Consider the following 52,670-nt stretch of genomic DNA (forward strand, 5'->3'; position numbering starts at 1 on the left):
GAAGCACATGGTTTTGCTTCCCACCCATGGGCTTTGGGGTGCAACTTACACGGAGTGGAAAAGGAAGAGAAGGTCTATTGCTCCCCTCTCCTTCCCTTCCCTGACTCTTTAACTACCCTCCCTTCGAAATTCTAGAAGCATCTGTGATGCGCTCCTCTCCCCTTCCACTAACCCCAGCTGCCTGGGAAAGAGTCAAACTTTAGCTCTGACCCAGAAAGCCTCCTGTGAACTTGAACGTGGTTTCCCCACCTGTTTCCTTCTCACGTGTGCTGTGTGTGTCAGGGGAGTGCAGATGTGAGTGTGGGTACTAATGAGGCTAGAGGAGGGCACTGGCGTCAGGTCTCTTCCTCTACCATTCTCTGCCTTAGTCCTTGGAGGCAAGTTCTCTCCCTGGAGCTTATTCCCCCACCCCCACCCCCACCCCCACCCCCACCCCCACCCCCACCCCCACCCCTAACTAGGCTGAAGGCTGGGAAGACACAGCTATCCCCTAAAGTGTTGGAGCAATGGTTCTCAACCTGTGGGCCGTGACCCCTTGAGGGGAACTGTCAAACAATCTTTTCACAGGGGTCACCTAAGACCATCTATCACGCGTATCTGATATTTTTACATTATGACTCACAAGAGTAGCAAGTTTACAGTTACAAAGTAGCAACGAAAATACTTTTTGGTGGTGGGTCACCGCATGGGTATTGAAGGGTCTCAGCATTACGAAGGTTTGGAACCGTTTTGTTGGAGTTACAGGCATGCGCAGGACCAGAGCCAGCTTGATACGTACTTGGATACTGGGGGTTGAGCTGCAGTTCTCACGCTTGCATAGCTTGCTTGCACTTCTCTTACCTGCTATTTCCCCAGGTCTCCCCCGCCCCAACCGTTTATGTCGGCTCCGCCCCTCAGTTCTGGGGATTATAAGGATGCACCTATAATCTCTCAAAGGAGAAGACTGAGAAGGAACTAGTCCAGTAGATAGAGTCACAGAAGGGGGAGGGCTTGAGCAGCTGCCCAGGAATGCCTCTAGGGAGCATGCGCAGGATTTCCTTGTTCTTCCATAAATCCCTGAAAATCTTCCTCCTAAAACCCCCTCACAAAAGATGGATTTTTTTTTTCCCTTTAGCCCAGACTTGAATAAACTAGTCTCCCCCACCAATATATGCAATATGCCTATCTTTTTATTGTTGTTTGTTTGATTTTGGTATAGATCACCATGCAGAATGTAAAGCACCTTGGTCTCCTTACATGGTCTGCCTTTTGGAAAACTCCCCACATTTTTTTTCCCCCTGAGACAGGGTTTCTCTGTGTAGCCCTGGCTGTCCTGGAACTTACTCTGTAGACCAGGCTGGCCTCAAACTCAGAAATCCGCCTGCCTCTGCCTCCCAAGTGCTGGGATTAAAGGCGTGCGCCACCACCATCAGGCTCTCCACATTTCTTTAGCAGCTGCCTGGCTTCTTCAGGGAGAGGAGGAGCTGGGATTTTTGTTTTCCTGGTTTTTTTGTTTGTTTGTTTTTTTGTTTTTTGTTTTTTATTTATTTTAAAAGAAAATTTATATTTATACCACGTGGATGCTGGGAACCATACGTGGTTCTCTGAAAGAGAAGCCAATGCTCTTAACCAGTAACCATCTTTCCAGAATGTAATGTTCATTTTTACTTGTATGTTATATGTGTGCCTGCACTTCTGTATGTGCACCAAATGTGTGCAGGTGCCAGGAGAGGGTGCCCGTTCTCTGAACTCTGATTCTCTGGAGGTACACTAAATGCTTTTAACCACCGGTCCCCCCTTAGGCACCCTTCTTTTTTTTTTTTTTTTGGTTTTGGTTTTTGGATTTTTCGAGACAGGGTTTCTCTGTGTAGCCCTGGCTGTCCTGGAACTCACTCTGTAGACCAGGCTGACCTTGAACTCAGAAATCCACCTGCCTCTGCCTCCCAAGTGCTGGGATTAAAGGCGCGAGCCACCACTGCCTGGCCCTTCTGTGTTTTCTGAAAGGCTCTGACTGGGGTGAAGTATTTTGTTTTTCTACCTCTTTGTCAGAACATGTCACAGCGCTAGCATAGCTGCAAGGGGGAAAACCAGACTCTATGGCTTGAGGAAGGTGTGAAATGCATGGATTCATTGTATGAATGAGGAGAGGTGGTGACTGGGGTCCCTTTGGCCATCTACCACACACGTGAGCAGGAGAGCCATTTTGAGAAGTGTAGAAACAGGACACTTTAGTCAGCCCTGAGGCACTCGGTGAGGGAACTATTTTGGAAGCAACACTGAAGTACGGCACTAAAAGCTCTCCCCCATCTCAACTCTAAGAGAATCTACTTTAACAGTCTTGGGTCAGGACTTAAATAAAAGATAGAGGGTCTCTGGCTGATTTCCAATCAATGGCTTTCTGCCTCTGGCTCCTGAGTGATAGGATTACATGTGTACACACCACATCTGTCTAAGAAAAGACAAATATTAATGGTGGCAGAGACACAGCTCCACGCTGTCACTCACAGCAGTCCCAGAGTTCTTTATAGAGATCTCCATTCAAACAGATCTAGAATACTTAGCAGAAAGGAATTTTAGGACAAGTCAAGTGTGAAGCAGTGTTGGAGCTCACCAAGACACTCCTGCCATCCCCCTTTAGACAGGGTTTCTCTGTGTAGTCCTGGAATTTGCTTTGTAGACCAAGCTGGCCTTGAACCCAGAGATCTGTGCTTGACTCTGCCTCCAGAGTGCTGTCACTAAAGGCATGCACCACCATGCCCAGCTCATTCAGATATTTTTAATGTTGATTTTAGGGTAAGGGAAATAAACACCAGGAAGAAAGCAGGCAGAGTTGCTTATTGCTCTCATGGCCTGCTAAGTGTTATGAAATATAATGTGGAGGCAGTGGGAGTGAGTGTGGGTACCTGGTGGGTCCATGCCAAAGTCTCCGTGTCCCACTGAGAAATCTTGACATATGACAGGACCTAGTATAAGGGAGGTTTATTGACAGGGAAGGTAGGGGATCGGGGACCTGGAGAAAGGGTAGAGGCAGGCAGAGCCTCGAGGGCAGAGAAAGTGGGGATGAAGGACAGAAAGAGAGAGGCTAGTGGAAACAGAGAAAGAAAGAGAATGGGGGGGAAGAGAGAGAGAGAGGGAGATTGAGAGGGAGGGGTGGGTGGGGCAGGGGGAGAGTAGCAAGCAGTCCTCTTTATTATATATTGTCACACCTGACTAGCACCTGGCAGGCAATGGTGGCAGGTGATGACACTAACTATTGCTAAGTCGCTGTCAGGAGGAGCCTAGCAGAACAGTCTGTAAGCCCACACTTGGGAGGCACAGGCCAGAGGATCAGAAGATCACAGCACATAGATGGTACTCATGCATGCAGACAAAAACACTCATACACAGAAAATGAAAATAAAAAAATTTTTAAAAAAACCCTAGGAAATCTTGATTTCTTATAAATCTGGTACCTTCTTTCTACCCCTAACCCAGTAAGGCCTGGTACAAAAGAGAACAACAACTTGTTAGAAAGAAATATAAAATGATTTGGTTTCTTTTATAAAGTGAAAAGCCATTCATTTCTCCGAGCTGGAATCTGTTGTAAAGCCAAGATCACAGGACAAATCAAAGTATTTATTATGATTATTTTCTCATTATTATTGAGACAGAGCCTTATGTATCCCAGGTTCCTCTCAACCTTTCTGTGTAGCCGAGGAACCCACTTGCTGCCTTAGCTACATGAGACCCTAGGAACAAGCCTTCTAGCATTTGGCGGGGACATAAAACATATGGCTTCTACATGAACACACATGATGCTTAGCCAACAGGATAACTGTAAACTGAAGTTCCCAGAAAAGAGAAGCCACATCCATGTTAAAGATTCTCCAAGGTCGATCAGCTGATTAACTTATGGAGGTTGGAGTGTTAAAGATCTAGAATAATTACATAATTAACTCTCTGATCTCTCTCTCTTTTTCTTTTAGATTTATTTATTATTATAACTAAGTACACTGTAGCTGGATCCCATTACAGTTGGTTGTGAGCCACCATGTGGTTGCTGGGATTTGAACTCAGGACCTTCAGAAGAGCAGTCAGTGCTCTTACCTGCTGAGCCATTTCGCCAGCCCTTATTTGATCTTTCTTAATGTCCCATGATAGCCATTGGTTGCCAAGCTCCACCTGAGCTGATGTCCTTGCTATTCTCAGGTAAAACTTCTGAAATGTGTTCTTAGTATTAACTTCCACCAACCCCAAAGCTAAGAATGCCCTCTGATAGCATCAGCGGGTTGGTGTTTGTGCTCTGGTGTAACCTGCCTGCCAGATCCTGTTGTCTATGTACTTAGAAAGTACCTTGATTTGTAACTTTCTTTTGTTCTATAACTATACATATTTCATGGCATTTGTGATGACCTGAGTCCCTGGGCCATGGTCACTTATATTTGGCTCAAGGATAAAGTGTCTTTTGTTCCCTTTGAGACTAGAGTCGTGTTTTGTGTCCACTGGGGCTACAGTAGGGGACTGAGGAGTGTGATGCGCTCTTGGCAGTGAACCTGAGGATGGAAGCGGCCTTCCTTTAAAGGGATCAGCAGCTGTGGCTGTGACCACTAGGTGGCAGCATGGAGGTGGCTTTGGCATGTGGTGGCTGAAGATGGGAGTCCTGAATTCTATTGAGGCGAGAAAAATGAAAGGAACTGGACTCAGTACCTGCTGACGATCTGAGTCTGACCACTACTGATCCCACGTGGGGAAGCACAATACGTTTAGGTGGAAGGCTGTCTTGGGTAATCACCCTCTTGAGCCAATACTTTAGAATAGGTTATATGAGTGGGGAAATTCTTTAAAAGCACCAATGTCACACTTGCTTAGAACTGGAGGTACAGACAGCTGGGAGCACATTGTGGATGCTGGGATTTCCAAATAATTAATAAAAATATGTGGGCTGGAGAGATGACTCAGTGGTCAAGAGCACTGATTGCTCTTCCAGAGGTCCTGAGTTTAATTCCCAGCAACCACATGGTGGCTCACAACCATCTGTAATGGGATCTGATGCCCTCTTCTGGTGTGTGTCTAAAGGCAGCTACAGTGTACTCATATAAACAAAATAATCTTTTAAAAGAAACTAAAAATATCTAATGTTTTGAAAAAAATACAGATTGCTCCCTGCCCCTAGAATACACCCTGTAATTTTGAACCAGTTACTTCAAATTTCCCTCAGAAACATCCAAGGATATCAGAATATTCTCCTTGGGGAGTGCAAATAGTGGAATACCACTCTGCAATCCAAAAACTATTGCTACATGCATCACCTTAGACAAACCCCCAAAGGCATTGTACTAAGTGGAAGGAGATATTCTCAGAAGGCTACATCTGCAGTGAGCCCGTTTCTGTGACCAGCTTGAGAACACTAAACTACTGTCATGGAGATGGTGGCTGACAGAGCTTGGGCTGGCAGCGCCGGGCAGTGGTGGCGCACGCCTTTAATCCCAGCACTTGGGAGGCAGAGACAGGCAGATTTCTGAGTTCAAGGCTAGCCTGGTCTACAAAGTGAGTTCCAGGACAACCAGGGCTACATAGAAAAACCTAAAACACACACACACACACACACACACACACACACACACACACAGAGCATGGGGCTGGCGAGTTGGCTCAGCAGTTAAGAGTGCCTACTGTTCTTGCAGAGGACCCAAGATCAGTTCCCAGGACCCACAGATGGCAGCTCATAACTGTGAGATATAAAGGAGACTCCAATTCTTCCACTCCACAAGGCAGTGGAAAGAGAGGCTCAGTCTGGAATACAGCAGGACTTCTGGTAGTTAGACAAAAGCCAGCATTCCTCAGGGATTTGTGAAGCTGGTTCCCTTATAACAAAAAACTATCTCCCTCATCGCTGACAGAAGGAACAAAAGGCTACCTGTGATGCTCATTAGCACAGCAGAGCACATGCTGGCCTCCAGGCTCCCTCAGGATCACAAGTACCTTTTATGCACTTCAAAGATAATGCTCTGCTGGCATCCTAGCCTTTCCTACCTCCTCCCCTCCCCTAACCTTCCTCCAGCTAACCGGCTTTCCTTTCCTCTCCCAGCTACTCATTCTCCTTAATACCCTGCTGTTTTTGAGTTTCTGTTTGTCTCTGTCTCTCTGTTTCTCTATCGCTCCTTCTCACTGTCTCTGCTCTCTCTCTCTCCCTCTCCCTTCACTCTCCGTGTGTGTGTGTGTGTGTGTGTGTGTGTGTGTGTGTGTGTGTCTGTGTGATGTATGTGTGTGTGCGCTTGTGTGTATGATGTGTGTGTTTGATGTGTGTGTGATGTGTGTATGTGATGTGTGTGTGATGTATGTGTGATTGTGTGTGTATCTGTGTGATGCGTGTGTGTGTGTGATGTGTGTGTGATGTATGTGCGATGTGTGTCTGTGTGATTGTGTGTGTGTCTGTGTGATGTGCGCGCGCGTGTGTGTGTGTGTGTGTGTGTGTGTATGTGTGTGTGTGTGTGTGTGTGTTGCTTCTCTCCTGGCCAGGTCCAGACTGCTGGCCATGTTCAGTCTACTTCTTTTCTTTCTGTTCTAGACTTTTCCAGGTGCTTCTGGATCTCACTCTCTCTAGCTCTCTCATCCACAATAAAAATTTTCCCTGTAACCATACTATGGGGTGGTCATGTTCTCCGTTTAAACATCTGGTATCCAAACCTGAGAGGGGCATAAATGGACCCCTACCAAGGGACCCACTTCTAGCTGAACCAAGCTGCTGGTTGGACCCTCCTAAGGTTCGGATCATCTGTTTCGTCTGGATTCTGCTGTTTACTGTATTATATTCAGCTCCAAAGTTTAGAGTCCACCTCCTTAGCTGGTTCTTCCCTCACCTGCTCTCTCCTGCTCCGTAGGTAACTGGGACCTGGGAGTTGCCTGCTCTGTCTCTGTCAGCTCCTGGAGCCTCCTCGCTCAGCTCCCTCTTGGACCTTACTTTGTTTCTAAAAAAGCCACATCAATGTGGAAGCATCTCTAGCCCTACTGGCCATCCCTCACAAGGAAAGGGACACCTCTCCTTTGTGGTTAGAGACATTTCTTTGTGACAAGTCCCTTGGCTCTGCTTGGGGACACCCAGATTGAAGCTCTTGTTGACACTTGCTCCTCTGTCCCTCCAGGAGCTTGCTCTGTCCCTAACCCCCTTCTCTAATTCCCTTTCCTCTTTGGACTCAGAGCTTCCCCAGGCTTAAATGTCTTACTGCAAACAGTTGGTCCTCAGTACAGTCAATAGCTAAGATGGCACACTAGATGTTCAGAGTCTCACAGATTTTAACGATCTGCTAGGGCACAAGCAAATGATGCCAACAGCTCTTACCTAGAAACCTTTTCTGCTCTCTACTCTCAAAATGGACTCTACTGGATTGAGTTGGACAAGGAGCTGCCCCCACACCTTGCCCACCACCAGGGCCCTGGCCAAATGTGGACACGGTTAGGTTGACCACCCTTCTCTGCCCCTCCAAGGTAGGTCAGTTTTCCTAAGTTCTAGTTGTTATTATCACAATCACAGACCCAAAAATTTAAATTTCCTTTGGTTGCTTTCTAAATGCTTTAAAAATGCTTCTGTTGTTCTGCAGACATCTCTGTCATATATGTGTGTGTATGTGCATGTTCATATGCATGTGTATATGACATATATGTGTGTGTGCATGTTCATATGCATGTGTATATGACATATATGTGTGTGTGCATGTTCATATGCATGTGTATATGACATATGTATGTATGTACATATGCATATATGGATGTATTTAGATCTCCAGCCCTCTAGGGAAAGGAAAGAGTGTTCATGCTTTTAACCCTGACTCATCCTTTTGAAGACTCAAGCTTTTGCTATGGCTCAAATGCATGAGTCTCCTCTTACTGTTTACAGATGCTAATGACTGCTTTTTCTATAATGAAGATTCCACTGCAGATGAAAGACAGTGAGTGGTCCCGCTATTACATCTAAAACTTTTATCTGTTTTTGTAAATTTTAAAAAATTCATGTAAGTTTCAGGGAGTCACAACTTAGATTCTTGTCACAGGTCAAACTCCAGGTAAGTATTCCTGTCAGACAACAGCTTAAGCCTTTTCTCATACCGCCATCCCTCCTGGTGGGGTCTCTCCTTCCCCTATTTTTGAGACTCTTTCCACCCCGCCAGGACCACAGGCCTGGAAATTTCAAGTATGCACCTGTTGTAGGGTTTGAGAGCTCAGGAAAAAGACCACAGACTCAATCTGGATTGTAATTAGTTAAATTTAATTAAAACAGCAAACAGGACAGCAATCTCTGAGCCACCCTAGAGGCTGCGGTGCAAAGAGCGGTGAAGGGAGAATGTCTAAAGACAAAAATGTAAAGGCAAAACCCACGAGAAGAACTTGAGTATCTGCACAAGTAGGATTAGGTCGTCAAGGCAACTTCAAAATAGCCCTTGAATGTCTGCACAAGCAGGGTACGGAAGCCAAAAACAAAGAATTAGTCACATCACAACAAAGCGATGGATGGTCGTGGCTCTCCATTTCTGGGTGGGAATCACTGAGTCAGGGCTACTGGGAGCTTATTATCTTCCAGGGACTGGAGTCAGAGAGGAGTGGCTCTTAGGTACCAGAATGAATGCCTAGTATAAAATGGAGCTTAGTTAGCCATCACAGATCCAAGATAGAGCTTTCCTCCACTGCTCCTGAGCTCCACCTCTGTCCAGAATCTGCCCCAGCAGATTTCCACTCAGCTTAGAGACCTGATCCAGGAATCAACTGCTCCAAAACAGGCTGCAACATGCCAGCCTCAGGTGGTCCCACAGAACCAGCAATTCTTGCACTTGCTGAAAATCTGATGTAAAACTAGTCTGGCCAAGTGGAAGAAAGAATTAAAGTCTTACATGGCATAAACTCTATGGCTCCCAGGGGCCAACTCTTTTGCAGAACTCTCATTTAAATCTCCCTTGGGCCCCTGGCTCTTACGTCTCCTTGGCCACTGATTTTCATACTCTAGGTGAGAATGATCGGTCCCTATCTTTTCAGATCATTTCAGGAAAGACTTGGCGAAATTACCCAACAGTGTGTACACCAGGTGCTTATGGTGTGATTTTCTCTGGTCTCTACCATTGCCTATCTGCCTAAGCTCCTTCTTTGTGCTTTGCTACCTTAGGTGATCTTGCAGAAAATCAGATGTACCCCGCTATTACTTGACTCCCGGCCTTTGCCTAGAATTCCAGCCTTCCTTCATCCTGACAACATCCTGATCTCGGCTGAGAAGTTATAGAAGAGATTGAGCTGACCCTTATCATCAACAAAAGGTTGGAGTGTCAGGTTCAAAGGAGACTCCATTTCCTCAAACTCCAAAAGGCAGCCCAGATTGGTATGATTTAAGTGGACAACATAAAGTCACACCATACAAGATCTCACAGGAGGAGTTTATTGGGAGTGGGATATACAGAGGCTACCTCTGAGAGAGGGTAGAAGGGGTGACGGTTATGGGGGGAGGAGGCACTGGCTTTTTTTTTTTAAGGGGAAACATACACATGGTGAGGACACACAGTTCATGGCGACACGTGCTGACAGTAGAAATGTGTTACATCTTTGCAAATGGTGATTATGTGTCTCACTGTCACTAGGTTACTGAAGGTGAGCTTAGGGGTGGGGCTTTCCAACACAGATATTCAACTTGCACTAAGAGAATTTCCAGCATTCACAATTTCCTCAAGAACTTGTGAAACTGGTTTCCCGCTACCAGGGGAGCCATTTCCCTTACCGTTGGTAGAAGGGACAAATGGCTATCTGTGATGCCTGCTAGCATAGGACGTCCTGGCTTCCTGGCTCCCTCAATATCACAAGCACCTGTTACACATTTCAAAATCCATGTGAGCAGCCTAGTCCTTCCTACCTCCCCCATCCTAAACTCCTTCCATCTCATGGGCTTCCTTTTTCCTAGCTGCTCATTCTCTGTATAACCCTGCTTTGGTTTTTTTGTTTGTTTGTTTGTTTGTTTGTTTGTGTTTGTTTTTTAAGACAGGACTTTTCTGTATAGCTCTGGCTGCCCTGGAACTCACTCTGTAGACCAGACTGGCCTCAGACTCACAGATCAGCCTGCCTCTGCCTGATTGTTGGCCTTAAAGTTGTGCATCACAATGTCAATTTGACTTTTTTTTTTTTTAATTTTTCTGATAATAGGGTTTTTTGTTTGTTTGTTTGTTTTTGTTTTTGTTGTTGTTTTGTTTTGTTTTCCACTATAGCTGTCTTTAGACAGCACCAGAAGAGGGCATTGGGTTCCATTACAGATGGTTGTGAGCCACCTTTATGTTTGCTGGGAATTGAACTCAGGTTGGCTGGAAGAGCAGTCAGTGCTCTTAATAGCTGAGCCACCTCTTCAGGCCCTGGTTTGACTTTCTAAAAAAGAGTGTCCAATTACCATCTTTTTCTGTCCAATTACCATCTTTTTCTGTGGTACCAAGGGTTAAGGCCTCACACATGCTAGACAAATGCCTTTCCCTGGGCAACATCTCCTGTGCTGTCAGTAAGATGGACTCCCTCTTGCCTCAGCCTCTTTCACAGCCCACAGAGAGGGACCAGGTTCCTTCTCTATCTCTGGGGACTAAAAGAAGATGCATGAGCCTTTGCTAAGGACATGGATTTTTTTTAATGCTTCTTAAAATAAATTATATATTTATTTGTCTTATGTGTCTAAAAACATTAGATATATTATAAGAATACATTTTGGTTTGGGGATAAGCAGCTGCTTCACAGCAGGTGACTACGATTTGCCTCCTCGTGCTTTAGAAGAGGAGTGATTTTGCCAGCTGCGGAGAGTTTCTGCAATTGTGTGATGTTTGGAATTCTGGGGTCTTTTCAGAGGGTACATAAGTGCTAGGGCCCGAGAAGTAGGGTGGGTTATTTGTTAGTTTTTGGTGGGTTGTTGTTTGTTAGTTTTTGTTGGTCATGGTTTGTTAAGCAGTCATGCACGAAGAAGGAGGGAGAAGAGGAGGAAAGAAGAAAAAAGAAAGGAAAAAAGAAAGAGAAGGAGAAGGAAGAAGAATGAGGAGGAGAAGGAGAGAAAGGAGAAGAAGAAGAAGAAGAAGAAGAAGAAGAAGAAGAAGAAGAAGAAGAAGAAGAAGAAGAAGAAGAAGAAGAAGAAGAAGAAATTAGATACTTTTGTTTGTTTGTTTGTTTGTTTGTTTGTTTTTGAGACAGGGTTTCTCTGTGTATCCCTGGCTGCTCTGGAACTCACTCTGTAGACCAGGCTGTCCTGGAACTCAGAAATCCGCCTGCCTCTGCCTCCCAAGTGCTGGGATTAAAGGCATGTGCCACCATTGCCTGGCATACTTAGATGTCTTGATGGTAAAGATCAAATGTGCCCCAGGTGACTTGATCCCCAATCAGCAGGAAGTAGTCTAACTATCACATCACCCACTTTCTATTCTATCCTGTTTTCTCTCCTATTTAGTGTCAGGGTAGAAAAAGGATGGAGAAGGGCGAAAGAAAGAAGAACCCACAAAGTAGCAAAAGACAAGCTACATCTGGGTCCTCTGGGAAACTAGCCAGCATGTTACCTGCAGTCCTTTCTCTAGCCTTTTAAATGCTACTTTTGTAGAGTCTGCAAAGAAACAAATGTTAGCAGGAAGCGGCAATGGGAAAGAGAGGAAAGGGAGAATTCTAGAATGAAGTTTGTAGGTTACATGTACTCAGAACTTATCCCTGCCAGATGCTTGGCTTGAAGCTCTTAGTTCAAACTTCTCCAAGAAGTGTTATCAGTGACCCTGATTTCCAGATGGAAGAATTAAGAAGGCCCAGAGAAATGAATCAGCTCACTTAGGACCACACAGCTACTGAATAGTGTGGTGGGATTAAATGAAAGGCCAATATCCAGGGACTAGAGAGACGGCTCAGCCATTGAGAGCACTTGTTGCTCCCGCAGAAGACCCAGGTTTGGTTCCCAGAACCCATGTGGTTGCTCACAACCATGTGTAACTCCACTTCTGCTCTCTTCTGATCTTCATGGGCACCAGGTACACATGCAGTACCCATACATAAGTGTAGGTAAACAGTCATGCACATAAGAAATAGAAAATAAATTTAAAAATTTAAAATAAAGTCAATAACCGAAGAACCCGTGTCCCACCACACCCCTTCTCCAATCCCTGCCATGGCAGTTTTATACCATGGACTTTCTTGCGTGAACTTTCTTGCTGTCTAGACTTGAGGTTTCTGTGTAGGTTCCTCTCCTCTTGACCTACAGGCCCCTCCTGTCTCCCTCTGTTGTTAAGCAATCCTTAGCTGGTATTCTGGTGGCTCTTGGGTGAGGTTTGGAAAGAATGAATGTGGTGGTAGATGCAGCAGCAAGCGGGTGTGGACTTTGATGGATAGGAGCTGCAGGTATGGGCATTGATGGACAGAAGATAGTCTTTCTCAGTTAAGCTTGTAGATCTCCTGCCTGGCATTATAGGTCAATGTTCTGTCTGTACAGGAGGGCTGGCTTCTGAGTCTGGAGGCTGGTAGCCACAGTCTTACCATTGTTCTCTGGCCTTCTATCCTTCCAATAGATTGTTATTGCTTTTTCTGGAGATGGTTTCTCACATGTAGCCTCCACACAGGCCTTGAACTCATGTAGCTAAAGACAACCTTGAATTTCTCACCCTCCTGCTGTCACCTTTCAATTTCTGGGATGATGGACACACAGTTTATGCAGTGCTGTGGCTCAAATCTGGGCTTCATGCAGGCTGGGCAACCACTCTTCCAACTGAGCCACAGCCCCAACCCTTTCAGGTGGCTCTTTATGCTCTCATTTCTTATAGTGGATCCTCTTCTTAAAATGCCCGAGTGAATTTATTTGTATGAAGGCCTGGGTACAGTCTGTGGCCTTGTCCTCTCAGACGAACCTCTTTAGAGGTTTGTTTGTTATGAAAGAGTTTACTGGAGAACTGAGGAAATGGACTTGGGGGGCAGGAAACCACATGCTGAGTGTCTCAGGAGCTTCCCCTTGTCCTGTGGCTTTTCTGAAGACCCGACTAAAGATACATTATAGGGGTTGTGAGTGGGGGTGACTCACTGACAGCTACCAAAAAATCCCTCCCCCCAGTTCATGTTTTTCCCTCATCTTTTGCATGGCTAAGGTTACCCACAGTGGGAATCTTGTGGTCAGGGAAGAGTCTTGTAACTCTTCCTTACCTTCTCTAAGAGGGAACAGGAGCCCAGTCAACACTACCTAGCTGTCTGCCACATCTTTCTGTTTCTGTCTTTGTCATGACTGTGGGCTGAGGTCTGACGAGTCACCACATCCTCACAATGGAGATGGTTATGTCTAGCCCCAGGAAGCAGTGACACTTTACTGTCCTTGGAATTAGGGGACAGAGCCTGCTCCTCTGCTTCACATTGGCTAGGGACCTGCCTAGAGTCAGGAACTCTCTAAAGGATCATAATTATCCAATAATCCTAACCCGGTGAGTCTTCCAGGCCACCTTGCCCCTTTCCCTGGCCATTCATTGCCTATCTCTGTGTGAAGGAGATGGAAGCAACACAGGTTATTGTCCCCAGAGCAAACAAAAAGAAAACTGAAGCATCAAGAGGCCATAATGGGGCAGTCTGTGGCAAACACGTGAAGAACTAGAGAAAGGCAGAAAAGTCCCAAGGGAGGTGGGATATTGTGAAATGATATTCCTGATGAGACGTGAACAAATATCCATTCTCCCCAGATAAGGAACTGGTGGCAAAGTATGGAATCCACCAAAGTCCAATTTGGTGAAGCAATGACTTTTATTGAGATTACTCACAGGAATATGGGTAAAGGGTTACTTACAGGAATAGAAATGACTCACCAGAGCCCACCCCAACATGGGTGACAGCTCACAAAAGTTGGGAACTTGGAGCACACTGCATAGCTGAACAGTTGGACAGGTTGGACAGTGCCCTTTTCAGGTGGCTCAGTTTGTTCGAGTCTCACAGCAGGCAGCTCAGCTCTCTTGGTTTCTTCTACGCTGCTTGGCTGGTCTCTGCTTCTTTCCAGGCAGCCGGGATTATCTGAGACTTCTTTTCAGTCTAGCTTGTCTGAGAGTGACTCTCAGCAGTCTTACTATTTACTCTTGGACAGAGGGGAACTTAGTGAATGTAGTCAGTTTCAGGAACTTCCTGAAGCTCTTTTTGTTGTTGTTTACTTCCCATTTTACAGGGCTTCTCTGCAGGATGGAATGTTTGACCTCCCCTACAATGATTCCCAACCTGTGGGTTATCACCATTGGGGAACACATATTTCAGATAGTCTTAGGAATCCACAACCATAAATTTCTCCTCCCTCCCTCCCTTCCTCCCTCCCTCATTCCTTCCCTCCCTCCTTCCCTCCCTCCCTCCCCTTCTCTCTCTCTCTCTCTTTCTCTCTCTCTCTCTCTTTCTCTACCTCCCTCCCTCCCTTTCTCTCTCTCCTTTTTAAAAAGACAGGAGGGTTTCTTTGTGTACCCTGGCTGTCCTGGAACTCACTCTGTAGACCAGGCTGGCCTCAAACTCATAGAGATCGGATAGCAGTCATGTTTACAGCCACAAAAACAAAATGTGGGGAAGTACATTAGCCAGCACATCATACTCATACCAAAGCAATAGCAGTTGGTTTTCACTGGGGCCTGTGACTTCCCTTGCCATAAAATTCATGTAAGCTTCCTGTATTGATGTGACATCCCTCTGTAGAGGAGGCCTTAAGTCCAATGAGAAAGCCAGTTTTATTCATAACATTTGTGCCACTACTGCAGTAGCTGACCCAGGCTATCTTGAACTTCCATGAAGCCTACATTAAGTAGTACACTGGGCTGTGATTCTCTCCTGGTCTCTTTACTCCAAGCCCTAGTCAGGAATCTTTGGCAATAGAGTCTTGTCATGCAGTTCTGGAGGGCAGCCAATAGCAATGGTGATAGCTTTTACTGTTTTAGAGAGCTCTAGGGCCTCGGTGGCACTAACTCCTAGGGAGGTGACTCATCCTTAATACTGGGATTTTTTTTAACAACAAAAACGTTACGATTTTTGGGAACACCTGTTCTTACTCTTACAAGGTCCCCTTTGAAAATCAGTTTATGAACTGATTTTCCATCCCTATTTACTCTGGTGCACGTACCCATTTTCTCAAATGTGTCCCTAAATCTATAAAACACTAAAGGGACACACACACATCACACCGACACACACATGCAACCTTAATAGAGAATAAGCAGGACAATTCAAACTCTTTTTTTTTTTTTAAATTTATTTATTTATTGTATGCTTTAAGTACACTGTAGCTGTCTTCAGACACTCCAGAAGAGGGTGCCAGATCTCTTTACGGATGGTTGTGAGCCACCATGTGGTTGTTGGGATTTGAACTCAGGACCTTGGGAAGAGCAGTCAGTGCTCTTGACCACTGAGTCATCTCTACAGCCCCCAATTCAAACTCTTGAACTGCCATCCTGTAATAAGTAGTGGGTTATGGAGACATTCTTAGTGAAGCACACTGAAAGTCGGCCGGCTTCTGTTCTCAGCAAGCATCAGGTGACCTCAGAAGTTTGCCTCTAAAGAGATGCTGATGTAAATGGCTAGCAAAGCTGATATATGTGGCATGAAAAGATTTTACACGTTTGTATTAATTATCTGGTTGCCTTATCTGGGACCCTCACACAAGGCCTCCATGTATTTCTTTCACCCCTGATGAACCTAATGGAGCTGCCTCCAGCTGATTAGTCCAGCTCAGGACCAATGAAGGAATAGTCATTTGTTCCTTGGCTAAGTCTGCACTCATCTCCTTGATTGGGTGAACAATTGCTGCACCCTAGAGAGAAGTCAGCTATCCATTTTTCAATCAAATGTAATCCCTTTAACCCATATTATGTTATATCTATGTTTACCTACTGTTGAGAAACCCTGCTATTTAAGATTGCAGTCTACCATGACTGGATAGCTCCTCTGAGCTAGCTGCTAAATGGAGAATTCCTTTTCCCAGCAGAGATAACCAGTCCCTGACCTTATGGGGGAGCCTGACACCCATACCGTTTACCTGAGGAAGGTCACATAGTCCTTGGAAAACCTACAAGTACAACACCCTCCCCACCCCCCTAAGAACCTGCCCAGCAAGCACCTGGGGTTCCTGGAGTGCCTCTTCATGCAAACAAGGCCTCCCCAGTACTATAAACTCTAGCCAATGATTTACGTTCACCCTGAAAACTCCTCCCACTCTCCAAGGCTCATATTTGGTTTTTGTTCACCCCTAGTAAAGTGTATGCATACAAGCTGTACCACTGAATATCTTTAGAGAAGGGCTTCGTGTAAAAAAAAGCTCTAGGACCCCAGCCAGACCAGGATCCCGCAGGCCCCACCCACTCTGAGTTCTGCATGTCCTTCTATCCAGACACCCTGGAGGGAAAACAGAACCTGCTGATGTTTATTGCCTTTGAAGCTCTTGGAAGCCACAGAAACCAAGGCATACCTGCTTCCAGTATTCACCAAAAACCAAAATATTTCAACATAAGAGAAGACCAAATGAACTAGCAACTAAATTTAACAAAACTTCCCCTACTTTACAAAGATCACATCCTACCATGGGACTCACCAAAGCCACTAAAATTGCATCCCAACCTTGAGGCCACTGATAAATTGGCCTTTTCCTCAACTCTTGGGATCAAAATCAGGTCATCAGATTTGGTGGCAAGCACCCTTAACCTCTGAGCTATGTCTCCAGCCCGGAAAATAGGTTTGGTTTTTGAGACATGGTCTCACTACGTAGCCTTGGCTAGCCTGGAACCCCCTATGTATACAGGTTAGTGATAGTGCGGGCCTTTAATCCTAGTCCTGGTGAGGCAGAGGCACGTGGGTTCTGTGGATTAGAATCGAGTCTGAAAAGTTTTTAGTAAAAAAAGGAAAAATGCCCCACAATGTGGTATTCCTGAAAAGTAGCTCACAAAATTGAACGGGTAGTGAAGACAGTTGCTCTACAAAAACCACAAAACCAACTTGCCTCACGGAGAAAAGGAAACAGAGGAGGAGGCACCGAACTGTGAATAACACTGGAAAATTAGGAAGATTTTTTTTTTGTCAAAAAACTTTCAATATAAAAAACTTTCTTCTTCCTTCATGGGACAATACCACAACTAGATGTTGTGTGCTGCAAAATAAAGCCTCGTGAACTGATAATGGGTTGCCTCAGAGTTATTGGCCAGTGGGGTTCCACAGATCCCTAAATCATGTTAGGCTATTGCCAATGCTGTTGCTTACACTCAGGACTTGAAAACACTGCATTCTTGAGTCATAGGACATGGAGAAATCTATCTGGTACCCAACTGGAAGCTTCATTCCTCTTGATTAGCCTTCATAGTGCTGGAAAATGCTAGGTATCCTACTGGATGAGAAAAGGAATTATCAGTCTCTCTCAGCTATAAGTCCTGTGAGTTACAATAGCAACCTGTTTGACAAGACATACCTACTGGTGCAGTGTGATACAGATGCTACCACAATAACCAACCACTTAAAAATATTTATTTATTTATTTATTTATTTATTTAATTTATTACGTATACAGCATTCTGCCTGCATGTATGCCTGCAGGCCAGAAGAGGGCACCAGATCTCATTATAGATGGTTGTGAATCACCATGTGGTTGTTGGGAACTGATCTCAGGCCCTCTGGAAGAGCAGACAGTGTGCTCTTAACTTCTGAGCCATCTCTCCAGCCTAACCAATCACCTTTTAAAAAACTAGATCTAGAGCCGGGCGGTGGTGGCGCACGCCTTTAATCCCAGCACTCGGGAGGCAGAGGCAGGCGGATTTCTGAGTTCGAGGCCAGCCTGGTCTACAAAGTGAGTTCCAGGACAGCCAGGGCTAAACAGAGAAACCCTGTCTCCAAAAACAAAAAAAAAAACAAAAAACAAAAAAAAAAAACAAAAAACAAAAAAAAAAAATTGGGTCTAAGGCTTGCTCCAAGATATAGAACCCAAGTTTGACACTGTTAATGAGATGAACGTACGGTTAGATAGGCCACAAGCATTAGGGGAATCCTTCTGCTATTACTCTGCTTAAAGCAATAAAACAGCTCCCTATGACTTATTGCTATAACACAACCAATGTATATTCACCCTTCGTTAGAGAAGCAGCTTCTTGCAGTAGATGGTAACTAACACAGAAACCTACTGGTCAGTGTGCAGAGACTCAGAGGCAGTGGAATGCTCAGCCCTCTGTGGGAGATTTATATCACATCCCTCTCCTCAAAACTCAGGGATCTATGTGGAAGAGGGAGCAGAGAGATTGTTAGAGGCAGAGATGGTGGATGACTTCAAAGAAACACTGCTTTCCAGATACAACAGGGCAGGTGCACACAGGGATGCCCAGGGACTGTGATAGCGCACACAAGATCTACAGATGCTCCAGCTAGACAAAAATCTCAGTGTGGAGGAGGGAAGGTGAGTGTCTTAGGGTTTCTATTCCTGAACAAACATCATTACCAAGAAGCAAGCTGGGGAGGAAACGGTTTATTCAGCTTAAACTTTCACATTACTGTTCATCACCAAAGGAAGTCAGGACTGGAACTCAAGCAGGTCAGGAAGCAGGAGCTGATGCAGAGGCCATGAAGATATGTTACTTACTGGCTTGCTTCCCCTGACTTGCTCAGCTTGCTTTCTCATAGAACCACCAGCCCATGGATGGCACTACCCACAAGGGGCCCTGCCCCCTTGATCATTAATTGAGAAAATGCCTTACAGCTGGATCTCATGGAGGCATTTTCTCAACTGAAGCTCCTTTCTCTGTGATAACTCCAGCTTGTGTCAAGTTGACACAAAAACCAGCCAGTACAGCGAGCACGCAATCTGTCCTGTAGTTGGGAACCTTGTGAATTGCTCCTGGAAGACAGAAAGTCAGTTTTCTTCAAGGGAGTGACACCTGGTTGTTATGTTTTATAAAAAGCTAAAGGTATGTTTGACAGAGGGCAGTATGGTGTGGTGGGAGGGGGTGCCTCAGATGGCCCATGCTGAAGCATCCTCCCTCCCCACATAGGACAGGTCTAGTATAGAATAGTTTATTTGGGGACATGGTTAGGAGACTTGAGAAAGGAGTAGAGGTAGAGAGTGGAGACAGAGAAGATCAGGGAGAGAAAAAGAATGAAAGAGAAGAGGCCGGCCAGGAACATGTGAAGGGGGCAGAGAGGGGAAGGGGAGAGAGGGAGAAAGGGGTCAGAGAGGAGAGAGAAGAGAGGCAGAGAAGGAAAAGGGGCAGAGAGAGCCAGGAGGGGCCAAACAGCCTCTTTTATAGAGAGCCACGCCTACCCGGCTGTTGCCAGGTAACTGTTGGGTGGAGCCTAGAAGGAATGCAGACACAGGCACTTATTTATTATGAAGGTTCTATGGCTGTGAAGAAACACCATGACCAAGGCAATCTTATTTATTTTATTTATTTATTTATTTATTTATTTATTACGATGTATTAGTTATTATGTCTAAGTACACTGTAGCTGTCTTCAGACATACCAGAATCTCATTCGGATGGTTGTGAGCCACCATGTGGTTGCTGGGATTTGAACTCATGACCTTCAGAAGAGCAGTCAGTGCTCTTAACCTCTGAGCCATCTCTCCAGCCCTATTTATTTATTTTTTATTAGATATTTTCTTTATTTACATTTCAAATGTTATCCCCTTTCCTAGTTTCCCCTCCAAAAATCCCCTATCTCCTACCCCCTCCCCCTGCTCCCCAACCCACCCACTCCCATTCCTGGTCCTGGCATTCCTCTATACTGAGGCATAGAACCTTCACAGGACCTAGTGCCTCTCCTCCCACTGATGACCGACTAGGCCATCCTCTGCTACATGGCAATTTTATTTTTTAAAAAAAGCATTTAAGGGCTGGAGAGATGGCTCAGCCGTTAGGAGCATTGACTGCTCTTCCAAAGGTCCTGAGTTCAAATCCCAGCAACCACATAGTGGCTCACAACCATCTGTAATGGGATCTGATGCCCTCTTCTGGTGTGTCTGAAAACAACTACAATGTCCTCGTATAAGTAAATAAATAATATTAAAAAAAAAAAAAGAGTTAAATAGTAATTGCTGACTCAAAAGTAGGTACTTCTGAGCTGGGGTGTAGCTCTGTGGTAGAGGATATGCCAGACACAGCAGAGTCCCTGTTTCCGTTCCAGCACGGCAGGGGAGGGCAAGCAGGTACTTCTGAATTTATTCCAGTTGCTCCAGAGCAAGAGAAAGGCGTCCTGGCTGTAACCTGGATCCTTGCTAGCTGGGAGTCTTAGGTATGGTCACACACTCCTCCAAGCCTCGGTTTTCTCATCAGTAGAATCGATTGGAGAGGGAGCCGTACAGTACAGAAACAGCCACAAGCACAGGCTGAAGGCCAGAGTCCCCACCTCGCCAGCTTGTTTCTTATACTCATCTCAGTCAGGGACCCTGTCAGGACAGAGTTCCCAGTGGCTTTGTCTTCCTGGGCGCCCAGAGCTGCCCCAGCCCTGAGAAATAGGGAACTTCCTTTGGAGGTGAGCTTCTGACTCCCTTTCATCTTCCTTATCAGACCAAGGTGGTGAAACCCACGTCCCTTCTGTCAGCGTTCTTTCCCACTGGAATTTAATCAGAACCCAAGGCGTTGTGCCTTAACTTGCTTCCCTGCTGCTACTTCTGCTGCTACCCGTGGTTTCAGACGTGTCATGTGATGCGGGCAAACACAAAACACAAGACACACCTCCTCCTCCCCACCTTAGCCTCCTCTTCCTTCTGAGACATGCTGATCATAAACTTAGTATATAGCCCAGGCTAGCCTCACGCCTGCCCCAAGTGCTGGGAATACATACCTGTACATAACGTTGCGCTGGCTGGTTTTGTGTGTCAACTAGCCTGACACAAGCTAGTCATCAGAGAGGAAGGAGCCTCAGTTAAGGAGATGCCTCCATGAGATCCAGCTGTAAGGTATTTTCTCAGTTGGCGATCCTTGGGGAGAGCCCAGCCCATTGTGGGTGGTGCCATCCCTGGGCTGATAGTTCTGGGTTCTATACGAAAGGAAGCTGGGCAAGTCATGGGAAGTAAGTCAGTAAGCAGTACCTCTCCATGGGCTCTGCAGCAGCTTCTGCCTCCAGGATTCTGCCCTGCTTGAGTTTCTGTCCTGACCTCCTTCAGTGATGAACAACAATGCGGAATGTGTGGAATTCAAGCCAAATAAACCCTTTCCTCTCCAACTAGCTTTTTGGTCATGGGCTTTCATCACAGCAATAGAAACCCTAGCCAAGACAAATACCATGGCAGGCTAGAACACCAGACTTCATAGTCAGATCACTGTGGGGAGGGGATTGCATCCCACAGCACCAGTTGCCTTGAAACCAACAGTGAGACTTGGATGCCTTTCAGCAAGGAGCCTAATTAAAGAAGCTTGCAATCTTTCCCAGCTGTGCTTCTGGGGGTTGGGGGCACGGGGGCAGGGGTGTTCCCAAGATAAGCATGGTTCCAAGGGTAAAGACAGACTCCATGTCTGGCCCAGTGTTCATGGGGTCTACTCTGAGGACTATGCCAGGAACCAAATTTCCTAAACCCTTTTCTAAATAGCAGAAGTCATTGTAAAAGCACACTGATTTTACAATTCCTTTAGTCAGTAGATACTTATTATGAAACTTTCTTTTGTCATGATCCCGGGCATGCTGTACATGACTATCATGCTGGCACTCGGGAGGTGGAGGCAGAAAATATGTAAGATAAATTCCTATAGGGGAAGTTGCTTGGGAAAGAGGTACATATATTGGTAATTTTGAAAGATATGGTGAAATGGCTGTACGTAAAGGATTGACCAATTATACTCTTGGTGGTAACATCTCAGAGACTTTTCAAGATGCAAATGTTCCATTGTCTATGATGTCCCATGTCTATTGAATGGTTACCTTGGTGGCCCCAACCTTCAATGGGTTCTCTTTGGCCTTCTTTTGTTTGTTTTTGTTGTGAGGTTGTTTGTTTGTTTTGTTTTGTTTTTTTGAGACAGGGTTTCTTTGGCTGTCCTGGAACTCTATAAACCAGGCTGGCCTCAAACTCACAAAAAACTGCCTGCCTCTGCCTCCCGAGTGCTGGGATTAGATGTATGTGCCACTACCACTCAGCAGGGTTTTTGTTTGGTTGGTTGTTTTGTTTTGTTTTGTTTTTCGAGAGAGGGTGGCTGGCTGTCCTGGAACTCACTCTGTAGACCAGGCTGGCTTCAAACTCAGAAATTCGCCTGCCTCTGCCTCCCGAGTGCTGGGATTAAAGGCGTGCGCCACCACGCCCGGCTAAAGGTCTTTTTTTTAAACCAAGGTTTATTTATATTTTATTTGTAGTGTGTCCATGTCCGTGTGTGTCCGTGTGTGTCCGTGTCCGTGTCCGTGTGTGTGTGTGTGTGTGTGTGTGTGTGTGTGTGTGTATGTGTGTGTGTCCATGTGTGTGTGTGTCTTTGTCCCTGTGTGTGTGTGTGTGTGTGAACATGCACAGGCATGTGTGTCTTATGCATGAGTCTCAGGAGCTGTGAGTCCCAGGATGGAACTCAGGTCTGCAGGCTTAAAGGAAGACACATTTATGCACTGAGTTACCGGCTATCTTGCCAGTCCTTCACTTGCTCTTAAGGTAAAGAAGCATTAGCTATGGCAGAATATGCAGCGTGAGAACCCAATCCTTGGCACTCCAGCCAAAACCTCCAAACAAGAACAGCTGGCTCCCCCCCCCCCCCCCCCCGCCCCCCAAGCTCCCTGCTCACCTCTCTCCCTGCTTGCTTCTCTCCCTGCTCACCTCTGCCTCTGGCACATTCACCTTTCATTTAGTTTTTCTGTAAGCTCAGTAGCATGTTTTGAATCTAATTGCCTCATGCCTAGAAGGCTTTTCCTCCTGTCTGCTTCTTTAACCTCTTCCTTCTTTAACCTTTCTGCTGTAGGCTCAGTCATCATTTCCTCCAGAATCCTTCCTGAGTGTCCCTGATGAGCCCCTCGGGAGGTGAGCTCTCAGATGTGACGTGCTTCTCTGATAGGCCAAAGGCTATTAGCTCTTTTCTTCTGTGGTTGGTCAGTGATGAGCCTCTCCTGCTGACCTGTGAGATCCGTGAAGGTAGAGGTTCTGTCTATTTTTCTCTCTATAGTTTCCCCAAAGTCTACATTGTGTCTGGTGCTTAGTAGGTACTTTAAAAAAATTAACCACACACACACACATACACATGGACTTTTAGCTACTTTATGGGCTCTTTTTTTCCATCCCTCACCCCTTTAATTTTTTCCTTTCAATCTCCTAATAAAATGTAGGAGAGAAAGGATAGAAAGGAGAGAGAGGAGAGAGAGAGAGAGAGAGAGAGAGAGATCCCCAAATAAAGTCAGAGGTAGAAAAGTGGAGAGTCAGTATTGTTAGACTACTTCATGCTGATTAGGGGCATTGAGTTCCTTGGGGCAAGTTTGATCTTCACTGTCAGGATACCTAACTTCTTCCTCTTGATTCTTCTTTGTGCATGGCTACTTAACAAATGGCAACCAACAGCAACCAACTAGCCACCAGCTACCAGTAACCCCTATTAGGGTTCAAGCATTTATATCTCCTCTGAAAAGTCTCCAGAATTCTAAATACCACACAACTGCAGACACTATCGGCAACTGGAAAAATCATCCCCCTGCTAGAGCATGAAGCAAATCATAGTCACCTGCTGTGAAGCAGTCCCATATTCCCACCCCTGGGTTTAAAATGAAAACATATTCCCATAATATTTCTGTGTTTTTTAAAAAAGAAAACAAAATTCTGTGTGTGTGTGTGTGTGTGTGTGTGTGTGTGTGTGTGTGTAGAGAGAGGACACAGAGTCTCTCTCTCTCTCTCTCTGTGTCTCCCCCTCCCCAACCCCAGAATTCTTCATGATCTAGCTCAAGACAAACTTGAACTCTGATCATCCTGTCTTTACTTTCCAAGTAGTAGAAATACAGGTATTACAGGTTCCTTTTTGTGCTTTTATTTATTTTGGGGGACATGGTCACTCTGGAAAAGCAGTCAGAGCTCTTAACCTCTGAGCCATCTCTCCAAGCCCTTATTAGTAAATTTACAGATATTTTTCTAGACACTTTTTTGGTTTTATGCTGTTTTATTGGAGAGGAAGAGGAGGGAGAAGAAGAGGAGGGGGAGAAGGAGGAGGGAGAAGAGGAGGAGGGGGAGGAGGAGGGGGAGGTCAAGAACATCACAACCCATCAGCAGTCCCTTAAGTCTCCCTCCAGTTAGTCCAAAGAGGGTCCAGGGAGATTCAGAGGGGTGGGGCAGGTGGTATATGCAAGGGAGATATGGAGAGGAATGCAGAGCTACAGGAAGCCAGCGTGTGGAAAGATGGGATCATTCTGGTGACCTCATGCTGTGACCACACCAGTGTCCGGAACAGGACCTCAGGCAGTTCCTTGACTCCCAGCACGTCTGTCTTCTCCGTCACACACAGTCTAATCTTTCAGTTTTCTTTTCTTCAAACTTCTCAAAGGGATGGCCCCACCTCTCTTCTCTCTGTCTTGCAGGCCTTCCTTTAACCCTACTTCACCCCCCCACAGCAGTGACTCAGCTGCCAGGCACCCAAGCAGATGGTCCAACACCCAGACACAAAGATGGGCTGCTTCCTCCAGCCCTTCCCCTTGGAGGACCTGAGAGGTGAGAACAAAGTGGAAGACCAAGTCTTAGTTTGAGAGTGAATCTTGAGCCTTCTGCTCTGTGCCACCCCATACTATGCTATATGGAGGAGAAGGACAGTGAGCCCTGGTCCCCTGATTTTACTCTCAGGATGCAGGTCAGCTAGTTAGTGGCAATCCAGGAATCTCTCCTGGATTCCAGGCTCTCTGGAAGCTTCACTAGGGTGAAAGGTGCCATTGGGTTCTAAGTTTATCTTCAGTAGAGTGGCCAGCCATTCAGGCCTTGGCACAGCTTGATTGGGCTGGAACCCTGGGGCACAGGACTGGAGTCTTTTCAGGGGCAGGAGTTCCACAACTTTCATCTTGCTCAGGCCACTCTCTTACATTGGCATTGTGCTTCTGCATACAGTTGTGGGTACTACAGGGACTGAAGCTGTTGTTGGAATGGTCACTCCCATCCTGGTCAGAGGGTTGCAGGTTTTCCTGGGTGGTCTCCATTTTGCCAATTCCTTGCTTTGTTGACTCATCAGTGTGTGCAGGGGATTCTCCAACCCCCCTCCCCAAGTAGGAGTGGGTAGTAGTTCATTCCCAAGCCACAGCAGTATGTGCCTAGGGGTGTATACCCCACAGGACATCTCTAACCCTATGCAGAAGCATCACAACACCAGAAGCCAGGCTTGCATGCCAGCTCCTGGCAACCCTGGTAGTATGGGGCAACAGCTGGCGGCTTCTCTTCTGAGCAGAGGAGGCAGTAGATGGCTTTGTAGCCCCAGCTCTGTAGCCCACACCAGGATAGCTTTGAGGATGAAGGACAGAGCATTTAGGGTGAGGATGGGCCTCATGAAGGGAGTATGGGCACCCACACCCAGCAGCTCACGGTACCGGGGATCTGTCACCCTCTTCTGGTCTCCAAGGCACCTGCACTCAGGTTAACACACACACACACACACACACACACACACACACACACACACACACAATTCTTTTTCAAACTTTAGTTTGTTAAGAGAGAGACATTGGGGGTGAAGGTTTGAAACTGGTTTTCAAGGAAGGCCATAGAACAAGTCCCCTATCCATAAATCTGTCAAAGAGCAGGTCCAAGGTCAAAGAACTCTGCACTCTGCCAAGTGCTAGAATCTTCAACCTAGCCCTCCATAACTCACCCTGACTGTAGAAGGCCCAAAGTTAACCTCTGGAACAGCTGGAAGACCAGACCTAGATGGCTCAAGGTCATGCGGTACCCAGATAGGCAGGGAACTAACCTGGAAGTTAGTGAGCATGCTGGAACCAAGCGAGATTGGCCACTAATGTGCTGCCAAGCATTTTTGGCCCACCTAGCAGTGAGGCAAGGCAGGTGGCTGAGTAGTTTCATTTTATTTTTAATTATGTGTGTATAAGTATCTGGGTGTATGTGTATACAGTGCCCTTGAAATCCAGAAGAGGGCGTCAGATCTCCTGGAGATGGAGTTACAGGTGGTTGTGAGCCTCAGGATATGACTGCTGGGAACCAAATTGATGGTGGGATAGAAAGGGAAAAAGACGGAAACATGGGAAGGTAAAGGAGTATACACACACACACACACATACACATACACACACACATATACACACAAACACACACATACACTCACACGCATACACACACACATACACACACATATACAGACACACACACAGGCACACACACAGACACACACACACCTCCCCATTGAAGCTCTCACCAGCTGAAAATCTAGACATCCAACACTGGTCTGGAGAGATGACTCAGTGGTTAAGAACAGTGGGTGCTCTTCCAGAGGTCCAGGATCCCAGCACCCACACGAAAGTTCACAATAGGAAGACAGTTCAGTGGAGGAGGTAATTTTACTCTTGAAAGGGGAAAAATTCCCAGGATGGGTTATGGAGGGCTAAGTTGAAGATTCTGGCACTTGGCAGAGTTCTTTGTCCTTGGGCCTGCTCTTTGATTGACAGATGTATGGATAGGGGACTTGTTCTATGGCCTTCCTTGAAAATCAATTTCAAACCTTCACCCCCAATCTCTCTCTCTTAACAAACTACAGTTTGAAAAAGAATTGTGTGTGTGTGTGTGTGTGTGTGTGTGTGTGTGTGAGCATGTTGACCTGAGTGCAGGTGCCTTGGAGACTAGAAGAGGGTGCCAGATCCCCAGTACCGGAGTTCTGGGTAGCTGTGAGCTGTTGGGTGTGGGTGCTGGGAACAGAACTCAAGAAGATTCAAGGTCTTCAAGAGCAGCAAGCTACTCTTCAGTGCTCAGCTGTCTCTTCAGCTAGTTTTGCAAGTGAAAAACACTGATGGGGAAAGAAAGCAGGAAGCATCACAACTGCATGTCAGAAGTTTAAATTCAGAACAACCTGCAAAGATTAGAGGGCTGATGGGAAGAGGCAGCTGGACTTTGTTTCCAAGCAATGGCACTCCAAAGGGAAGACTGTTTCTTCCCAGCAAGGCAGCAAGGTGTGGCTGTTTGCCTTTTAAGCTCGGTTTCACTCTCTCTTTAAGGTTTTAACAGGCTCTGTTACACCTGTACCTTGAAGTGTTTTCTCATGCTCCTGTAGTGGTTTCAAAGTTTTAGGTCTTACATAGTGGTTGGAATTTGGTTTCTCTATTCAATGTATATCTAGTTTAGATACTAGTTTTATAAACTAGTATATATCTAGGTTTCCAAGCAGCATTTGCTAGAGAGGCTGTCTTCCAGGATAATTTTTTAAATAACAATTTTACTTGTTTATTCTTCATGTGCATTGGTGCTTTGCCTGCATACATGCCTGTGTGAGGGTGTAGGAATCCTTCAAACAAGAGTTACAGTTTGGGGCTGCCATGTGGGTGCTGGGAATTGAACCCAGGTCCTCTGGAACAGCAGCCAGGGCTCCTAACTGCTGAGCCCAGTCCCCCAGGATCATCCATATTGCTTCTTTTAGGGGTGGCTGGATTATGGCTGGTGTGTTGTTGTAGTTACCAAATGCCATTAGCACTGCCTTTCTGATAGTGAGGCAGGAGGGTGGGGCTGTGAGTGACATCTGCAGGGCCTTATATAATGACTGTAAAATTGTTATAGGAGAAATACTAGTTGGCAAAGAAGAAGGCTGGAAAGCCCCAGCTGATGATAAGAACTGGCTTGGGCCTTTTGGGAAGGCATTGTGGTCACAAGGTGACTTGTGGCTCAGGATGACACCTAAGCACACTGTACTGGGGATGGTGATTAAAATGCTAATGATACCTGTGATGCATAAAATCATAAATAGAACTACATGTATCAGCTAGAGCAGGAAAAGCCCTCTGTCTTCCAACGACCCTCCCTGTCTGATGTGGGTACTGGAAACCAAATTCAGGTCCTCTGATGAGCAGCAGGCACCTTACCTGCTGAAGCATCTCCCCAGGCCCTTCTGAGTTCTTTTGCATTTCTTCCTCCACCCCTTGAAAGTATGCTCTATCTTTATTTTATCGTTTATTGCCATTATTATGTTTGTATGTATGGGTGTGTGCGCAGGCACATGTGTGCACATGGGTCAGAGGGCATCGCTCTGGAGTTGGTCCTTTTTTCCCATCACAGGATCTGGGGATTGAACTGAGGTCATTAAACCTGTGCACTCTGTGCTTTAGGCCTCTGAGCCATCTCACTGTCTTCTCTCTGTAGACTATCAACCAACCATCTGCTTCCAACTACACATCCTTATTCCAGGACAAAGAATCTGGAGCCTCCCTGAGGTGCTCATTGACCCCGTTATCTGCTGATATCAACAGCGCTCTGATGTTATTGGAGTTTGAGGGCAAAAGCGCCAACTCCAGGAGTTTCTAGGGACAAGGCTCAGCCACCCATATAACAAGGACTAGGAATGATGAAAAGTAGACACAGGACATTGAATCCATGGAGAAGGGGAACAGATAAAAGGTCTCAGTGGCCGCAGGTCCGTTTTCAGAGCACAGACATGAACTGTAGGAAGAAGTGGGCAGGGCCAACATGATCAAGATTCTAGCTCAAGCCTTGGTCTGGCAGATCACGACCCCAGTTCTTCAGCAACGTGACCTGAGAGAAGCAAGTCCTTATGGCTTAAAGGGAGCATGCTGATTCCTACAAATGGTCACGTTTGTTTCAGGTGCAGCTTTCCCACCACCCACAATTCCCCTGATGTTGCTGCTTGGGGGGTAATTTCAGTTGCTGGTCATAAATCTGTGTAGTATCAGTCCTGCTTTTAGAATCAAGATGGCTCCCGGCTTGGGTGATGTCTAGGTGCCAGGACAAGTGCCTTTTAATTGCTTTATGTCTTTTCTTTTCTTTTCTTTTCTTTTCTTTTCTTTTCTTTTCTTTTCTTTTCTTTTTTCTTTCTTTCTTTCTTTCTATATATTTTTATTAGGTATTTTCCTCATTTACATTTCCAATGCTATCCCAAAAGTCCCTCATACCCTCCCCCCCCACTCCCCTGCCTACCCACTCCCACCTTTTTTGGTTTTTCAAGACAGGGTTTCTCTGTGCATCCCTGGCTGTTCTGGAACTCACTCTGTAGACCAGGCTGGCCTTGAACTCAGAAATCCTTCTGCCTCTGTCTTCCAAGTGTGCCTTCAAAGGTGTGCGCCACCACTGCCTGGCTCAAATTTTACCTTTATCTCTCTCTCTCTCTCTCTCTCTCTCTCTCTCTCTCTCTCTCTCTCTGTGTGTGTGTGTGTGTGTGTGTGTGTGTGTGTATGTGTGCATGTGCACAGAGGCCAGAGGAGGGTGTTGGAGCCTTCAGGGCTGGAGTTTTTATGGGATGGGATGTTTAGCTTGTTAGGCAGTGGCTGGGATCTGAACTCCTGTCCTCACGGCTGTGCAGCAAGCACTTTTTACTGTGGAGCCAGCTCTCCAGCTCTTCCTTTACACTTTTCTTTTTCTTATCTAATTCATTAATTAGCACAGCCCTTTGGATCCACCTCCAAAATAGTCCTGTAGCTGAGCATGGTGGTCAATGAATGTCCCAGCACTCACAAGGTAGAAGTGAGAGAATCAGGAGTTCAGAGTCATCTCAGCTGTATACTGATGTTAGGCCAGCCTAGACTACATGCAGTTCCCTTCCCTAAAAAAAATTTCTGTAGTGAAGTGCTCCCATCCTCTCTGCCGTCAGCAGCCCAAGCTCCTTTGTTCTTTCATGGAGTATTGAAGATACTTCCTGACTGGCCATTTTACTTCAGCCCTTATCCCTAACATTCTACAAAGATTGCTTGTGTGTGTGTGTGTGTGTGTGTGTGTGTGTGTGTGTGTGTGTATGTGTGTGTGTGTTTGCAGGTGCCTTGGAGGCCAGAAGAGGGCATCAGATGCCCTGGAGCTGGTGTTGCTGGTGGTTGTGAGCTGCCTGATACAGGAACTTGGAACTGACCTCTGGTCCCCTGAAAGAACAGCGAGCACTCTTCTGAACCACCCCTCTAACCTCCATTTTATTTTATTGAGTATGTAGACCAGGCTGGCCTCAGACTCAGGGACCCACTCTGCCTCCTGAGTGCTGGGATTAAAGACATGCGCCACCACTGCCCGGCTTTTTAGGGTTAGGTTCCTTATTGAGGGCTTTAATAGAGCAAAGGGTAGGACATACTCTCCCATCTGCATGCTGGGAACAACAGTACTTCAAGGTTTATCTTCTGGTCTTTTTCTTGGAAAGTTTCTCTGAGCCGGGCCTGTGTATGGAGGTGCCTGCTGCAAGCTGGTTTGCATTTACTGAAGGAAAAGGAAAGAATTGGAGACAGAAGGCAGAGCTAATAGGTTTCCCACTTGTTTACATTACCTATCAGGCTAAGCCATTTCACCCTCTGTCAAAACAGTATTCTGAGCATTTTACTTTTCTCATTTATTTGTTTATTCATCGTGTGAGTGTGTGTGTGTGTGTGTGTGTGTGTGTGTGTGTGTATGTGTGTATGTGTGTGTGTGTGCGTGCGTGTGTACATGCACAAGCATACAAGTGGAGGTCAAAGACAACCACAGGAGTTATAGATATAGGAGACAACCACACCATTATAGATCCCAGGAATCCAACAGCCTTAGGTCATAAGCTTTGGCAGCAAGCTAGCTCATCAGCCCAGAATTTAGTGAATAACAAGAAAGTCACAAACTATGCCAGATTTTCTCTGAGCCTGACCTGGGGAAGTTTTTGCGGTGTACATTGTCCTGAGGCATTGGAGTTTTTGCCATGGCAACACTTATGTCAGCAATACACATTGACTCAGGACTGCATCTGACCTTACACTCGCTCAGAGCTCCCTCTGACCCTCACAAGTGTTCCCTTCTTCAACTATGGGGTGCTCAAGGGATGTGGTCTTCAGGAAGGAGAATCTGGAGATTGTGAATGATCAATCTATGATATTGATCTCTGTAGACAGAATTCCAATTCCTCAAATCAAGATGTTCTTTAAGTGTTTTTTCTCAAAGGATATAAGCTCAAGAGTGTTGATTAGTTTAGAAGTAAGAGGTTCGTGTTGGAGAGATGGCTCATTGGACACTGATGCGCTTGCAGAGGACCCAAGTCCAGCTCCTAGCACCGCATGATGGCTCACAACTGTAACTCTAGTTCCAGGGGATCCAGCAAACCCTTTTGGCCACCTGAGAGAATATGGTGGACGTTCAAATAAGGCTTGTCTGTGTGTGTCATACATGTACACACAGAATATTTAAAAGACAGACTATATGCAAACATGTAGTCCCATGCAATTATGTAAGGCACACATACACAAACACACATACACACAAACACACACACACACCATGAGAAAACAGTTATTTCACACACACATACACAAACACAAATACACACAAACACACACATGCACACAAACACACACATACACACATACACACACACACATACACACACACACCACAAGAATACAGGAAGTTATTTCACAGGAAAATGACAATATGGTAATTATGGTAATAGTTTCTTTCTGACCCTCATTTGTTCAGAATTACTATCATGTGGTTTTCATTTGCTTGGCTGTCCTGGAACTCCCTCTGTAGACCAGGCTGGCCTCAAACTCAGAGATCTGCCTACTTCTGCCTCCCAAGTGCTGGAACTAAAGGCGTGTGTGACCACACCCAACTATTAAAAAGAAAATAAAGGAGGACATGAGGTTCCTAGGGCTGAGGAGACGATTACTGTAGCTATGAGGGAGAAAACAGCCAGAGGCAGCTGGAACCAGGCAGAGAAAGGAGGGGCTGGGGTATGCCATCCCAGATGACTCCGTAGCAGGTACTAGGCAGTAGGACTGAGGGAGACTGACAGCTAGATTCCCCTTTAATATGTTAAACAGACGTCCCTTAAGATTGTGCTGGGAGCCGGGCATGGTGGCGCACACCTTTAATCCCAGCACTCGGGAGGCAGAGGCAGGCAGATTTCTGAGTTCGAGGCCATCCTGGTCTACAAAGTGAGCTCCAGGACAGCCAGGGCTATACAGAGAAACCCTGTCTCGAAAAACAAAACAAGTTTGTGCTGGGTTTGAGATCTAAAAGCTATGCTGGGTTTGAGATCTTTTCAAGTGCAACCTTACTTTTTGACCCTACCAAGTTCTTCCTTGGGGTTGGAGCCTTGTCCAGTTCCTGCTTAGGAGTCTTTACCACTGTACCACATTCCCTGCACTCTGTGGAGAGAAAAGTAGAAATGAAGACTCAGAACTTCAAAGTAAGAATAGCAACAAAATAAGCCCATTGCCACGCCTAAAGAGTTGTCCATAGTTTGAGCTATCAACAGGGTATACAACAGTAAAAAAAAAAAAAAAAAAAAAAAGGGCGGGGGGGGGGGAATGAAGAGCCCAGTCATAAAGTTTTTGCCATGCCAGCATGAAGACCTCAGTCTAATTCCCAGAAACCATATTCAAAACCAGGCATGGTTGTTCATGCCTATAACCCCAGCTCTGGGAGGCAGAGATGGGAAGGTCTCTGACTCTCCCTGGCTAGCTAGACCCTTAGACAAGCTCCAGGCTAATGAGACCCTGTCTCAAAAACCAAATCAAACCAAACCAAACCAAACCAAACCAAACCAAACCAAACAAACAAAAAAATAAGGTGGACACCTGAAGAACAGCTTAGGTTGACCTCTGGTCACACACAATTTGACCTTACCTACTGCCCAAAGAATTTTAAAAGAATGACTTTCAGAACAGATGGTAAGATCAGAGAGACATAAGTTGCTAAGTGATGTAAGAGTTTAGGGATCCTACTGCAGGAGGAGGGTTCTGATCTAATCGCACACTTCAGCTGCCAGGACTTCCTTCCTGCTCATCACAGGTATCCACTGGTACCAAGAAACTGGACACCTGTGATCCCAGCACAAAGGAAGTAGAAATGGGGAGAAAGGAGGGCCAAGCTCATCCTCAGCAATACTTTTGAGGCTAGCCTGGGCTACATGGACCTCTGTTTTATGGGGTTAAGAAAAAAGTTGTAGGGCTGGGGAGATGGCTCAGTGGTTAGGAGCACTGACTGCTCTTCCAGAGGTCCTGAGTTCAATTCCCAGCAATCACATGGTGGCTCACAACCATCTGTAAAGGGATCCAATGCCCTCTTCTGGTGTGTCTGAAGACAGTGACAGAGCAATCACATAAAATAAGTACATCTTAAAAAAAATAAATGGAAGGAAGGAAGGAAGGAAGGAAGGAAGGAAGGAAGGAAGGAAGGAAGGAAGGAAGGAAGGAATGTAGGTGGAGAGCTTTGGGGGCTGCTTGGCAGGAATTTGACTTTGGGCCAGAACAAGGAAGTAGGCTTCTGGCAGGAAGGAATCTGATTTTGGCCAGAACGCGGAAGTTCAGGAAGGAATCTGATTTTAGGCAACAAAGAAGTAGGCTTCAGGCAAGAGTTGACTTTGAACTAGGCCAGGGAAGTAGGCTCAGATAGCCTGCTCATCCTGTTGAGCCCCTAGAAGCATTGACCGTGGGACTTTGTTTACTACCATGCTTTATCCTTGACTATTTGTGTTTCTTGTCTTGCTTGTTCCTTAACCCAGGACTGACCTTATTCCTTGCATGTAATTAAAATGGTATAAAAGCAGACTGGGGAAAAATAAACCCGCCTCAGCCTCAGAACTGGCTACAGTGCTGTCTAATTGTCTTTTTTTCTTTTTAATCCTCACTCCTGCCCTGGAGAACCTGTTGACTGACTGAGCTGGCTTGGTCAAAGGAAGGAAGAAGACATGGAGAGAAAGGCAGTAAGTAGTCAAAAGAGCTTTTAGAGGAGAGGGTATGCCAAGTTTTCATTAAACCATGGCTTGCCCATGAAACTGAGGGAAAGATGGCTTCTATCTTGTTTCTTTGAGGCAGGGTCTTTCAATCAAACCCAGAACTTTCTCTGGCTAGTCTCACTAGCAGCCAGCTTGTTTTGAGAATCCTGTCTCTGGCCTACCAAGGCCAGAATTATGGGTGGGTCACCACACCCACTGGGCATGCATTTAGATTTCTGGATCTACTTGCTTGGGAAGCAAACATTTTAACTGACAAACCAGCTCCTGGTCCTCGTGACTGGTGGTTTAAAGCCAGCCAAGCCGCATAGCAAGATCTTGTCAGAAAGAGAGGGCAACGGAGAGGAGGGGGGATTTGATCTGGGCTTCTTAGAACTCAAGGCAAGAATAGAAATGATGACATATAAACCTTTCATGGGTTTGAGAATCAGGCAGAGCAGGAGGGGCGCACACTCTTTCAGAAGCACTTTCAGAGGAGCAAGCAGGCACCCAGCAGGTCACTGGGACATTAGACCACAGGTTCTTCAATTTTTTTTTTTTTTTTTTTTTTTTGCTTGTCTTTTCTTTGATTTCTTTAAGGGATTTTATTTTTCCCATTTCTTTTTTAAAGGCCTCTATTATCTTCGTAAAGTTGGTTTTAAGGTCATCTTCTCGCGCTCCAGCTGCATTGAAATATTCAGGTCTGGCTGTCATAGGATAGCTGGGCTCTGATGGTGTCGCACTGCTCTGGCTGCTGTGTTCCTACTCTGGCAGTTAGGCATCTGGATTTGGGATGATTGTAGGTCTAGATGCTGATTTCTGAGTTTGTCCTTGTTGGATGAGTGCTTTGCTCCTTGATTTCTGATTCCTCTTTGGTTTCCGTGGCATGCATTCTTAGCAGTTTATTTGAACTCTGAACCACTAGGGAATCTCTGACCAGGTTTGGGGCTGGACTTTTGGTAACTTGCTTGGCCTTTGGTGCAGCAGAGGGGGGTGGTTTTTGTTTTTCTGATGGGTGTGGCTTGCACCTGAGCAGCTGGAGTCTGTTCTTCTGACTGGTGTGGCCATGGGCAAGCCAGTAAGGTGGGATGGGATCAGGGGGAGAGTAGAATAGTCTTAGGGACCCAAATCTAGGGAGTGGGGCAGCTCAGCTGGCAGGGGCTCACTCACCTGCTCTTCTAACTGGGGTCACCTGAGCAGCTGGAGTTTGCCAGAATTGAGGGCAGGGGCTCCATCACTGGGTGGGCAGCCTCACAGATTCTCTTGTGGCCTCTCTTGCCCAGAGGCCTGATTGACAGCCTGTGGTTTGGTTTGGGCCTTACCATGGAAACATGAGCCTGTGGAGTCTAATGAGGTCACTCACTTCTAACTGATCACCCACACCAGGCCTGAACCCATGGCTCAGATCCTTTCAACATCAGTTCAGAGGCAGGCGGTACCTCAACTGGACTTCCAGAAAGAGGAGCTTTGTGAAGATAATACAAGACACCCAAAATCCCCCCCCCCCCCCCCCCCCCCCCCCCCGGGAAGCTTGTTTCTGCTACAGCTTGCACAATGCTGTATTACCCCGTGTGATGCTGGGGAGAAAGAGAAAGTGAAAACACCAGTGTGGAGCGCAGTGCCTGAGCAGAGGCTTCAGCTGGAGGGAATTCCCAGTCTGCTTGTTTTGGCATTGTCACAGCACAATCCTGCTGGGTAGTGGAAACCAGCCAGGCCTGACAACTCTAGGAAGAGTCATCCCGGCTCAGAGGCAAACATCCCGGCCCTAGGCTTTTCTTCCACCCTCACCAGCAGACAAGCTGGCCCAGTTGCAATGTTTGATTTTATATTCAAAGACAGAGTGTTTCTGGGGCACTCTGGCTGCCTTTTCTTTTGCAGCTGCTGGTACTGTGATTGCCTATGCAAAGGCTGAGTATCATAGCAACCCTTCTAGCAACCATGATGGGCATTTGCAGGGGGGTCCTCCAGCCTCTTTGGATTAATAAACCCTGCCGTTCACAAGGGAGGAGCGCAGAATTAAAAACAGATACCTTGCTCTCAGATCTCTTGCTCCTAGCCGCCCCTCCCTTCCCCTCCCCCTTCCTTTCTCTTCCTCCTTTAGTGGCAAGGAATTTAGTTCATAGCTCCATGTAGCCATCTCTTTTGAACTAGCAGCTGGAGAGATGGCTGAGGGATTAAGATCAAGGTTTGGTTCCCAGCAGTCACTTAGTGGTGCACAACTGCCTGTTATTCCAGTCCCAGGGGATCCAATATTGTCTTTAGACCTCCTCTGGCACTGCACATATATGGTGCACACAAATACACATTAAATAAGTAACATTTTTAAAAAACACAAGTACTAGCTGGCCAGTGCTCGTGCACACCCACAGTCTCAGTATGCTTGGAGGCAGAGGAAGGCGGATCTTTGAGTTCAAGGCCAGCCTGGTCTACAAAGTGAGTTCTAGGACAGCCAGGGCTGTACAGAGAAACTGTCTCAAAAAAAAAAAAACAAAACAAAACAAAACAAAACAAGGGGCTGGAGAGGTGGCTCAGTGGTTAAGAGCACAGACTTCCAGAGGTTAAGGTCTTCCAGAGGTCTTGAGTTCAATTCCCAGCAACTACATGGTGGTTCACAACCATCTGTAATGGGATAAGATGCCCTCTTCTGGTGTGTCTGAAGACAGCAACAGTGTGCTCATATGCATAAAATAAATAAATAAATCTTAAAAACAAAACAAAATAGATAAAATATGAGTACTAATGAATAACCTGAAATGCCACTGTGTATCCATATAACCAGATTGATGTGGCTAACTTAATCTCCTAGTCTTCTCAAATTAAAAAAAATTAAAATTTACTGGGATGATAACTTAGTAGTTAAGAGTATTTAGTTGCTATTCCAGAGGAAGAGAACCCAAGTTCAATTTCTAACACTCATGTTGAGTGACTCACAACTACCTGTATCTCTAACTCCAGGGGATCCAACATCCTCTTGTGCTCTCTGTGGGTGCACACATGTAGCACACATTAATATAAACATGTGCACACAATCACACACACATACACAAAACCACTGTGGTGGTGCACACCTATAATATCAGCACCGAGGAGGCAGAGGTAGATCTCTGTGAGTTTGAGGCCAGCCTGGTCTACAAAGTAAGGTCCAACGTACCCAGGACTACATAGTGAGACATGTATACATTTTTTTAAAATGTAATTACATTTATATATTTATTTGTGATGTATGTGTACACACAGACATATTAACCACTGATCCATCATCCTGGATTCATCTCCCTGCCCCTGAATTCTAATAATTAATTAATTAACTGGAAACAGAGTTTTACCATGCCTCCCTAGCTGACCTGGAATACTTATGTAGATTAGGTTGACCTTGGATTTGTGCCAGTCCTTCTGCCCTTGCCTCCAGGGCATCAGAATTACAAGTGTGTGCCACCAAACCTTGCCCATCAGGGATAGAGTCTTTATAGTATTAGGCCTTCTGTAGGCACAGGTTCATTCTTAGCCTGTAGAGTGAGAGGCTAGGAGGAAGAGTGTTGTCTTCTACCCAAGACAGCTGAGCAGTTTTACAGTCAACAGGAGGTCATGTAGGTGCAGGGGCTATGACCTTACCGTCTACATCAAGTCAAAGATAGGGAGCAAATCCCCAATTCCCCCACTTAGTTTATGGAGCAGGGGCATTCTGCGGCAGCCCATGAAGTTCTGAGCATGGCAGCTCTGGGGTTTTCCCTGTCTGCATGAGGCATATGATTCACTTTTCTGCCTCATTTCCTTTCTGGACTCTTGGCTCCAACTCTTGACTTGGTCATTTAGAAAAAGAACACTTCTTGGAAACAGGCAACACTTGACCAAGCCACTTACAGGGAGTTGGATCTTCATGCATGCATGGATTAAATGCATTTAAAATAAGCTCCAAGATTGGCAGTGTTGGTGCACGCCTTTAATCCTAGCACTTGGGAGGCAGAGGCAGGCGTATTTCTGAGTTCAAGGCCGGCCTGGTCTATAGAGTGAGTTCCAGGACAGCCAGGGCTACACAGAGAAACCCTGTCTCAAAAAACAAAAACAAAAACAAAAACAAAAACAAAAACAAAAAACAAAAACAAAACAAAAATAAAGTAAAATAAGCTTCAAGTTACCAATAAAACATTAGTCTTACTAATTAGGAAAGAAGTGGAAGTACTCCTCCTTGGTGTCATTTGACCTAGAGCGAACCGAGATTTGAATGCTCTACTTTGTACTCCCTGTGTCTTCTGTCCTCTTGTCTGTCTGTTGTATGAGTCTGAATCTGTGCCTGCTTAGAGGCTGTCTTGTAAATCTGTCCCTGTGTCTGTGTGTCTGTCTGTGTGAATGTGTCTGTGCGTGTCTTTCCATAACAAAGGGCTTTGTTCTCTGTTTCAGTGAACAGTACCAGAAGCCTTAGATGGAGGAAGGAAGGAAGAAAGGAAGGAAGGAAGGAAGGAAGGAAGGAAGGAAGGAAGGAAGGACATTTTACAGAAATTTTTTACCCTCTTTGAAGATTATCAGTTTTATTTAAAATTTCAGAGCACTTGAAAATAAAGAATATAATGTATTTGTGTTTTTTATTGTGTAATTATAAAATGTTTTCAATTACAATTAGCCATTAAGTGTTACCCCAAACACAGTGTGCTGTTCAGCCAGCCCCTATTGCTTTCTGATCCCACCCTCAGACAGCTGGGGTAGAGGTGGCTGCTGGCATCCCTGTGGGCAGGTGGCTTGTTCTGATTCATGGTAGCTTTTTCCTTCTTGCTGTGGCTCTTGAGGGCCCCCCTGACATTCTCATGACTGTGCATCTATGGCCGGTTTTTGGCAATGGGCCTTCTTCTTCCTCTTGCCTTGCTTGGATTCGATCATGGGAACAATGGCTTTCCTTTCATAGGTGTGGGCACACGTTATTTTTCTGTGATTTCTTCATTTCCATGTGTGTTATGGGGCAGATGAGATTGGTCTGCGTCTGGGTCAAAATCCTATCCTCCTGTCCCATCTCTCTCTGCACGTAGGCCCAGTGCTTCTTTAGTTTCTCAGCTGTTGCTTAAACTGCACAAACTTTTCATTGTCTTTAAAGTCTGCATCAGAATGCTAAGAATGCTAATCCTGGAAAGCCAAGCCTTTCTTCTTCACTAGTCATGTTAAAGCTGATATCTTTTCTGGACGTTCTTCTTTTACAGGATTTATTGTAGACTGGGCAGACTTAACATAATGCTTTGTTGTTTGTTTTGTTTTGTTTTGTTAGTTCTTTTTAAGATTTATTTATTATTGTATGTAAGTACAACGTAGCTGTCTTCAGACACCTCAGAAGAGGGCGTCAGATCTCATTACAGATGGTTGTGAGCCACCATGTCGTTGGTAGGATTTGAACTCAGGACCTTCGGAAGAGCAGTCAGTGCTCTTAACAGCTGAGCCATCTCTCCAGCCCAACATAATGGTTAAGTTCCGACCCATTGAATTTAGCAAATTCAACCAGGGTCTTATCCATATTGTATTCACGACTCAACTTCAGACCACAAGGTCCAAGGCATTATAAACTGTGTCCATTCCAGAGCTGATGAGAGAGGAGAAGGCAGACTGGACACCACTGAAAGATACGTAATGAGTGAAACCCTAATTTTTATTGGGGTGCCTGGCATCTTGAAATTGTTACCTGACTGCACTCCATCTAGCTCAGTTATATGTACTTGAATGTCAAATGCCCAGACTTCACCCCATTTTATAGAAATCTTTAAAATATTTTTTTAAGATTTATTTATTTATTTATTTATTTATTTATTTATTTTATTTATCATATGTGTGTACACTTAGCTGTCTTCAGACACTCCAGAAAAGGGCATCAGATTTTTGTTACGGATGGTTGTGAGCCACCATGTGGTTGCTGGAATTTGAACTCAGGACCTTTGGAAGAGCAGTCGGTGCTCCCAACCGCTGAGCCATCTCATCAGCCCTAAAATATTTTTACAAGGGATAAAGTCACTGACTCCAACTGACCTAGATAATATGCAATATTACAAACACCATTGTTTATCAGTCAATAACCAACTTTTGTATTCAGTATTTAGGGTGAATATTTATTTTGAAAGGGTACTTTCAACCTCTGTGTTTGCTGCTTTCAACAAATGATACACAGGAATTGCTCTGGGTCGGGCATGGAAGAGTATATAATTTGAGATTACAGCTCTGCATTAGCTTAGGTTGTAAAAGTTGCTTACATGGAAATCCAAGGCAAGTAAGGTTAGTTTTTCATTGCTTTTTTAAAGGCAGGCTGAGTACACAATCTTGAGTCTGGAGACCTCAAGGTGTTATTAATATGGCTGTGAGGTCCAGAGGGAGCTGCAATCTCTTAGAATGTAAGAGATATTTTTGTCATAATGCATTGATATTTTCGTCATAATGCATTGTCGCCCGTGTAGACAGACTCTAGGGCCCTCGGGGTCCAAGGAGCACCAGTAACATTAATAATGAGATGAGGATGCAGCTCACTGGTAGAATGCCTGTTTAGCATGTGTGTGAACAGGTTTAATCCCAAACATGCATGCCACACACACACATACACACAATGCTACATGTGGACACACACATGTGCACATACACAGAGCGCTCCCTTATCTGGTACTATATCTCAGCCTCTTCCTACATACTTTCTCACTTTCTCACTTTCTGTAATTTATTCATAGGGTAATTACAGATAACAAAGGTGAACTGGGGGTCCTGGTTCTCGTTTGTAGATGAAGAAACCTGGGAAGAGAGACATTTGGGGACTTGCCCAAGTTATAAAGTGGTGAGAGATTCTTTGGACCCTTTACTTTGTTCTTGATTTAAAAACATTGTTTTGTTATAGTAAACATTCTATGTTTTTTTCACTTGTTGATACATTCTTAAAATTATTCAGGGATTTTTTTTTTCTTTGTAGTTTTCAGTGTTGAAGTCTTTTACCTCTTTGCTTAATCAGTTTCTAAGTTATTCTTTCTTTCTCTGTCTGTCTGTCTGTCTTGCTGGGCTGGGACCCAAATTGAGCTCATATGTTTAGCAAGCACTTCACCACTAAGCTACACTCCAGGTTGGCATGTATCTACTTATTTGGTGCTATTGATTTTATTTTATTTTTAATTTTTAATTTTTTTTTTTTTTTTTTGGTTTTTTTGAGACAGGGTTTCTCTGTGTAGTCCTGGCTGTCCTGGAACTCACTCTGTAGACCAGGCTGGCCTCGAACTCAGAAGTCCACCTGCCTCTGCCTCCCGAGTGCTGGGGTTAAAGGCATGTGCCCCCATGTCCTCCTGGTGCTATTGATTTTAAATGAAATTATTTTTATATTTTTTCCAGGATGTTCCTCCTTAGGTTAGGAATAAAATTGGTATTTGTGTGTTACTGTGTATCCTAGAACTCTGCAAAATTCACTGGCTAGTTTTAATGATTTTGACATTTCTACGTATGAAACAATGTCACCTGTGAGCAGGCAGCTTCAATTCTTTCTTTCCAGCGTAGATGTCTCTGAAAAAGATGGAAGGGCAGGAAGGGGAGAGTCTCGGGTGAGCAGCAGCAAGGGGTCCTGGAAATGAGCTGCTTTCTTAGTTTATTTTTATGCTCTCTCTCTCTGTGTGTGTGTGTGTGTGTGTGTGTGTGTGTGTACGTGCATGTGCCATACCATATGGGTGGAGGTCAAAGGGCAGCTTGCTGACACTCGTTCTCTCTTTCTACCATACGGCTTCCAGGAGTTTAACTGAGGTCCTTTGGCCTCAGTGAAAGTACACGCACTTGTTCAATCGTCTGCACACAAACCCATTTTTTTTGTATTTTATTAATGCATGTGTGTGCAGGCAAGCCTGTATATAACTGTGGAGGTCAAAGGAAAACTTGCTGGAGTTAGTTCTTTTTTCCCACCGAGGAGTTATTAGTTATCAAACTCAGGCGTCAGGGTGGGCAGCATGCAGCTTTACCCACTGAGCCGTGCCACCAACTTGTGGTTTGTTCATCTAAGTTTTTTACACCCCTCTCCCCTTTTCTTGCTTACTTGCTCTGGCCAGCACCTCCAGTGCACTTATTTTACCATTTAATGTGGTGTGCTAGTATCTTAAGGACATTTGTTCAATATTCACCAGGGGTACTAGAATGTAGTTTTCTTTTCTTACAGAGCCTTTGTCTAGCTTTGACCTCAGGTAACTTGGACCTCATAGGATGTCTTGGGAACTGTTCCCTTCTCTTTGGTTTTTGGTAATGTTTTGGAAGAATTAATATTAATCTAAATCGAGCTGGAGAGATGGCTCAGTGGTTAAGAGCACTGATTGCTCTTCCAGAGGTTCTGAGTTCAATTCCCAGCAACCACATGACAGCTTACAACTATCTGTAATGGGATCTGATGGCCTTATCTGGTATGTTTTAAGACAACTACAATATGCTCATATACATAAAATAAATAAATAAAATCTTTAAAAAATATTAATCTAAGTCTTGGAATTTACCAATAAAGCCTTGTTGTTTGTGTGTGTGACGTGACCTTGGTGTCTCTGTGTGTGTCTGTGATGTGTGTGTGTGTATGTGTGTGTGTGTTGGCATGGTTACACATCTTTGAGCGTGTGTGTAGTATATGCCAACCTCTGGTGGTGGTCTTCACTAGCCATCCACCTTGGTTTTGAAACAGGATCTCCCATTGGCCTGGAGCTCAGCAAGGGGCTAGGCTGGCTACCCAGCAAGCTTCAGAATTCCTTTTGTCTCTGTTTCTCCAGTGCTGGGATTAACAGGTGTGCACCTCCATCCCCCGCCTAGCCCCATCTAATACAGATTCTAGGGATCAAATTCAGGCTCTCAAGCGTGTACAGCAAACACTGTACTGACTGAGCCGTCCCCCAGGCCAGGAAGCATTTGATTACTGATTCGTTCTCCTTATTCCCCTGTCTGGGTCTATCTAGATTTCCTGTATCTTTGTGATTTGGTCTCGGTGGTGTGTTTTCTAGGAGTTTGTCCTTTTTGTTGATGGTGCTCATCAGTAATTTCCTCTGTGTAAATTTATTGAGTGTGTCCTACTTTTAGTTGTTTGGTTCTTGTCTTCCTCCTAGCCCCCTTAGTTGGCGGGTCTAGGGATCCCATAGACGTGAATGTTGGTACCTTTGTGTCTGGCCTAAATTCACTCAACATCTCGTTTCTCCCTACAATCAATCTCTCTCTCTCTCTCTCTCTCTCTCTCTTTCTTTTCGAGACAGGGTTTCTCTGTATAGCCCTGGGTGTCCTGGAAATCACTCTGTAGACCAGGCTGGCCGCGAACTCAGTCAATCCACCTGCTTCTGCCTCCCGAGTGCTGGGATTAAAGGCGTGTGCCACCACGCCCGGCTTGTCACTTACTTTCTTAAATGCACTTGTTGGAAATTCAGATGTGTAGAAGGGACAGTAAGCCTTGTCCTTTCCATAATGATGAATCTGAGATGACAGTAGCTAATTGACTATTCAAAGTCAGGGTTATAAGCGGGACAGGGGCTAGAGTTTGTTTTTCTCAGCTTTAGGGTGTTTCTTGAGCTGCAAGTGGGTGAGAATGGAGATAATGTCGCAGAACCCCGGTCCTTAGGCTCTGTCGATAACTGGAATGGGAAAGCGTGAACTTCCCAGTTGCCGTTGGGAAAGGAGACAGGATGATGGTCTTCTCTAGTGTCTTAGGTGTTTCTGTTTTCTCCTTCTTTATTGAGATCTCAGAGTCTCAGGTCCCAACCGGGTCTGTCACTGTGCCTTTGAGCAACACCTTTAATCCCCATGTTCTCATGAGTGAGTGAGAAATACTGATAAGGATGCTGATGCTAAGCAACCAGGGAGATGATGAGGGCAGGGTTGGGCAGTGGTTAGGACACTGCTCAGCTTCTTGGCTCCAGCTATGCCTCTATTGGCCGTCAGGGAAATCTGGCCGGCAAGTCACATAGCCTTGTTTGGTCAAACCCTTTTCCCATTTGGTAATCTAAAAAAGATAAATGTGCATCCAGTGGGGCAAAAAATTACAAAGCTGTCTTAAATGATTCATCCCTGTGTCAAACTCCAAGAAAGGCACCTCCCTCAACTGTGGGAGTCAACAGGATCAAGGGAAGCCAGGAGGACGGTAGCACGGAAGGGACAGCGGAGGCGTGTTGTTTTTGTTAGCAGGTCTTTATCTGGTTCAGACAGCCTCAAGTCTGTGCAGGGTTGGCCTGCACACCCCTCTTCAGATGGTACCAAATGTTAAAAAGCCAAGCACTCAAATTCTATGTTCTCTGAGCTCTGGGACCTACAGTCCCTAAGCGTTTGCCTTGTGGGATGACACAGCTAAGCTCGTTCTTTCTGTCAAGACAAAGTCTCTCTCCTGTACTTGGAGGTCACTGATTTGATTAGTCTAGCTGGTCAAGATGCCCCAGGGATGCACCTTTCTCTGCCTTCCCAGCACTGGGACTGCTCCACCCTGCCTGGCTTTTATATGAGTAGTGGGGTCTAAAAGTCAGACTTTTGTTTTGTTTGTTTTACATTTTATTGATTCTTTGTGAATTTTATATCATGTACCTCAATCCCACTCATCTCCCCATCCCTTTATATTCTCCCTCTGCACTTGCAACACCGCCCCCCCCCCAAAGAAAACCAAAAGATAGGATAAAAAAATGTTGTCATGAAAACTGTAGTGTGTTATACAGTATCACAGTATATATATATATTCCATACATCTTTACTTGCAATGTTCGTTGCAGTGAGTCATTGGTTTGGTTCAAGGTCTCTGGCTTCTGCGACATAATTTATACTGGATTCTCAGAGGGACTCCTTGTGGGTAATCCTGATGTTGCTCTGTGTTGTGGGGACCAGCCCTTTCATGCTCTTCAGCTGATCACACACAAGGTAGATGTTAGGGTGGGCCTCTGATCTGAGCCTGAGTGGAAGCTGCCAGCTCTTCAACATCCATACCACCAGGAGGAGCTTTCCAGCACTGCCCTGGCCAGCTCACCCTGGCTTGACCCTGGCAAGGAGCAAGGTCAACTCTCCTGCTTTCAGGTTCCCAGGGCCGGCTCAGCCACGGCTTCTCTACCAGGGCCAGTGTACTGTGCTGTGCAGGTGACGTGCAGGGCCCACTCTCCCAAATGTGGCAGCCAGTGAGGGGCAGGGCCAACTCTCCTTTGCCCAGGCTTTTGAGGGCCTGATCACTCACTCTGCTGCAATCAAGGTCACCTTTATTGTGATGCCCTGGCAAGGGGTAGAGCCCACTCCAAATATGGTGGTCAGTAAGGGGCTGGGCTAGCTCAGCACAGTGTCTCAGGCAGCACTACAGAGACACTGTATGGCCTTTAGTGGAATCAGGAGCCTCAAACATTGCCATTGGACCATGGACCCCGCCATGGCTCCCCAGCAACAGCCTGGATGCCCCCAGTGGCCTCAAGCGGTAGTGCAGGCCACTCAGCTCAGCATGTCCTATCCCACTCCAAGTCCCAGGCAGTTCAGTCCTCAGATATCCACATGGTCTTTGGTAGCAGCCCAAACCATAGACATCCTCTTGGCCTTTGGTAGTAACTTGGGTCGCAGACATAGACACGAACCCCAGCTGCAGCAGGACCATGACCCAGACATGACCCTTGGTAGCAGCCCAGCCCAGAACCTCATCATGGCCTCCTCACATCTGCCTTTCCTCATTGCTATGAACCCTTTGCCTTGGGCCTTCTCCTCTTCCTCTCTACCAGGCACGCATCTTTCTCATGTCTCTATCACACACTCATCCACCATAGTGGCGTCCTCAGCAGTGCTTGGGTGGCCTTTTTTCTGGCTACCCTGGCCAGAGCAGGTGCCTTGGTTTTTTTGTTTTGTTTTGTTTTGTTTTGTTTTGTTTTTGTGACAGTTTCTCTGTTGTGGAGAGCCATGCCGCGAGCAATTGCCATTATAAGATGGCGCTGGCTTCCGCTGTGCCTAACTAGTAAACAAGCCTTGTGCGCAAGTGCGAGAGTGAACTCACGCCTAGTCACTGCCCATCTTGGGGTGTAGTAATGAGGTGATGGGCGAGCAACAAATCAGGAGCTGACATGCCACATCAGGTGCTGAAACGCCACGCTGAGGGCTATATAAGCAGCACCATTTTCTGGGGTCTGGGTCTTCCCTCCTTAAGAAGCAATAAAGCTTGCCACAGAAGAATCCGGTTGTCCGAGTGTGTTCTTGCCGGCGAGAACGATAGCTTGGGACACTCTGTGTAGCCCTGTCTGTCCAGGAACTCACTTTGTAGACCAGGCTGGCCTCAAATGAAAGTTAGATCTTCATGGTATATACTTTATATACCGTGGTATATGCTTGCATGGTATATACTTTACCCACTGAGCCATCTCTCACCCCTGTTTATGGCTGGTTGTTATGTCACAAAGGCATAATTAAGTAATTGGGAAAAGACTGCATGGCCATAAACCTAGAATATTTATCTGACTATTGTCATAGTTTCTCCACTTCTGGTCTTGGCTAACCCAGGTCCCTGTATAGAGATACTGGAATTTTAATTGAGGTTGCATTTAATCTCTAGAACAATTGTCAGCTCATTCTATCTCTCATTGCACCAGTGTGGTACCTCCAATTATTTATATCTTTAGTTTGTATCAATAATATCTGTTTGACATAGTGTCTTATCATGTAGCCCTGGCTGACCTGGAACTTGCTTTGTAGACCAAGTGAACTCAAACTATGAGAGATCCCCCTACTTCTGCCTCTCCAGTGCTGGGATTAAAGGTGTTTTGTGGTTTTTATGGAATTCATGTACATCTTCTAATAGATTTATTCCAAGGTCCATGATTTTTGATATTACAAATTATATTCTTTTTAATATACATATAAATTTAATATACATATGCATTTAACTGTATGACTGTTTTACCTGGATGTGTCTGTGAGGCAAACATGTCAGTGCCTGTGGGAGCCAGTAGAGGACATTGATACCCTGAAACTGTTACACATGGTTTGTGAGCTGCCATGTGGGTACTGGGAATCGAACCTAGGTCCTCTGCAAGAGCATCCAGTGCTCTTAACTGTTGTGCCACCTTTCCAGTCCCCACATGTTATATTTTTTTAGCTTTTAATCCTGAAGTCATTTCATCCAAGAAAAAGTTGCAAAATTAGAATGAAGAATTCTGTGTGTTCTTCACTCAGTGTTGTAATTTAGACGTAAAGTGTCACCCAAAGGCTCAGGTGTTGAAGACATGGTCCCCAGATGGTGGAGGGAACCTCTGAAAAGTGAGTTGGTGTCTTAGTTAGGGTCTCATGGCTGTGAACAGACACCATAACCATGGCAGCTTTTATAAAGGACGGCATTTAATTGGGGCTGACTTAGAGGTTCAGAGGTGCAGTCCACTATCATCGAGGCTGGAAGCATAACAGACATGGTGCTGGAGGAGCCAAGAGTTCTACGTCTTGATCTGAAGGCAGCTATGAGAAGATTCTCTTCTGCAGGCAGCCAGGAGGAGGCTTTCTTCCTCCCTGGGTGGAGCTTAAGCACTAGGAGCCCTCAAACCTGGCCCACTCAGTGACACACTTCCTCCAACAAGGCCACTCTTCCTAAGAGTGCCACTTGCAATGGGCCAAGCATACTCAAACCACCACGGTTGGCTATGAGGGCTCCATCATCACTAAGGGATTAATCCGTAGACAGATTCATAATTTAATGGCATTTTGGAGAGCTTGTGTAAGGTACCACAAAGGTGAGCAATTTTGTCTCAATCTTTCCATCTGCCTCATCATGGACCAGAAAGAATGGACTTCACTGTGAAACCTTGGAAACTATGAGCCAAAATGAATCTTCCATCCCCTAAGTTGTTTCTCAAAGGTATCTCATATTGTATTGGGAAACTAACACTCCAGGATTCCCTAAATGTTAGCATTTGATCCTATTTGTTCTCTCTCTCTCTCTCTCTCTCTCTCTCTCTCTCTCTCTCTCTCTCTCCCTCCCTCCCTCTCTCTTCCTCTCTCTCCCTCTCCTCATTCTTACACAAACACCCATACACCACAACTAATAAGCAATATTCAAAACACATTAATTTTCAAATATTGTTAATTACATAGAACTTTTTTTGTATTGAGCTTACAGCTAGTGACTTTGGTAAATCTACTTGTTGACTTCACCACTGGCTTTCTTTGCTTTCCTACATACATATGTGTTCATGCCATCTGCAAAAGAAAAAGAGAAGATTACATTTTGGCTTTGTTTTTAACTTTCTTTTTTTATTTTGGTTTTTCGAGACAGGGTTTCTCTGTATTGCCCTGGCTGTCCTGGAACTCACTCTGTAGACCAGGCTGGCCTCGAACTCAGAAATCCGCCTGCCTCTGCCTCCCGAGTGCTGGGATCAAAGGTGTGCGCCACCACACCTGGCTTGTTTTTAACTTTCTTTTATTTTTTTTCTTCAGTTATTGCATTGGCTAGCAAGTTGGATCACATGTTAAATAGTGAAGCAGAGATATCAGGTACTTTTATTTTGTTCTCAAGTTCAGAAGAAAGTGTCTCATACCAGTAAGGTCGATGATAGCAGTATTTCATTGATAGTGTGAGAAAAGATATCAACAAAGTATCTCTAAAACCCAAATATCTATCAAATAAACATATGCAGCAGTGAAAAAGAAAGCACTGTTCCTATACTTAGCCATATGCTGCGTCTCATCAACTCAACAAAGCTTTAAGAAATCCAGGAACTGGATTCGAGACATAGCCCAGTAGTAAAGAGCACTGGCGGCTTAGACGCATATTTTGAAAATTTACTTTGTGTGTGTGTGTTTGTGTGTGTGTCTGAGTGTATGTGTGTATACCATGTGCATGTAGGAGCCCAAGAGGCCCAGAAGAGGGTGTTGGACCCCTTGGAATTGGAGTTCCAAGGGGCTATGAACTGACACGTGGGTGTTGGAAACTGAACTCAGATCCTGTAAAGCAATCAGTCGTCTCCACTCTGAGCCGTCTCTCCAGCCCCAGCCGCAGATGCATTTTAATGACAAAGTTGTACTTTACTAGAAGATTCCAAATTCTGTGAGTGTCACACAGAATTCTTTGGTTTCTCTCAGTAGTAGTTATCAACATGTCCCACTTCCCCCCTTCCCAAGCCCCCGTTTACCTACAGAGCATCCCTGAAAGGTGTCTTCAGAGTCTTCAGATCACCCAGTCACATGACATCCATGCAGCACTTCTCAAATTTTTTTTTTCTCTCAAGTCCCAGACAATGATTCTTTGCTCCAGTTTCAAAAACTATCTCTACTACCCAAAGAGCAGTGGTGGGCTTTATTTCTAGTAATTTCTATTAGTAGGTAGGCATTTGGACTGTGCTCCTGCAAACTTGTGGAAATTCTGACAGCTTCCTTCCAGAGGTGTCTGTTTACCCAGCCCAAGCATCAGTGGTCCATGCTGGATGTCTTCTGGAAAAAGAAAAAGGCCAGTCTGGAGATGACTCTTTGGCGAGTCTGTCGTGGTGCCTCCAGATCGAGGCACTTGGACAGTAGTCAGCCAGGGAATCCATCTAGAAGCTTCCAGACTTGGCATTAAGCCCCCAGTGTGAGGATTCCCACCTGCTCTGCTTGAAGTTTACTTACCTCAGCAGCTGTCCTTCCCCATCTCCTCTCCATCCAGGTTAATATTGCTCATCTGCTATCTGCAGTTGGAGACACCCAACCTGATTAGGAAAGGTACAAGGTGACAGGTACTTTAGAACCTGTGGTGGAACTCTTTCCTCCAAGCATGACAGAGATTACTGTCTTCATCAGAAGAGCCTTGACCCCTTGCAAAATACAGCCAAGACCAGCCTGTTGATATCCCTCAAAGAAGGAGGTGGCAGTGGGATCATTTTTGGCTTCTCAACTAAGACTCACTCACTCCCACCTACACCTTCTTCCACCCTAACTTGGAGAGAGCTCTGCCCCAGCTGCACATGGTCTTTCTTGGCAGGCGCTAGAGTACAGAGTGGAGGGGCAACTGAAGAGGAGATGGATTCCATCTATGCTGGTTGACTTGACTTGTCAAGCTGACATGAATTAGAATCACCTGGGAAGAGAGTCTCAATAAGGGATTGTCTACACTGAGTTGGCTGGTGGGCAAGTCTGTGAGGGATTATCTTTTTTGTTTGTTTGTTTTTTGTTTTTTCGAGACAGGGTTTCTCTGTATAGCCCTGGCTGTCCTAGAACTCTGTAGACCAGGCTGGCCTCAAACTCAGAAATCTGCCTGCCTCTGCCTCCCAAGTGCTGGGATTAAAGGCGTGCACCACCACTGCCTGGCTGTGAGGGATTATCTTAACTAAGCCAAGAGATGTGGAAAGACCCAGCCCACTGTGGGAGGCATCATTCCCTAGGCAGAGAGTCTTAAACTGTTTACAAGTGGAGAGTTGAGCCGAGTACAAGCAAGCAAGCAAGTGAGCATGCAAGAATCCATCCTTTCTGCTCTTGATTGTGGATGTGATGTGACCAGCTGTTTAAAGTTCCTACGTTAACATCCCCACAATGATGAACTGTAGGCTGTAATCATAAGCTGAAATGAAGGTCCTTTCTCCCTGATGTTGCTCTTTGTCATAAATGAAACTGGGACACCTTTTATATATAGCTACAGAGAATTGATCATCCATCCTGGAGTGAGATTTCTAGTAGTTGCTTTGGGGGGTCACTGATGCAGTCCCTCACCTATACTCTGCAAGTAAGCTCAAGAAACGTATTGATTCCCCATGCTGGACTTTGGTGCAATCATTATTTGGCTTTGACTTGTCACTGATGCCCTAACTAGGGTGAGTAGACATTTGTTCACATCTCCTCAGGAAAAGTCCATGCAGCAGACCCACTGACATGTGTTCCATCAGTCAACCAATGAAGCAGATGATAGTTACAAAGGCAATCTGATCTCTCTCTGGGGCATTCAGGGTCCAGATGCAGATCCTGCTTTTGCCTCAGTGTTCATTCTCTCTACAACCCACAGTTTCCTTCTTAACTACCCTGTCTCAGAGTGTGCTGCATCTTCTGGTTTGAAGATAAAGACTTCTTTGATGCAGACTTGCCTGGAAGTAGATTTTGAATAGCTCTGCATTCTTCTCATCATATCTGTACTCCTACAGTTTGGCTTTGCATCTCCAGAATCTTGACCATGTAGGCCCAATATTCCTTCAATTGTGTCAATAGTATTCCATTAACAGGAAATTTTTGTCAAGTGGTTTAGAAAGTGTCTTCTACTTTGAGGCACAGATAGATCGGTATTGATTTTTTTAGATTTGTTTTATTTTTATGTGTTTTCCCAGTTTACATGTGCATGTGAACCACATGCATCCCCAGTGCCCAAGGAGCTCAGAAAAGGACATTAGAGCCCCTAGAACTGGAGGTATGGATAGTTGTGAATCACCATATGGGTGCTAGCAACCAAACCCAGGTACTAAGAGTACTGGAAGAGCAGCCAGTACTCTTAGCCATGAAAGCATCTCTTCAGCCCCAAACACCAGTATTTTAAAGGTTCTCCTGGGACGCAGGGGGAGATAGAAAATGGCTCAACAGTTAAGACCACTGGCTGCTCTTCCAGAGGATCCAGTTTAGTTCACAGCAACCATATGTCAGCTCATAAGTGTCTATAACTCCAGTTCCAGGGGATCTGAGGGATTCAGGGGATGCCCTCTTCTGAATCCTTCAGGTGCCAGACATGCACATGGTCCACTTACAAACATGGAGACAAACACTTATACATATAAAAAAAAATAATTAAAAAAAAAAAGGTTTTGCTAGCCAGGTGTGGTGGCACACGTCTTTAATCCCAGCACTTGGGAGGCAGAGGCAGCCTAGTCTACAGAGTGAGTTCCAGGACAGCCAGGGCTACACAGAGAAATCCTGTCTCAACCCGCCCCCTCAAAAAAAAAGTTTATTCTGAGCCCTGAAGTAATAGCCTGTCTAATTTCACGGATACCCCGCAGAGCCCAGCACAGGTACCTATGTGCCCATCCACTTCTACACACATTTGAGCTGGGTGAGGTAGATTTGTACTTGAACTGTATAAAAAGAACTCACTGGTCACAAACTCACATTTAAGAGGAGCAGTTATGAGAAGTTTGGTGGGAAAATAAGTGTTTCTTGGAACAGAGTTTGGAAAATCCTGACTGACCTAACAAATCAACTTCTAGGCTTGAATCAGAGACTCCATTGTCTGGTCATTACTGAGTCTATTTATCTAAGCTTTGGTGTATCAGAGTAACCTTCTCATGGGTTATTATTAGAATTCAAATAAGATGCAAGTCCTTAATAGCAAAACAGTTGCTGGGTGCTCCTGTGCTGGGCACACGGGCCTGCCCTTCATCTGTCAGTATCATGATCAGTGCACTCCTACATGGTGGATTCTATCATCATGGGGGAGCAGGTGGCAGTGCCCCCCGCCACCTCTAGATCCTCACAGCCCTGCATGGAGAAGCCAGGGTTCGAACTAGAGGACCCAGACTAAAGTCTAGACCTCATCCTGTTTTCTTCTCTGTGTTCTTCAGTTACGAGGATGCCCTGTGAGTGTGGCTCAAGCTTCTACCTATTTATTTCAGCCTTGGCTACTTTAGCCCAAAGGCGATGACGACCTTTGAGCACTTGGGCAGCACCAGCGTGGCTTGGAAATTCCACATTGGCACAGCACAGTGTTCCCACTTTGGGTGTGGCATGACTTTAAGACATCTTGTTCCTACCGCAGACTGAGGATGAAGCGGGTGAGGAGGAAGTCCACGCAGCACTTGGCATCACTGAGGCTGCCCTCCACCTGCCAGACCTGGGCTTTTACCTATTCTGAGCCAAACTTGCTCTCCAGAACAGACCCACCTGAGGATGCTCGGTCACACTCCTTCTCTTTCCCTTGTCCTTTCTTCTTAACTTTAAAGTTTCTAATAGATAAAATGAATGCCTGGTAAATACATCAAATGGTACTGAATATGCACTAACCACTAGATTGCTCCCAGCTCTAGTCTCTCTCACTCATACCCTGCTTCCCTCCTTGAGCCAGGCATTTCTGATGTATAAGAACAA

At 45.5% G+C, this 52,670-nt stretch overlaps 2 pseudogenes; both read right to left on the bottom strand.

Annotated features, from left to right (window-relative positions):
- On the bottom strand, nt 24,675-25,303 carry Gm18950 (predicted gene, 18950; annotated as a pseudogene).
- Nucleotides 38,505-42,848, bottom strand: Gm19741 (annotated as a pseudogene).
- Between the last annotated feature and the right edge of the window lie 9,822 nt (nt 42,849-52,670).

The sequence above is a fragment of the Mus musculus genome, chromosome 11 (genome assembly GCF_000001635.26).
Source record: "Mus musculus strain C57BL/6J chromosome 11, GRCm38.p6 C57BL/6J".
NCBI classification, from domain to species: domain Eukaryota; kingdom Metazoa; phylum Chordata; class Mammalia; order Rodentia; family Muridae; genus Mus; species Mus musculus.